At 38.6% G+C, this 72,089-nt stretch overlaps 1 protein-coding gene and 1 pseudogene across 4 annotated transcripts; one reads left to right on the top strand and one right to left on the bottom strand.

Moving 5' to 3' along the window:
* The first annotated feature begins 45,348 nt into the window (after positions 1–45,348).
* Positions 45,349–63,828, top strand: OTUD6B (OTU deubiquitinase 6B). 3 transcript variants are annotated; one of them, XM_081070668.1, is made up of 7 exons: positions 45,349–45,516; positions 46,182–46,333; positions 48,525–48,605; positions 56,107–56,419; positions 57,700–57,761; positions 60,237–60,343; positions 61,089–63,828. In XM_081070668.1, exons 1-7 carry the CDS (start codon positions 45,432–45,434, stop codon positions 61,171–61,173), a joined length of 885 nt encoding a protein of 294 aa, XP_080926794.1. In that variant the 5' UTR covers positions 45,349–45,431; the 3' UTR covers positions 61,174–63,828. The 3 variants fall into 3 exon arrangements, with proteins under 3 accessions (XP_080926794.1, XP_080926795.1, XP_080926796.1); XM_081070669.1 differs by having other exon boundaries at positions 45,354–45,516; positions 62,589–63,828; XM_081070670.1 differs by lacking the exons at positions 45,349–45,516; positions 46,182–46,333; positions 48,525–48,605 and adding an exon at positions 53,981–54,103.
* LOC308506766 (tubulin alpha-1A chain-like) lies at positions 49,010–50,530 on the bottom strand (annotated as a pseudogene). Its single transcript has one exon. The product of its transcript is annotated as a tubulin alpha-1A chain-like (transcript).
* Positions 63,829–72,089: the final 8,261 nt, after the last annotated feature.

Raw genomic sequence — 72,089 nt, 5'->3', positions numbered from 1 at the left:
AATTCATGTTATCTCTATTGCAAAATTTGTCAAGAGAAAAATAACTTAAAATGATGGCTACCTTTGTCTAATGTCTCATGAAATTTTCATGAGTAATCTAAATATAATTGTTAAGAACAAATTAACTAAATAGAAAATAAGAGTTTTCGGGTAAGTTTTTAGCAATAATTGTGTGTATACACTTAAAAATACTTTCCCCAAATATTTTTGATAATTTAAAACCTTAGAATGTTCCTAAGTGAAATAAAATGAAAATTATTAAGAATCTAGATTATTTTCAGTTAAGATAATCCAATAAAACATCAATTACTGAACATAGGCTTTCTATTACAGAGGAACTAAACATATTTGGGTCTAGTGGTATACACGTTTTGTGACACACTGGAAATTTTTATTAGGACAGAGAACATACTCCTAAAAATTTAGAAATGTATTTATAAATTTGCTAATCTACTGCAGGATGCTAATATATAATACGCAGTTTATAATTGTTTGATTTCTAGTTTACACCGGAAATCAAGATTACAAATACTTTTAAAAGTTGGGGAATATGTTTTGGGAAGGGGAAAAAATGGCAGCGTGAGGTGAGCCTCTGTAGCGCTCCCCTGGAATTTACAACGAATCGGACAACAATAACTCCACAAAGGACTCCCTGCACAGCAGACAGGCAAGACGAAGAGGCCCACTACTGAATTCACCTCCAGGTGGGTGAATCATGCGAGCGGGGGAGGAGGGAGAGGAGAAGTGCGGAGACGGAGCCTCGCGGACGAAGGACACAGACCTAACTCAGTGCTCCGAGCTCGCTGCTCCCGGAACTACCGCAGCTGCAGGACAGGGAAGGACTCAGACTGCTAGGGCTCCACTTATGGCCCACAGGGCTGAGGGGGCAGCATATAACACGGCTAAACCCAACGCTCACGGCAGAGACCTCAGAGCAAAAACTGAGGGAAGAGGGCTGAAATCGGTGGTTTAAGCCCTCACTGCCAAGCAGAGAATGGAAACCTTAGGTACGGAGACTAGCCACCCCCTCCCTACCCTCCCAGAGCTCGCCCCACCCCCACCTGCCCGGTGGTAGAAGCGATATAGTAGCAGTGTCAGATGAAAGGACAGAATATTTGCTGCTCTGAGAACTGTGGACCGCAGAAACAGATTCGCAGCTCAACTAGTTCCGGCAAAGGGAAGGGAGCTGTGGAAGCAGGACTGGCTGTGGTGGTGGTCGCCACAATTGCTCTGGGCCACCTCTCACAACTCACCCCGTCCCTGGCCCCACATATCTGGGCAGATCCGGGCAGGAGTAAACAGAACTGCAGAAACATACGGGCTCTGAATCTGGTGCAGAAAGAGCTTTGGAACTTCAAAATCTCTTTGCATACCTATCAATCTGTTGCAGAAGCCACTCCTGTAGATGTCTAGGAAGAGAAATAGTAAATCAGTGATTGCAATGAATAACCAAGGCAACAAGATAGCTCAGAAAGAAAGTGAAATGTCTCCAGAAAAGGAACTTAGAGATATGGAAATATGTGATTTAAATGACAGAGAATTCAAGATTGCAATTCTGAAAAAACTGAACTAGAGGAAGAAAACACAGAAAGGCAGTTTAATGAACTCAGAAACACAATCAAAGAACACCATGAGCATTTTACAAAAGAGATTGAAATCTTGAAAAAGAACCAAATAGAATTTCTGGAGATTAAGAACTCAATTGAAGAAATTAACAATAAAATATCCAGCTTAGGTAGTAGAGTTGACCAGATGGAGGAAAGAATCAGTGACATCGAAGATAGGAACCTGGAATTTACACAGATGGAAGATGAAAGAGACTTGAGACTTAAAAGAAATGAAAGAACTCTACAAGAACTTTCTGACTCCATCAGAAAGAGCAATATAAGAATAATGGGCATACCAGAAGGAAAAGAAAGAGGGAAGGGAACAGAGAATATATTCAAACAAATCGTCGATGAGAACTTCCCAAACTTGTGGACAGAACTGGATCCTCGAATCCAAGAAGCAAATAGAACACCTAATTACCTCAATCCCAACAGGCCTTCACCAAGGCACATTGTATTGAAGCTGTCTAAAATCAATGAAAAAGAAAGAATCCTCAAGGCAGCCAGGGAAAAGAAGATGGTAACTTACAAAGGAAAGCCCATTAGATTATCATCAGATTTTTCAGCAGAAACTCTACAAGGTAGGAGGGAATGGAACCAAATATTCAAAGTATTGAAAGAGAGAAATTATGAGCCAAAAATAATATATCCAGCAAAGATCTCCTTTAGATATGAAGGAGGAATAAAGACCTTTCCAGACATCCAGAAGCTGAGGGAATTTTGTAATACACGACCTGCACTACAAGAAATACTAAAGGAGGCTATTCGACCACCATCAACAGGGACAACTTGTGGCAACCGAAACATAAAAAGCGGGAGCGTAAAGGCCTGAACTGGAATATGGGAATAGAGAAAGTAAGCGTGCTGAAGAAACTGGAATACTCCAAATATCAAACTTTCTTTTACATAATCTTAAGTGTAACCACTCAAAAAACATCCAGAACTGAAATATATACTATAATAAAAGAAGAAACAGAGGGAAACGTCATAGAATACCACCACACAGAAATAATAGACAACAACAAAAAGGCAAAGAAACAATGGAGACACAGCCTTACCAGAAAACTAAAGATAGAATGACAGGAAATCCTCACATATCAGTAATCACCCTAAATGTAAATGAACTGAACTCACCAATAAAGAGACACAGAGTAGCAGATTGGATCAAAAAATTAAACCCAACCATATGCTGTCTACAAGAGACACATCTCAGCTACAAGGACAAGCATAGACTCAAAGTGAAATTTTGGAAATTGACACTCCAAGCAAATGGTACCCAGAGAAAATCAGGTGTAGCCATAATGATATCAGATGAAACAGACTTCAGTGTGAAAAAGATAACAAGAGACAAAGATGGACATTTCATAATGGTAAAGGGGACTATACAACAAGAAGACATAACAGTCATCAATATTTATGCCCCCAAACAGGAAGCACTGAAATATACCAAGCAACTACTAACAGAACTAAAGGGAGAAATTGACCAAAACACAATTATACTAGGGGACTTAAATACATCATTGACAGCTATGGATAGATCATCCAAACAGAAGATAAATAACAAAATAGCAGCCCTAAATGACACATTAGATGAAATGGATATAATTGACATATATAGAGCACTTCATCCTAAAACATCAGACGATACATTCTTTTCTAGTGTACATGGAGCATTCTCAAGGATATACCATATATTGGGACACAAAATCAGCCTCAGCAAACTTAAGAAGATTGAAATCATACTAAGCATATTCTCTGATCACAAGGCTTTTAAATTGGATATCAACTGCAAGAAGAAAGCAGGAAAAAACACAAATACATGGAAATAAAACAACATACTTTTAAAGAACGACTGGGTCAAAGAAGAAATTAGAGGAGAGATCAAAAGATACATAGAAACAAATGACAATGAAAATACATCATAGCAAAATTTTTGGGATGCCGAGAAAGCAGTTTTAAGAGGGAAATTTATTTCATTACAGGCCTATCTCAAGAAACAAGAAAAATCCCAAATAAATAACCTCATGTTATACCTTAAAGAACTAGAAAAAGAAGAACAAGCGAAACCCAAGGTAGGCAGAAGAAAGGAAATAACAAAAATCAGAGCAGAACTAAATGAAATAGAGAACAAAAAGACAATAGAAAAAATTAGTGTGACAAAGAGCTGCTTCTTTGAAAAGATTAACAAAATTGACAAACCCTTGGCTAGAGTCACTAAGATAAAAAGGGACAAGACACTAATTAACAAAATCAGAAATGAGAAAGGGGAAGTTATCATGGACACCACAGAAATACAAAGGATTATCCAAGAATACTATGAAGAACTATATGCCACCAAATTCAATAACCTAGAAGAAATGAACAAGTTCTTAGAAACATATAGTCTTCCAAGGCTGAATCATGAAGAACTAGAAAATCTAAACAGGCTGATCACCAGTAACAAAATTGAATGTCATCAAAAACCTTCCCAAAATCAAAAGTCCTCCACCAGATGGCTTCACTAGTGAATTCTACCAAACCTTCAAAGAGGATGTAATACCAATCCTGCTCAAACTCTTCCAAAAAATTGAAGAAGAGTCAGTACTTCCTAACTCATTTTATGAGGCCAACATTACCTTGATACCAAAACCTGGTAAGGACAACACAAAAAAAGAAAACTACAGACCAATATCTCTGATGAATACACATGCTAAAATCCTAAACAAAATTCTAGCAAATTGAATACAACAATGCATTAAAAAGATTATTCATCATGAACAAGAGGGGTTCATCCCCGGGGCACAAGGATGGTTCAACATTCGCAAATCCATCATGTGATACATCACATAAACAAAATAAAGGACAAAAATCATATGATTCTATCAATTGATACAGAAAAAGCATTTGATAAGATACAACATTCATTTATGATTAAAACACTTAATAAAATTGGTATAGAAGGAAAATACCTCAACATAATAAAGGCCATATATGACAAGGTCTCAGCTAATCTCATAATTAATGGTGAAAAGCTGAAGCCCTTTGCTCTACATTCAGGAACACGACAATGTTGTCCCCTATCACCTCTGCTTTTCAACATAGTGTTGGAAGTCCTTGCCAGAGCAATCAGGCAAGAGAAAGAAATAAAAGGCATCCAAATTGGGAAGGAAGAAGTTAAATTGTCACTCTTTGCAGTTGACATGATGCTATATGTAGAAAACCCTAAAGACTCCACCAAAAAGCTGTTAGAAACAATCAATGAATACAGTAAAGTTGCTGGCTATAAAATCAACGCACAAAAGTCCATTGCATTCCTATATACTAACAATGAAATCTCAGAAAAAGAAATACAAAAAACAATTCCTTTTGCAATTGCAGCAAAAAGAATAAAATACCTAGGAATAAACTTAACCATGGATGTGAAGGATTTATATGCTGAAAATTATGACATTTTTGGAAGAAATTGAATAAGACACAAAGAAATGGAAAGATATTCCGTGCTCATGGATTGGAAGAATCAACATAGTTAAAATGGCCATATTACCCAAAGCCATATACAGATTTAATGCAATCCCCATCAAAATCCCAATGGCATTTTTAAAAGAAACAGAACAAAAAAATCATCATATTTGTTTGGAACCACAAAAGACCCTGAATAGCCAAAGCAATATTTAAAAAAAAGAACAATACTGGAGGTGTCACTGTCCCTGATTTTTGCTTGTACTACAGGGCTACAATAATCAAAACAGGTTGGTATTGGCGGAAAAACAGACACATAGACCAATGGAATAGAATTGAGAACCCAGAAATAAAACCTCATAAATATGGACAGATAATTTTTGACAAAGAAGCTACAAACATACAATGGAGGAAAGACACCCTCTTCAATAAATGGTGCTGGCAGAATTGGATAGCTACGGGCAAAAGAATGAAACTGGACTGCTATCTGTCACCATGTACCAAAATTAATTCAAAAGGGATCAAAGACTTAAGCATAAGACCTGACACAATAAACTGCATAGAAGAAAACATAGGTACTAAACTTATGGACCTTGGGTTCAAAGAGCATTTTATGAATTTGATACCAAAGGCAACGGAAATAAAAACTAAAATAAACGAATAGGATTATATGAAACTGAAAAGCTTCTGCACAGCAAAAGAAACTATTGACAAAATAATGAGGCAACCAACTGAATAGGAGAAGATTTTTGGAAACAGTGCCTCTGATAAGGGTCTAATATCCAAAATATACAGGAACTCATGAAACTCAACAACAAAAAACAAACAACCCAATTGAAAAATGGACAGAGGAACTGAAGAGACATTAATAAACATTTAATAAATGTTTAATTAATGCCTAGAAGCAAAAATTGAAAGGCAGCCAAAATGAGGAAACAAAGAAACACACCCCAAATGAAAGAACAGGAGAAAACTCCAGAAAAAGAACAAAATGAGATGGAGGCAAGCAACCAAACAGATACAGAGTTCAAAACAATGGTTGTAAGGATGCTCAGGGAACTTAGTGAAAACTTCAACAAAGAGATAGCAAGCATAGTAAAGGAGATAGAAACCATAAAAAAGAACCAGTCAGAGGTGAAGAATATAACAACTGAAATGAAGAATGTACTAGAAGGAATCAGCAGCAGACACCTGAAGCAAAGGATCAAATGAGCAATTTGGAACACAAGGTAGCAAAAAATACCCAATCAGAACAGCAAAAGAAATTAATTTAAAAAAGTGAGGATAGCGTAAGAGACCTTAGGGTCAACATCAAGCGTAACACCATTTGAATCATAGGTGTACCAGAAGGAAAAGCGAGAAAGGAAGGCATTGACAACTTATTTGAAGAAATAGGGACTGAGAACTTTCCTAACCTGGTGAAGGAAATAGACATACAATCTCAGGAAGGGCAGAGAGTCCCAAACAAGATGAACCAAAACAGGCCCACACCAAAACACTTTATAATTAAAATGCCAAAGGTTAGAGACAAAGAAAGAATCCTAAAAGCAAGAGACAGGCAACAGTTAATTATAAGGGAGCTCCCATAAGATTGTCAGCTAATATTTCAAGAGAAACTTTGCAGGCAAGAGGAGATTGCCATGAAATATTCAAAGTGATAAAAAGTAAAGACCTACAGCCAAGAGTACTCTACCCAGCAAGGCTATCATTGAAAATTGAAGGAGAGATAAAGACCTTCCCAGACAAGAAAAAGCTAAAAGAATTCATTACCACCAAGCCAGTATTACAAGATATGTTAAAAGGACTTCTTTAAGCAGCAGGGAGAAAACAAACAGACCAACAAAGATCAGAAATATGAATAATAAAATGGCAATGACTATGTACCTATCAATAATCACTTTAAATGTAAAAGGATTAAATGGTCCAATCAAAAGACATAAGGTACTGAGTGGATTATAAAACAAGATCCATGCATATGCTGTCTACCAGACACTCACCTCAGAATGAAAGACACACAGACTGAAAGTAAAGGGATAGAAAAAGATATTGGGGGGGAGGGGCGTGTGGCTCAGTTAGTTAGAGCACGAGCTATGGACAACAGGGCTGCTGATTTGATTCCCATATGGGCCAATGAGCTGCGCCCTCCTCAACTAGAATGAAGTCAGTGAGCTGCCGCTGAGCTCCTGGGTGGCCAGATGGCTCAATGGTTGGAGCGCATGCTCTCAACCACAAGGTTGCCAGTTCAATTCCCTCAAAGGATGGTAAGCTGTGTCCCCTGCAACTAAGATTGAACACAGCACCTTGAGCTGAGCTGCCGCCGAGCTCCCGGATGGCTCATTTGTTTGGAGCGCAGGCTCTCAACCATAGGGTTGCTGGTTCGACTCCCACAAGGGATGGTGGGCTGCACCCCCTGCAACTAACAATGGTGACTGGACCTGGAGCTGAGCTGCACCCTCCGCAACTAATACTGAAAGGACAACAACTTGACTTGTATGGAGCTCATGAGTCCTGGGAAAAACACATTTCTGTTCTCCAATAAAGTCCTGTTCCCTTTCCCTAGCAAAATATATATATATACATATTTTAAATGGTATTTCATACAAATGGAAGCTGGGGTAGCAATACTTATTATAAACAAAATAGACCTTAAAACAAAGACTATAATAAGAGACAAAGATAGACATTACATAATAATAAAGGGGTAAATCTAACAAGAGGACATAACCCTAGTAAACATCTATGCACCCAACATAGAAGCACCTAAATATATAAAATAAATATTGACCAACATAAAGGCAGAGATCAATAATAACACAATGATAGTAGGGGATTTCAACACCACAAAGATCTTCCAAACAGAAAACCAACATGAAAACAGCGACCTCAACTAGCACACGAGACCAGATGGTTTTAATTGATATTTTTAGAGTACTTCATCCCAAAGTAGGAGAATACACTCATACTTTCTTTTCAAGTGTACATGGAACATTTTCCAAAATAGACCACATTGTATGCCACAAAAGAAGTCTAATAAATTTAAGAAGACTGAAATCATATCAAATGTCTTCTCTGATGACAGTGGTATGAAACTGGAAATCAAGTACAAGAAAAAAAACTGGAAAATTGCACAAACACTGAATAGCATACTACTAAATAATGAATGGGTCAACAATGAGATCAAGGAAGAAATCAAAACTACCTTGAGACAAATGAAAATGAAAACACAATGACCCAAAACTATGGGATACAGCAAAATCAGTCCTAAGAGGGAAATTCATAGCAATGCAGAACAACCTAAAGAAACATAAAAAATCTCAAGCCAACAGTCTATATTTACATCTAATGGAACTGGAAAAAGAACAGCAAAATAAGACCAAATGGAATACACGAAAAGAAATAGTAAAGATCAGAGTGGAAGTAAATGAAATAGAAAGCAAAAAAAAAAAAAAAAAAAAAGATACAAAGATCAATGAAACTAAAAGGTTTATTTGGTTTATTTTGAAAAGATAAACAAAATTGACAAACCTTAGCCAGACTTATCAAAAAAAAAAGAGAGAGATGACCCAAGTTAATAAGATCAGAAATGAAAAAGGAGAAGTGACAACAGACACTAGAGAAATAAACTTTTTAAAGAAAATATTATGAGCAACTATATGCCAACAAATTAGACAGTCTTGAAGAAATGGATAAATTTCCAGAAATCTACAATCTTCTACGGATGAATCAAGAAGAAAGAGAAAATCTGAACAGACCAATTACTACCAATGAAATTGAATCAGCAAACAAGCTCCCAACAAACAAAAGCCCTGGACTAGATGGCTTCACAGGTAAATTTTACCAAACATTCAAAACAAAATTATCACCTATTCTCCTCAAACTATTCCAAAAAATCCAGAAGAAGGGAAGGCTCCCAAGTTCTTTTTACAGGGCCACTATCACCCTGATCCCAAAATGAGACAAAGACATTACAAAAAAAAAGAAAACCATAGGACGATATCCCTAAGGAACATAGATTCAAAAATCATTAACAAAATATTAACATACCGAATTCAGCAATATAATAAAAAGATCATACACCATGGGCAGCCGGATGACTCAGTTGGTTAGAGTGCGAGCTTTCAACAACAAGGTTGCCCGTTCAATTCCCACATGGGCTGGTAAGCTGAGCCCTTTGCAACTAAAGATTGAAAACAGCAACTGGACTTGGAGCTGAGCTGTGCCCTCCACAACTAGATTGAAGGACAACGACTTGGAGCTGATGGGCCCTGGAGAAACACACTGTCCCCAATATTCAATAAAATTTATATTAAAAAAACATAAAGGATGATCAAGTGGGATTCATTCCTGGTATGCAAGGTATGCAAGTTTGGTTGGTTTAATGTCCACAAAGCAATTAATGTAATACACCACATAAACAATGAAAAATAAAAATCACATGGTCATATCAATAGATGCAGAAAAAACATTTGACGAAATCCAGCATCCATTTATGATAAAAACTCTCAGCAAAGTAGAAATAAAGGGAACATATCTCAACATAATAAAGACCATATATGAAAAACCATCAGCTCATATCATACTCAGTGGAAAAAATCTAAAAGCATTACCCTTAAGATCTGAAACAAGAAAAGGATGCCTCCTTTCACCACTTTTATTCAAGTTAGTCTCAGCAATCAGGCAAGAAAAAGAAAAGGCATATAAATTGGAAAGGAGGAAGTAAAATTGTTGTTATTTACAGATGAGATGAAGATGACTATAGGGAATCCCAAAGATTTCACCAAAAAAAATTAGAACTGATAAATGAATTTAGTAAAGTAGGAGGATAGAAAATTAATATTCAGAAAACAGCTGATATATATAAAACCTTCATGGATACAACTGAGATTTGGGAAACTAAATTGCCAGTCCATATACACTGTTGTTTCTATTTCGTTTTTTCTGAATTTTTATTGGGGAATATTGGGGAACAGTGTTTTTCTCCAGGTCATTGTCCTTCAATCTAGTTGTGGAGAGCACAACTCAGCTCCAAGTCCAGTCGCCGTTTTCAATCTTAGTTGCAGGGGGCTCAGCCCACTATCCCATGCGGGAATTGAACTGGCAACCTTGTTGTTGACAGCTCGCGCTCTAACCAACTGAGCCATCAGCTGCCCTCTGGCAGCTCAGCAACAGCTCATTGCTTTCAATCTAGTTGTGGAGGATGCAGCTCACTGGCCCATGTGGGAGTAGAACTGGCAACCTGTTGTTCAGAGCTCACATTCTAACCAACTAAGCCATCCGGCCGCCCCCAGTTGCATTTTTATAAACCAATAACGAACACTCAGAAAAAGAAGTTAAGAAAACAATCCCATTTACAAATGCATCAAAGAATAAAATATTTAGGAATAAATTTTTTCTTTTTAAATTAATTTTATTGGGGTGACAATTGTTAGTAAATTTACATAGATTTCAGGTGTACAATTCTGTATTACATCGTCTATAAATCCCATTGTGTGTTCACCACCCAGAGTCAGTTCTCCTTCCATCACCATATATTTGATCCCCTTTACCCTCATCACCCACCCCCCACCCCTTTACCCTCTGGTAACCACTAAATTATTGTCTGTGTCTATGAGTTTTTGTTTCTCATTTGTTTGTCTTGTTCTTTTTGGTTTATATACCACATATCAGTGAAATCATAGGGTTCTCTGCTTTTTCTGTCTGACTTATTTCACTTAGCATTATTCTCTCGAGATCCATCCATGTTGTCACAAATGCTCCTATATCATCTTTCCTTAACGCCGAATAGTATTCCATTGTGTATATGTACCACAACTTCTTTATCCATTCATCTATAGAAGGACATTTTGGTTGTTTCCATGTCTTGGCCACCGTAAACAAAGCTGCAATGAACATTGGCGTACACGTGTCTCTATAGAGAAATGCTTTTATATTTTTGGGGTAGATACCCAGGAGAGCGATTGCTGGGTCATATGGTAATTCTATTCGTAATTTCTTGAGGAACCTCCACACTGCCTTCCATAGCGGCTGCACCAGTCTGCATTCCCACCAACAGTGTATGAGAGTTCCTTTTTCTCCACAGCCTCTCCAACACTTGTTACTATTTGTCTTGTTGATGAAAGCCATTCTGACTGGGGTGAGGTGATATCTCATTGTGGTTTTCATTTGCATTTCTCTGATGATTAGCGATGTTGAGCATTTTTTCATATGTCTATTTGCCATTTGTATATCCTCATTGGAGAAATGTCTCTTCAGGTCCTCTGTCCATTTTTCAATTGGGTTGTTTGTTTTTTTGTTGTTGAGTTTCATGAGTTCCTTGTATATTTTGGATATTAGCCCCTTATCAGAGGAACTGTTTGCGAAAATCTTCTCCCATTCAGTTGGTTGCCTCATTATTTTGTCAATAGTTTCTTTTGCTGTGCAGAAGCTTTTCAATTTCATATAATCCCATTTGTTTATTTTAGTTTTTACTTCCATTGCCTTTGGAGTCAAATTCATAAAATGTTCTTTGAACCCAAGGTCCATAAGTTTAGTACCTATGTTTTCTTCAATGCAGTTTATTGTGTCAGGTCTTATGCTTAAGTCTTTGATCCATTTTGAATTAATTTTGGTACATGGTGACAGATAGCAGTCCAGTTTCATTCTTTTGCACGTAGCTATCCAATTCTGCCAGCACCATTTATTGAAGAGGCTGTCTTTCCTCCATTGTATGTTTTTAGCTTCTTTGTCAAAAATTATCTGTCCATATTTATGTGGTTTTATTTCTGGGTTCTCAATTCTATTCCATTGGTCTATGTGTCTGTTTTTCCGCCAATACCAAGCTGTTTTGATTATTGTAGCCCTGTAGTACAAGGAAAAATCAGGGAGTGTGATACCTCCAGTATTGTTCTTTTTTTTTAATATTGCTTTGGCTATTCGGGGTCTTTTGTGGTTCCAAACAAATCTGATGATTTTTTGTTCTATTTCTTTAAAAAATGCCATTGGGATTTTAATGGGGATTGCATTAAATCTGTATATGGCTTTGGGTAATATGGCCATTTTAACTATGTTGATTCTTCCAATCCATGAGCACGGAATGTCTTTCCATTTCTTTGTGTCTTCTTCAATTTCTTTCAAAAATGTCTTATAGTTTTCAGCATATATATCCTTCACATCCTTGGTTAAGTTTGTTCCTAGGTATTTTATTCTTTTTGCTGCAATTGCAAAAGGAATTGTTTTTTCTATCTCTTTTTCTGAGATTTCGTTGTTGGTATATAGGAAAGCAATGGACTTTTGTACGTTGATTTTGTAGCCAGCAACTTTACTGTATTCATTGATTGTTTCTAATAGCTTTTTGGTGGAGTCTTTAGGGTTTTCTATATATAGCATCATGTCATCTGCAAAGAGTGACAATTTAACTTCTTCATTCCCAATTTGGGTGCCTTTTATTTCTTTCTCTTGCCTGATAGCTCTGGCGAGGACTTCCAACACTATGTTGAAAAGCAGAGGTGATAGGGGACAACCTTGTCGTGTTCCTGAACGTAGAGCAAAGGGCTTCAGCTTTTCACCATTAATTATGAGATTCGCTGAGGGCTTGTCGTATATGGCCTTTATTATGTTGAGGTATTTTCCTTCTATACCAATTTTAGTAAGTGTTTTAATCATAAATGGATGTTGTATCTTATCAAATGCTTTTTCTGTATCAATTGATAGAATCATATGATTTTTGTCCTTTATTTTGTTTATGTGATGTATCACATTGATGGATTTGCGAATGTTGAACCATCCTTGTGCCCCTGGGATGAACCCAACTTGGTCGTGATGAATAATCTTTTTAATGCATTGTTGTATTCGATTTGCTAGAATTTTGTTTAGGATTTTAGCATCTGTATTCATCAGAGATATAGGTCTGTAGTTTTCTTTTTTTGTGTTGTCCTTACCAGGTTTTGGTCTCAGGGTAATGTTGGCCTCATAAAATGAGTTAGGGAGTACTGACTCTTCTTCAATTTTTTGGAAGAGTTTGAGCAGGATTGGTATTACATCCTCTTTGAAGGTTTGGTAGAATTCACTGGTGAAGCCATCTGGTCCAGGACTTTTGATTTTGGGAAGGTTTTTGATGACTGATTCAATTTCGTTACTGGTGATCGGCCTGTTAAGATTTTCCAGTTCTTCATGATTCAGCCTTGGAAGGCTATATGTGTCTAAGAACTTGTCCATTTCTTCTAAGTTATTAAATTTGGTGGCATATAGTCCTTCATAGTATTCTTGGATAATCCTTTGTATTTCTGTGGTGTCCGTGATAACTTCCCCTTTTTCATTTCTGATTTTGTTAATTAGTGTCTTCCCTCTTTTTATCTTAGTGAGTCTAGCCAAGGGTTTGTCGATTTTGTTAATCTTTTCAAAGAACCAGCTTTTTGTCATATTAATTTTTTCTATTGTCTTTTTGTTCTCTATTTCATTTAGTTCTGCTCTGATTTTTGTTATTTCCTTTCTTCTGCTGACCTTGGGTTTCGCTTGTTCTTCTTTTTCTAGTTTTTTAAGGTGTAACATGAGGTTATTTATTTGGGATTTTTCTTGTTTCTTGAGATAGGCCTGTAATGATATAAATTTCCCTCTTAAAACTGCTTTTGCGGCATCCCAAAAATTTTGGTAGGATGTATTTTCATTGTCATTTGTTTCTATGTATCTTTTGATCTCTCCTCTAATTTCTTCTTTGACCCAGTCGTTCTTTAAAAGTATGTTGTTTAATCTCCATGTATTTGTGTTTTTTCCTGCTTTCTTTTTGCAGTTGATATCCAATTTCAAAGCTTTGTGATCAGAGAATATGCTTGGTATGATTTCAATCTTCTTAAATTTGCTGAGGCTGATTTTGTGTCCCAATATATGGTCTATCCTTGAGAATGTTCCATGTACACTAGAAAAGAATGTATAGTCTGATGTTTTAGGATGAAGTGCTCTATATATGTCAATTATGTCCAATTCATCTAATGTGTCATTTTGGGCTGCGATTTCGTTATTTATCTTCTGTTTGGATGATCTATCCATAGCTGTCAATGATGTATTTAAGTCCCCTAGTATAATTGTGTTTTGGTCAACTTCTCCCTTTAGTTCTGTTAGTAGTTGCTTGGTATATTTCGGTGCTCCCTGATTGGGGGCATAAATATTGATGACTGTTATGTCTTCTTGTTGTATAGTCCCCTTTACCATTATGAAATGTCCATCTTTGTCTCTTGTTATCTTTTTCACCCTGAAGTCTGTTTCATCGGAAATCATTATGGCTACACCTGATTTTCTCTGGGTACCATTTGCTTGGAGTGTCAATTTCCACCCTTTCACTTTGAGTCTATGCTTGTCCTTGTAGCTGAGATGTGTCTCTTGTAGGCAGCATATGGTTGGGTTTAGTTTTTTGATCCAATCTGCTACTCTGTGTCTCTTTATTGGTGAGTTCAGTCCATTTACATTTAGGGTGATTATTGATATGTGAGGATTTCCTGTCATTCTGTCTTTAGTTTTCTGGTAAGAATGTGTCTCCATTGTTTCTTTGCCTTTTTGTTGTTGTCTTTTATTTTGTGTGGTGGTATTCTATGATGTTTCCCTCTGTTTCTTCTTTTATTACAGTATATATTTCAGATTTGGATGTTTTTTGAGTGGTTACCCTTGAGTTTATGTAAAAGAAAGTTTGATATTTAGAGTATTCCAGTTTCTTCAGTACGCTTACTTTCTCTATTCCCATATTCCAGTTCAGGTCTTTACGCTCTCCCTTTTTATGTTTCGGTTGCCACAAGTTGTCCCTGTTGATGGTGGTCTAATAGCCTCCTTTAGTATTTCTTGTAGTGCAGGTCGTGTATTAGAAAATTCCCTCAGCTTCTGGATGTCTGGAAAGGTCTTTATTCCTCCTTCATATCTAAAGGAGATCTTTGCTGGATATATTATTCTTGGCTCATGATTTCTCTCTTTCAATAGTTTGAATATTTGGTTCCATTCCCTCCTAGCTTGTAGAGTTTCTGCTGAAAAATCTGATGATAATCTAATGGGCTTTCCTTTGTAAGTTACCGTCTTCTTTTCCCTGGCTGCCTTGAGGATTCTTTCTTTGTCATTGATTTTAGACAGCTTCAATACAATGTGCCTTGGTGAAGGCCTGTTGGGATTGAGGTAATTAGGTGTTCTATTTGCTTCTTGGATTCGAGGATCCAGTTCTGTCCACAAGTTTGGGAAGTTCTCATCGACGATTTGTTTGAATATATTCTCTGTTCCCTTCCCTCTTTCTTCTCCTTCTGGTATGCCCATTATTCTTATATTGCTCTCTCTGATGGAGTCAGAAAGTTCTTGTAGAGATCTTTCATTTCTTTTAAGTCTCAAGTCTCTTTCTTCTTCCCTCTGTGTAAATTCCAGGTTCCTATCTTCGATGTCACTGATTCTTTCCTCCATCTGGTCAACTCTACTACCTAAGCTGGATATTTTATTGTTAATTTCTTCTATTGAGTTCTTAATCTCCAGAAATTCTATTTGGTTCTTTTTCAAAATTTCAATCTCTTTTGTAAAATGCTCATGGTGTTCTTTGATTGTGTTTCTGAGTTCATTAAACTGCCTTTCTGTGTTTTCTTGCATCTCATTCAGTTTTTTCAGAATTGCGATCTTGAATTCTCTGTCATTTAAATCACAAAGGTCCATATCTCTAAGTCCCTTTTCTGGAGACTTTTCACTTTGTTTCTGAGCTATCTTGTTGCCTTGGTTATTCATGGCAATCACTGATTTACTATTTCTCTTCCTAGACATCTACAGGAGTGTCTTCTGCAACAGGTTGATAGGTATGCGAAGAGCTTTTGGAGTTCCAAAGCTCTTTCTGCACCAGATTCAGAGCCCGTTTGTTTCAGCAGTTCTGTTTACTCCTGCAGGGATCCGCCCAGATAGGTGGGGCCAGGAGCGGGGTGAGTTGTGAGAGGTGGCCCAGAGCAATGGCGGCGACCACCACCACAGCCAGTCCTGCTTCCACAGCTCCCTCCCCTTTGCCGGAACTAGTTGAGCTGCGAATCTGTGTCTGCGGTCCACAGTTCTCAGAGCAGCAAATATTCTGTCCTTTGATCCGACACTGCTACTTTATCGCTTCTAGCACCGGGCAGGTGGGGGCGGGGCTAGCTCTGGGAGGGTAGGGAGGGGCGGCTAGTCTCCGTGCCTAAGGCTTCCGTTCTCCACTCGGCAGTGAGGGCTTAAACCACCGATTTCAGCCATCTTCCCTCAGTCTTTGCTCCGAGGTCTGCCGTGAGCGAGCGTTGGGTTCAGCGGTTTTGTATGCTGCCCCCTCAGCCCTGTGGGCCGTAAGCGGATCCCCAGCAGTCTGAGTCCTTCCCTCTCCCGCAGCTGCGGAAGATCCGGGAGCAGCGGGCTCCGAGCACTGAGCTAGGTCTGTGTCCTGCGCCCGCGCGGCCATGTCTCCGCACTTCTCCTCTCCCTCCTCCCCCGATCGCGCGATTCACCCACCTGGAGGTGAATTCAGTAGTGGGCCTCTCCGTCTTGCCTTCTGCTGTGCAAGGAGTCCTTTGTGGAGTTATTGTTGTCCGATTCGTTGTAAATTCCAGGGGAGCGTTACAGAGGCTCACCTCACGCCGCCATTTTTCCTGATCATTAATCTAGGAATAAATTTAACCAAGGAAGTGAAAGACCTGTACACAGAAAATTGTAAGACATTGAAAAGAGAAACTAAAGAAGATACAAATATGAGTAAATGGAAATATTTAGCATGCTCATGGATAGTAAGAATTAATATAGTTTAAATATCCATACCTCATAAAGCAATCTATAGAGTCAGCACAATCCCTATCAAAATACTAATGGCATTTTTCACAAAACTAGAACAAATAATCCTAAAATGTATATGGAACCATAAAAGACCCCCAATAGCCATGGCAAGACTGAAAATAAGAACAAATTGGGAGATATCATGCTACCTGACATTGAATCTATAGTAATACTACATACTACAAGGCTATAGTAATCAAAATAGCATGGTATTGGCATAAAAACAGACATATAGATCAATGGAACAGAATAGAGATCCCAGACATAAATCGATGCCTTTATGGTCACTTAATCTATGACAAAGGAGGCAACAATTTGCATTGGTAAAAGACAGTGTGTTTAATAAATGGTGCTGGGGAAATTGGACAGATACATGGGAAAAGATGAAACTGGACCACCTTCTTATGCCACATGAGGTCAGACAATTAAGTTCATGAACTCTCTCTAGAAAAAGTACGGCATACCTCATTGCTGAATATTACTATGGTCACTGTCGTGCAGGGCGGCCTGCTGGGTCTCTGGTCCCACTCCCCACGTAAGAACGCAGGACATGGTGAGTCCAAAAAGGAACACCCATGGAGCCATAGATGGGGGAGTCATACTACTATATTTACACTGGCAGCAATATAGTCTCACTGGAGGCTGGATCCACACTGTCCGCAACCTGCCATCCTAACTGCAATCCGCAGTTGCCAGAAAACTGCAAACTTGCCAGCTCAGACACCATCTTCTTGCTAGCCCCATTTTTTGCTAGCGTAGCCACAGCAGTTATATTAGTGGACAATGGCTCAGTGGTTAGAGCTGATGGCCAACTAGCCACAGCTGATGGCCATCTGATCACAGTTGATGGCCATTCACTACCCGAGCCAGCACCTTTCCATGTGAGGCCGAGAGCCTGGAAATTGCACTCCTGGCTCTGTCCCCACAGTCACCTTCGAAGTACTCCCCTTGGGAAGTTATGCACCAATGCTAGCACCTAGTCCAAACTTCAGAACAATTCTGGAACTTTTTCTGGAATGGCCATCAGAGCTGTCATTATATTACCCTTAATGTCCTAAATGTCATCAAAATGTCTTCCTTTCAATATTTCCTTTATCTTTGGGTAAAAAAGAAGTAGGGGGGCCGGCTCAGGCGGTTAGAGCTCCATGCTCAGGCGGTTAGAGCTCCATGCTCCTAATTCCGAAGGCTGCCGGTTCGATTCCCATGTAGGTCAGTGGGCTCTCAACCACAAGGTTGCTGGTTCAATTCCTCGAGTCCCGCAAGGGATGGTGGGCTCCGCCCCCTGCAACTAAGATTGAACATGGCACCTTGAGCTGAGCTGCCGCTGAGCTCCCGGATGGCTCAGTTGGTTGGAGCGCGGCCTCTCAACCACAAGGTTGCTGGTTCGACTTCCCCAAGGGATGGTGGGCTGCGCCCCCTGCAACTAGCAATGGCAACTGGACCCGGAGCTGAGCTGCGCCCTCCACAACTAAGACTGAAAGGACAACAACTTGAAGCTGAACGGCACCCTCCACAACTAAGATTGAAAGGACAACAACTTGACTTGGGGGGAAAAAAAGTTCTGGAAGTACACACTGTTCCCCAATAAAGTCCTGTTCCCCTTCCCCAATAAAAAAAAAAGAAAAAAAAAGTAGGGGCCAGCCCGGCGGCTCAGGTATTTGGAGCGCAGTGCTCCTAACGGTGAGGTCCCCAGTTGGATTCCCACATGGGCCAGTGAGCTGCACCCTCTATAGCTAAGACTGTGAACAACAGCGCTCCCTGGAGCTGGGTTGCCATGAGCAGCTGGAGGTTGGTGTGACCGGCTGTGGGCTGCTGTGCGCTGCCTCGGTTGCTGTATGTGCAGCCATGGGCTGCTGTGTGCTGCTGTGGGCTACTGTGTGCTGCCATGAGCGGCCAGTGGCCAGAATGAGTGGCTGGCAGTCAGTGTGAGTGGCCAGCAGCCAGCATGAGTGGCTGGCAGCTAGTGAGAGCTGTAGTGAGCTGATGTGAGCAGCCAACCAACAACTGTCAACCACTGCCTCAGCTGGGGAAGCACAAGGCTCATAACACCAGCATGGGCCAGGGGGCTGTGTCCTACACAACTAGACTGAGAAACAATGGCTTGAACTGGAGTGTGGTGGGGGAGGCGGAAGAAAGGGGAAAGAGAAAAAAAGAAAGGAGTCACTGGGGGCCAGATCAGTGAGAAGGGAGGGTGTTCCAATACAGTTGTTGGTTTACAGCTAAAAACTCCCTCACAGATAGTGCTGTGTGAGCTGATGCATTGTCATGATGCAAGAACTATAACTTGTTGGCAAAAAGTTCAGGTCATCTAACTTCCACGCAGCCTTTTTAGCACTTCCAAATAGTAAACTTGGTTAACCGTTTGTCTAGTTGGTACAAATTCATAATGAGTAATTCCTCCGATATCAAAAAAGTGTTAGCAAGATCATTGCAACAAGTAGGTGAATTTAATTGCTAGACCTCGTATGTTTACTGTAGAACACTAGAAAACACAGATGAACGAGGAAAGAAATAAAAATTAGTTTCAATGCCATACTGAGTAAAAGTTCATTACAAAAGTAATACAAGCTCATTTAGAGAAATAAGGGGGAAAAGGCAATAGAAGTTGATAAATGGAGCTGGACCACCTTCTTATGGCATATACAAGAATAAATTCAAAATTGATTGAAGACTTAACTGTAAGACCCAAAACCACAAAACTCCTAGAACAAAATATAGGATGTAAACTCACAGACATTACCCTTAGTAATATTTTTACTGGTATATCTCCTCAGACAAAAGAAACAAAAGAAAAAATAAACAAATGGGACTACATGAAACCAAAGTTTTTTCACACTAAAGAAAACTATTAACAAAACAAAAAAGATATCCTACTGAATCGGAGAAGATATTTGCCTATGATACATCTGATAAAAGGTTAATATAAAACAATTAAAAACTCATACAACTCAACACCATAAAACAACAACAACAAGCAATCCAATTAAAAAATGGGCAGTGGGCATGAATTGACGTTGCTCCAGTGAGGACATACAGATGGCCAATAGACATATGGAAAGATGCTCAATGTCATTAATCATCAAAGAATGCAAATAAGGTGGCCAGTTAGCTCAGTTGGTTAGAGCGTGTTGCTACTAACAACGAAGTTGCCGGTTTGATCTACACACGGGCCACTATGAGCTGAGCTCTCCTAAAAAATGCAAATAAAAATCACAATGATGTATCACCTCACACCTGTCAGAATGGCTATCACCAATAAATCAACAAACAAGTGCTGGCAAGGATGTGATGAAAAGGGAACCCTCATGCACCATTAGTGGGATTGCAAATTGATGCAGCCACTATGGCAAACAGCATGGAGTTTCTTCAAAAAATTAAAAGCAGAACTATCTTATGATCCAGCAATTCCACTCATGGGTATTTATCCAAAGAAATCCAAAATACTAGTCTGAAAAAAATGTATGTTTACTGCAGCACTATTCACAATAGCCAAGATATGGAAACACTGTAATGTCCAGCAATAGACAATTGGATAGAGATATTTTGGTACATTTACAAATTGGAGCATTACTCTGCCATGAAAAAGAATAAAATCTTACCATTTGCAGGAACATGGATGGACATAGAGGATATTATGTTAAGTGAAATAAGTCATTCTGAGAAAGATAAATACCATATGATTTCGTTTATATGTGGAATCTAAAGAGCAAAATAAATGAGCAAACAAAATATAAACACTCATAGATACAGAGAAAAAACTAATGGTTGCTAGATGGGAGGAGGGTTCAGGGATGGGTGTGAAGGTGAAGGGATTAGAAACTACAAATTTGTAGTCAATAGTTCCAGAGATGTGAAATACGGTATGGGGGATTTAATCAATAATGTTGTAAAGACTATGTAAGCTGTCGGATGGGTACTGGACTTATCAGGGGGATCACTTCATAGATTATATAAATGCCTGATCACTGCACTATACACCTGAAACTAATATAAAATAATATGAATGTCAACTATAATTAAATATACAGAAGGTGCCAAAAAATGTGTACACATTTTAAGAAAGGAAAAAACTATATTAAAATTGTAATACTCAATATATACTGATAACAAAAGATGAATAAAAGTCATGTTTCACTTCTGCAATTACAAGAGGTGCTCAAAGTGGTTACCATCAGCATCCAGACACTTCTGATTGCGGTGAACTACTGCTTGAGCAACATTGACAAAAGTGTCCACTTGTATACATTTTTTGGCACCCCCAGTGTGTATGTGTGTGTGTGTGTGTGTGTGTAGATAGATAGATATAGATAGATAATATAGCTACAGCTATAGATATAGATAGATATAGATATAAAATGGGATGTAAAGTACAACATAGGGAATATAGTCAATGGTATTATAATAGCTATGAACAATGTGAGAGTGGTAGTAGACGGGATAGTTATCGTTTTGTGAGGGTTGTAAATGTCTAGTATTTTGTTGTTTTGTACACCTGAATCTAATAATGAATAAATAAATAAATAAATAAATAAATAAATAAATAAATAAATAAAAAGATAGCTATAGATCAATAAAACAGAAAGCCCAGAAACTGACCTGCACATACATTGTCAATGAAGTGTTACGCAAGTGCCAAATAATTAAATGTGGAAAAGATAGTCTTTTAAACCAATGGTGGTATAACCACTGGATAATTGTAGAGAAAAAGGAAACTCTCAGGGCCGTCTCTGTGGCTCAGGTGGTTGGAACGCTGTGCTCCTAACGCCAACGTCGCCGGTTGGATTCCCACATGCGCCCTCTACAGCTAAGATTGTGAACAACAACTCTCCCTGGAGCCTGGCGGCGGTGAGCAGCTAGAGGTTGGCATGACCTGCCTTGGGCTGCTGTGTGCTGCCATGGACTACCGTGTGTTGCCAGGAGTAGCGGGTGGCGAGGGTGAGTGGCCAGCAGCCAGTGTGAGCGACCAGTGGCCTGCGAGAGCTGCTGTGGGCTGCTATGAGTGGCCGACCAACAACTGGCAACCAATGAGTGGCGACCGACTTCCTCAGCCTTGAGGAGCGCAAGGCTCAAAATACCAGCATGGGCTGGGGAGCTGTGTCCTACACGACTAGACTGAGAAACAATGGCTTGACAGAGTAGGGGGAATAGGCAGAAGGGGGGAAAAAAAACTCTCCCGTTATTTCATATGACATCAAAAACATGAAAATCATCACAAACTTAAATGTAAAAGCTAAAATGTTTTAATTAATATTTAATGAGACATTTTTGAGTGGTTACCCTTAAGTTTATGTAGAAGAAAGTTTGATATTTAGAGTATTCCATTTTCTTCAGCATGCCTACTTTCTCCATTCCCATATTCTGGTTCAGGCCTTTACTCTCCCCCATTTTATGTTTTGATTGCCACAAATTGTCCCTGTTGATGGTGGTCGAATAGCCTTGTTTAGTATTTCTTGTAGTTTAGGTCGTGTGTTAGAAAATTCCCTCAGGTCCTGTATGTCTGGAAAGGTCTTTATTCCTCCTTCGTATCTAAAGGATATATTTGCTGGATATATTATTCTTGGCTCATAATTTCTCTCTTTCAATAGTTTGAATATTTAGTTCCACTCCCTCCTGGCTTGTAGAGTTTCTGCTGAAAAATCTGATGATAATCTAATGGGCTTTCCTTTTAGGTTACTGTATTCTTTTCCCTGGCTGCCTTGAGGATTCTTTCTTTCTCGTTGATTTTAGACAGCTTCAATACAATGTGCCTTGGAGAAGGCCTGTTGGGGTTGAGTTTATTAGGTGTTCTATTTGCTTCTTGGATTCGAGGATCCAGTTTTTTCTACAAGTTTGGGAAGTTCTAATCAACTATTTGTTTGAATACACTTTTTATTCCGTTCTCTCTTTCTTCTCCTTCTGGTATGCCCATTATTCTTCTATTGTTCTTTCTGATGGGAGTCAGAAAGTTCTTGTAGAGTTCTTTCATTTCTTTTAAGTCTCAAGTCTCTTTCTTCTTTCATCTGTGTCATTTCCATGTTTCTATCTTTGATGTCACTGATTCTTTCCTCCATCTGGTCAACTCTACTACCTAAGTTGGCTATTTCATTCTTAATTTCTTCTATTGAGTTCTTAATCTCCATAAATTCTATTTGTTTTTTTCCCCTATATTTCAATCTCTTTGGTAAAATGATCATGTTGTTCTTTGATTGTGTTTCTGAGTTCATTAAACTGCCTTTCTCTGTTTTCTTGCATCTTGTTGCGTTTTTTCAGAACTGCAATCTTGAATTCTCTGTCATTTAAGTCACATATTTCCATATATTTAAGTTCCTTTTCTGGAGACTTTTCACTTTCTTTCTGAGCTGTCTTGTTGCCTTGGTTATTCATGGCAATTACCGATTTATTATTTCTCTTCCTAGACATCTACAGGAGTTGGTTCTGTAACAGGTTAATAGGAAGAGGTCTTTTTTTTTGTTTTCGAGTATGTTTTTGCGGAATATTTTATATCCTCTCTGACTGCAGCCATTTTTTCTCTCTGACACTGTGATGTTATGTTTTGTCTGCACTATTCCAGTTCTCACGTAATGGTGGGATTCCCTGGAAGGCGGGTTTCTCTTCTGTTAACAGTTCACCTGAGTCATAGGGCACCGCATCTCTGTGGGGATGCAGAGAGCTTTTGAAATTCCAAAGCTCTTCCTGCACCAAATTCAGAGCCCGTATGTTTCAGCAGTTCTGTTTACTCCTGCTGGGATCCGCCCAGATAGGTGGGGACAGGGGCGGGGTGAGTTGTGAGAATTGGCCCAGAGCAATGGTGGTGACCACCACCACAGCCAGTCCTGCTCCCACAGCTCCCTTCTCTCTGCCCGAAGTAGTCCGGCTCTGAATTGTGATCTGCGGACCACAATTCTCTGAACTGCAAATATTCTGTTCTTTTGATATGACACTGCTACTGTTCTGCTTCTAGCACTGGGCAGGTGGGGGCGGGGCGAGCTCTGGGAGGGTGGGGGAAGGGGCAGCTAGTCTCAGTGCCTTAGGCTCCAGTTCTCTGCAACAGTGAGGGCTTAAACCACTGTTTTCAGCTTTCTTTACTCAGTCTTTGCTCCGAGGTCTCTGCTGTGAGCCTTGGGTTGAGCCATGTTATATGCTGTCCCCTCAGCCGTTTGTGCCATAAACGGAGCCCTAGCAGTCCAAGTTCTTCCCTTTCCCGCAGCTGTGGTAGTTCCAGGATGCAGCGAGCTCAGAGCACTGAGCTAGGTCTGCATCCTGCGTCCACGTGGCTCTGTCTCCTCACTTCTCTCTTCCCTCCTTCCCTGCTTCCGCAATTTTGCCCACTTAGGTGAACTCAGTAGTGAGACTCTTGGTCTTGCCTGTCTGCTGTGCAGGGAGTCCTTTGTGGAGTTATAGTTTTTTTAATTTGTTGTAAATTCTAGGGGAGATTTCCAGAGGCTCACCTCACGCCGCTATTTTGATCCCAACTGTAATGAGATCTTTAACCATGTCATTTAAAGTCTTTGTCATTTGGAGTCATTGTTTTACTCTGATAGTTTTTTTGTAAATATATTTCATTTTCAGAGAGATTCATGGAGAGGACTGTCACACTTACAGTGAAATATAAGTTTCTGATAAATTTTTAGATAATATCATTAAATGTTAAAGTGGGTGAGCATTTGCAGAATTCTACTGAAAAACTGGGTTCATAGAACTGCTAACAAAAATATCAAGATCAATAAGAATTAATAACATGGGATTGAATTTTTACAACCCCATTGGAAAGGTCCTTTCCAGATACTTCTCGTGAAAACATGTGCAGCCAAGCTTGAGGGGATTGACTCTTTGAGTAACATTTTCCACTTTAAAAAAAGGTCAATGCACCTGAATGGCCCAGCACACCCATTTCTGACCCCAATTTTCATCCATCCAGGAGAAGCCATTGACATTTAGAAGTAAACTGCTTCTTCCTAAGAGTCTGGACCAGACCTGGAAATATCTTAAATATTGAACCTGCTATGCATAATTCTTATGATTATTTTACAGTTACCATAGTAATCTTGGAGTACTGATAATTCTGATTATGCTACATCAAGCTGGTCAATTCCGTTGTATTCTCGATTGCTTATTTTATGTCATTATTGTCATTGGAAGGTAAATATTTTCGTTTTAATAGTTACCCTATCAGGCATGGAAATAATTCCTTAATCAGAATTTCATAATCCCTTTAAACTGCTGGATATCTACCTGGAAACCAAGAGGGTGCTACAATCCACTATTGTATGAGAGCTTTTGTTTTATGGTGGGGTGTTGCATCTCATGAACACGATTAGGAATCTCTCCATTACATTAGGTAGCATCACTTGTGTTGCCACCTCCATTGCAGCACAATAAAAGGCTACTGACTTTTAGCTAAGGTCATATTAGATAACCTAATTGTTCTAGAATATATATTAGCAGAACAAGGTGGACTATGTATGGTAATTAATATATCTTGTTGTTTATACATAAACACCTCTCCTGAAGTACAGACCCATTTAGAAGCTTTCAGAAAAGAAGTCATTTGGCTCCAACAAGTCTCTATTGAGAAACTGGGATTTAATCTGTTCAGCAAACTTTTTAGTTGGGGATAGGCTCATTATTTAGGAAAAAATATTACAAGTTGGTTTAATAATTCTACTTTTTTATTGTTATACACATTAAATATTATACATGTTGCTTCTCCCAATTATGTAACTCCATGAACCAAACTCCAGCTAATATTATGCTTGCTCAACAGGTTGAACTAGCCACCTATACCTTTCCAGAAGAAGCTACACTTAAAAAAAAAAATCCTTGTTGGTCGTTGACTAACGACACTCTTGCTCTCGCTCTCGCTCTCGCTCTCGCAGTTGACTAATGATGCTCTCGGTCTTGCTCTAGCTCCTTATTGCCCACAATTGGTCTAAAATATCACCTGATGTGGACTTCCCTCCTCCGTGAGACATGACATGACATGACATTCTAGGAATAAGCCTTCTTAGCAACAAAGGGCAATGCCTTGAATATAAAAGGGCCATTTAAGCATAATTAAAATCATGCAGATATTCATCAGTGATGATTTCTATTGAAGATATTAATGAAAAGAAGAAAATGATGAGGAAAAATTCTAAGGTATCTTAAATTAAATTACAGCAGGCTGGAGGGAGGAAGGGAGAGACAATAGAGGTTAATCAGTTAACAGAGCCATGGACCAAAACCAACAAAAGACTGTTCATATTCTTGAATATATGTTGAATCTTTGAATCAACTTCTAGGCAGCTATTTTGGCTCATATCTATAAGGAACAGTCAATCACCAGATGCCACTGCATCTTGCTCATGCATGAGCTTTCCAGGCTGTTGCTCACAATCAACCCAGAAAAAGCAATACTTCTTCCTTACAGACTGTGCACATATCCCAGAACTGTCCCTACTTTACCCTTCCCCTCCCCCTTTATCTATAGCCAATGTATATTCTTTCAAAACAACTTACATCTTTCTTTTCCAAACTCACTGTACAAGAGTCCCATCTATCCCAGGATGGCAGACATGTTTGTCTTCTCCACCTAGTCCTCCTTCTGGTGGTTTAGTTTGCATGCTCCAGGACCTGGCTATTTTTCTGGCTAGCATATGCCTCAATAAACCCTTTCTTTCAGAAAAACTTTCATCCTCAAAGCCTTCGTTTAACAAATGCAAATGAAATATTAAAGTAATATGTATTATATACACACACCTACCTCTTAACTATTTAACTACTCCTTAACTATCTCAACTTTTCATTTACTTGGCTTATTAAAAACAGTTAAGTGTTGAAGTCAGAGTCCAACACAGTTTTTGCTGTATGTATTCTATTTAAGGATGACTTTATTAAAGTACAGAAAACATACTAATTTTAAATGTACAACTTTTTAACATATGTATACATCAGTAAACCTACTGCTAACATAAAAGTACCATTTATTTTATATATGAATGCCATGTTATTTACATCTTAATGTTACATCCTGTACTGTATGTTTTATAAATATAATTTGTTATAGCTTGAATTCTGTCTAGTAAAAATGTTGCTCCCTATTTCTATGACTTGTGGTTTCTATTACTTTTAAACTCTTATCCTTTGTACAAATGTAAGTATCTAGGGTTAGAGACAGATTTTTGACCCAATTTGAATATTTTTAATAGGGATATTTAACCAGTTTGTGAGAGTGATAACTTATCTGTATTTCTGTCAAACTATTTTATGCTAATTGTAATGCTTCCTTGCTCTGTTATTGGTTTTCATACTTTTTTAAATGCAAAAAAATAAAATATATTTTATATTTTAATCTGTATCATCTCAATGTTAAATTTACTTATAAGGAACTACTACATGAACCAATGACTATTCATTTTCCGTGGGCAAGATGTAAAACAAGGTTCAATCCATCACCTCTCCAATTAATGATTTGGAAATTTTCTTTTTACGCTAACAGTACTAATATTGCAGACAAGCTTGCTACTTTCCTTGCTCTATAATTAAAAATAGGGGAAATAAAATTGTCCCATTTTGTCAGATTGACATTTGAAATGCCTTTATTCTATGTGTCCTCTTGACAATGATAAAGCCCTTTTATTTTACTTATGTTTAAATTAAGAAAAGGCATATTTTTATCTACACTACTAAAAATAAGAGTATTTATTTGCTCTATATATCGAACATTTAACGTGACTTTTCAGTTTAACAACCGCATAAACTTGAATTTTATACTCAACTTATAAATCTAATTTTGCATTTAATTTTATAGTCTACATATAACAATTTAATCTTAATGCTGTTTAACTCTGTTTTCGTACTTTTGAGTTATTTTAGTTCCTGTTCTTTATTGGCTACAATAAATTATTTAGTAAATTTTTCTGTATGATACTTGGGTTATATGCTTTTAACCCCTGTGTATCAGTGAATGTCTCCCAGTTGCCATCGTTACAAAAATTATAACTTGTCCTGGTATATAATTCTTTATTAAAAATCATTTTCCTTTTAAACTCTATAGATATTGTTCCATTGTCTTCTGCATTTAAAGTTGCAAGAGAAAATCTGAATTCTTGTAGAATTTTTTCTTTGTCCTTCCAACTTAAAAATGTCACCAGGATATGTCTAGACGTGACTTTCTATTTGTTAAATTTTAACACTACCCTGTGATCATTTTCTTTTGTGGATCTAGCTTGTTGTTCAACTCCAGAAAATTTTCTTCAATTAGCTCCTTAATTATTGTTTCAGCTTCATTTACTTTGTCCTCTGTTTCAGGTATTCTTATTATGCAACAGATTGTATCTCCTGGACCAGCTCCCTAGATCTTTCTTCTTCTCTTTTGTGTCTAATCACTTGTACATTTCTGTTCTCTCTCTCAACTCTTTGATACTTTTCAGGCACTCTGACATTAGTCTCTTGTAATAAACCATAAATTCCTAACTGAGCTGGTCATGGTGAAGTCATGCCACAGGTCTATCACTTCTTAAGTGAAAGGATTTTAAGCAAGCCCTGTCCATTGCTCTTATGTATCTAGATTAACACACATTTGAAATGCCAGAAGTAATACCCCTTAAAGGTGTAATCACCCTCAAGAGAGCACATAATCTTGTTAACTATCCTATAATCCAATCACCGCCTTGCTTTATCCCACCTTCACGTAATCTTCCTTAATTTCCTTCCTTAATTCCAAATGCATAAAAGGAACTGCAAACTGTTATTCTTGGGAGCATTTGAGATCTTGCTCCCCAGCGTAAGTCATCAGTTTGGCTCAAATAAACTCTTATGAGAATTCTTTACAGGTTTGGACATTTATGTCGACATTCTTTATCATTGAACATGAGTCTTTAAGTTTCTGTGTTATATGATACTCAATTATTACTATCTCTTCTGTTTCCACTGCTATATCCTTTTCAAGAGAAGGCATTTTCATCAATTACTTAGTTGTTTCTTTCTTCCGAACTGTGGTGTTATGGCCTTTGTTAACCTAAAACTTAAAGGACAAAGTAAGAGGCAACAAGCGTTTAAGAGCCAAAAGAATTATTTTGGAAGCAATGATTTAGGCAGAAACCCAAAAAGTATTCCTTTAGGAGTGTCAACTGATGGTTGTTGGTGCCAATTTCATGCAAACAGGAATCCCCAATTTGGGGTGCAGTAAAGAAGGAAACTTTACTCAGTGCAAACAGCTCAATTGTGATACAGCATGGCTGTGAGAAGAGAATGGCTGTGGAACAGCCTGACAGTGTTGATGTAGGATTCTGATGTTATGTTATGTGCACCAGGATCGTAGTCTCATGAAAACAAAGAATGGAAGCATGGACTGGAGAGGCTGCAGCAGAGGATAGTTTATTAAAGAAAAGAATCATAGCTCCTGAGTGGGAGAGGGTACATGAAGCTGGGATGCCCACAGCTAAAGCAAAAGACTTCTGTTTTTACAGTTTTTCTTATGTATCTAAAGAGAAAAGCTTACACCTACTAGTACTATTTATCAAATTCTCAGCCTTGAGGAGGCTTCTGAGAAGGATATTTAAAACAAACCAGGACTTTTTGAAACAAACCAGCTGTCCTGTGCTAATGATGTTTCTCAGGGCTACGGCCTTCTAGATATGATGGTGCTTGTTCATTCTACCAGGGATTTCCTGATTGCCTGATGTCATGTGAACTAACCTGCCTCAATTCCCCCTTTGCAGACGAAACCCTAACTGCTGTTAGGGAGTGGGGGCGATAACTGCTCTGGCTACTTCAGGCTGAGGAGGGGTGTAGAGAGACCAGGCTTGTCCAGAGGTCTTTCTAAAGGTCCCTGTTAGATGAACGAGTCCAAGTGAGAACGTTGTTGTCATGTAGGCCATCGTAGCTAACCATTAGGTGGTGTGTAAGCTGAGTTGCATTGTAGGCAACAGTACGAGGTAATCCCTATGATAATGAACAAACGAAAAATGAGAAAAATTTCTTTCAGTCCCGCTAGACTAGGAAGCCAAGAAGTAAGGAAGGACAAATCCAAGCTGAAGAATCCTGTTTTTCATTTAATGTTGGGAACTATATTACGAATTTGTTAAACTTTATTTTCAATTAACTGTGAATTATCAGAAAGATTGAAACAGCATAGTCCTTTAAAATTTTCATATCCTTGATTGTGTTTGAGGAGTAGGTAATCTATGGTAATTATCAGAAAGATTGAAACAGCATAGTCCTTTAAAATTTTCATATCCTTGATTGTGTTTGAGGAGTAGGTAATCTATGGTAACTCTGTTTTTGAGAACTGCTTCTCTGAACTGTCCTAAACCATGTCCCATGGCATGGATAGCCTGTGAAGTGAAGTGATGTTTAGGTCCTTTGCCATTGAGCAAGCTATCTCTACATTTAAGGCAATGGTCATAGTAGGTACTACAAAAAGACATAAGGATACATATTTAGCTGAGCTAAATAAATGCATATTACTGTTACAGCTGGGATTCAAAGAAACTTCTCTTCGATGTTTAACCCAATGAGAATTTTGGGGTAAAAAGACAGTTAATCTTCCAAGAGAGAACAGGGCCTCCCAGTGCTATAAGCTGGCACATAAGAGTAGACAATCTTCTCACAAATGGCAAACCATCCAGCCAGCAATTTGACATGTTGTCAAACTCATAGAAGTGGTAGAGCTACAGTTTAAGCTGCTACTGGTTGAAAAATTAAAACACTGATTGGAGCAGCCAATGAAATTGACACATTGGTCAGCCGGAGTTATAGCTCTTATCTGCAGGGAAAACATGCCCAAGTCCTTTTGGGTACTGATGGGACCCTAATTGTAGATATCGGAATAAGATATGGGTTTATCAATAAACTGAAAGATGGTATAATTATTTTATATGATTTAAGGGGGTGCAGATCCCCACTAGACAGGAGGTAAAAGTTTGCTCTACATAGGTTCCTCCAGTGAGACAAAAGTCTGACATATTTATTATATGTTTGGCTAAATAAACCATATATTTTCATCTTTTTGGAAGGGTATAGGGCTATCTTGAACTATACATAAAACTCTCAAGATTTTTTACAAACCTTCTACGACTTTTCCAGTCCCTCTTAGATTGTCTCTTCTCACTTATTTAGAAATCATCTTTAAGACAAACTATTTTTTTTAGTTCCTTCAAAAATGTATTTCTATACCTTATATCTTTCTTGAAAACACATACCATTTCCTGTGACAAGAAGCTAGAAATAAACTCAGACTTATCCAATAATTGATATTATAGTACTTTGTTATTTTGAAACACCTAGTTATTTTGAAACACCTAGTTAATAACTTTCATATTCAATACAACTCAGCAAAACCAAAATCTTAAGTTACCACATATGTTATTTTCTATAAAAGAGCTCCCATCAGTGAAAAGCATCAAATCTGGATTGTCTAGGGGTACTTCTTGTAAATCTGCTCTAGCAGCATAGGTTTGCATTAAGACTTATTGGCAGTTATGAGTTAATTCTTCCTGTCTCAGGGAGGAATGTAGCCAGGTTGAGGGTGGGACAAGTCCGTATTTGGATTACAGCACCTTCTAATACGAGGGCTTAATACCGCAGGAGGTTGCCATTTGTTAGCCAGTAACTATTATCAGTATTTAAAAGCCTTTGAATGTGGTGTGCAGCGAAAATGGTTAAGTCTTGCCCCATTGTGAGCTTGGTAGCTTCAGGAACTAAAAGAGCAGCTGCAGCTATGGCCTGGAGGCAAGCTGGCCAGCCTTGTGCTACACAATCCAATTCCTTACTTACATAGCCCCTCTCATAGCCCACTGGCTGCTGTGAGGGTCCCCTGGCTGCGTTAGGACTCCTAAAGCCATTCCTTTTTTTCTCTGTTACATATAAGCGAAAGGATTTTCCAGTGGGAAGGCTTAAGACTGGGGCTCTTAGTAGTGCTTGTTTTAAAAGGGTGAAAGCCTGTTCTGCCTCTGGGTTCCAAAGTAACAGCTGGGTATTTGCAATCTGGGTGTCTTTGATCAATTGATAGAGAGGGCAGGCAATTTCTCCGTATGCCGGGATCCGGGATCCGTAGGCAGCAGTGATGCCTAGGAAGCCCCTTAGTTGTTTAAGGGTTTTAGGAAGGGGATATGAAGAGATGGGAAGAACCCTGTCTTCTCCCAGGGCCCTAGTGCCTTCAGAGATAATTAGCCCAAGGTATTTGACAGAAGTCTGACACACTTGGGCCTTGGCCTTGGAAACCTTGTAGCCCTGAGAGGCTAGACACTTTAGAAGAGCAGTGGTGCCTTGGCTGATGAGGTCTTCAGATGGATCATACAACAGGAGATTATCAACATATTGTAAGAGAGTACAACTCTCATGAGAGAATTCTGATAGGTCTTTAGAGAGAGCTTGTCTAAAGAGGTGGGGACTATTTCTAAACCCCTGGGGAAGGACTATCCAGGGGAGCTATGAAGTCTGGCTTTCAGGGTCCTCAAAGGCAAAGAGATAATGTGCATCAGAGTGCATGGGTATGCAGATAAAGGCATCTTTTAGATCTAACATCATGAACTATCTGCCAGTTTCAGATATTTGAACTAAGAGCGTGTAAGGATTTATAACTATAGGGTGTATAGGAATAACTGCCTCGTTGATGACTTGGAGGTCTTGAACTAGTCTCCATTCCCTTTTTGGTTTGGGAATTCCTAAGATGGGGGTATTGCAAGGACTACTGCATTCTCTAAGAAGTCCTTGTCGTTTGAGATTGTTAATGATTGGTATTAGTCCTTTCCGTGCTTCGGGTTTTAGAGGGTATTATTTCCAGCAAGGAAATAGAGTGAGGTCCTTACGATGAATGTGGACTGGAGTAGCCATTAAGGCACGACCAATTACTCACTGTGAAGCCCAAATATCAGGGTTGATGTTGCCTTCCATTAGTGGGAGGCAGCTAGGAACACTTCCAGGGGCTAAGAGAATAATAGTTCCAATCTCAGTCATGATGTCTCTTCCCAATAGTGGGGTAGGGATTTCTGGCATGATTAAAAAAGAATGTGAGAACATTAGGTCACCCCATATGCAGCCTAAAGGCTGGGAAAAATACTTAGTAATTGGCTTGCCCATTACTCTGCGGACAGTAACATGTCGGCTGGAGAGGGTCCCTGGGTTGGAGAGGAGGATGAAGAAGGTGGCTTCTGTGTCTAGAAGGAAATCAATAGATTTTCCTTCCACTTCCAGGGTTACCCAGGGCTCGGGAGTCCCAATGGTTAGATGGGACGAAGGAGCCACTGTTAGAAGCCCCAGACCCCATCAGTACAGAGTGGGAGTTTGGCTGGACGAGGCTAGCCTCGGGGGTGGGGGCCTCTGGGGGTAGTCTGACTTCCAGTGATCCCCTTTACAGATGGGACATGGCTGTGGAGGTTTCCAGGTCGGCTCCAGTCGCAGTGGGCATTCCCTTCGCCAGTGACTGGACTGTCTGCAATGGTGGCAGTCAGATTTTCCCTGGGTACCCTGTTAGAGAGTAACCTGTAAGGCAGCCACCAATACTTCTGCCTTTTTTCTTATTTTCCTCTCCTTGTCCTGGGCTTCCTCCTGATCCTGATTGTAAAAGACGGTGTTGGCTACTTTGAGGAATTGGTCCAAGGTGCCTTCGGGGCCAATAGCCAACTTTTGTAATTTCCTGCGGATATCTGAGGCAGCCTCAGTTATAAATTTGTCTTTTAGAGAATTTCCCCTTTGAGGGTGTTTGGCCCGACAGGGATGTATTTAATCAAGGCTTCCCTGAGCCTTTCTAAAAAGGCTGAGGGGTTTTCTTCTGAACTTTGGCTAATAGCAGACAGCTTTGAATAATTGATGGGTTTGGTCCTAGTTCTCCTCAGTCCTTCTAGAATGCATGCCAGAAAATGCTTCCTCTGCTAATTTCCCATGTTTGTATCAGGATCCCATGTGGATCTATAGCGGGTACTGCTTGCCTGTAGGGAAAGGCTCCTGAATGGGGTCTTGTTCTGTCTGTTCATCACAATATGCTAGGAACTGATTATCTTTAAAGTTTTTGGCAGCTTGTAAGGCTGTTTGTTTCTCAGAATTACTGAGAATCTGATTTAAGAATAACATGACATCTTTCCAAGAGAGGTCAAAGACCTGGGTTAAGCTCTGGAAAGCTACTATGTATTTATCAGGGTCATCTGAAAACTTCCCTAGATCTCCCTTTATTTGTCTGAAATCCTGCAGGGAGAAAGGGACTTGAACCCTGACAGGCCCAAATTCTCCTTGCATCTCCTGTAAGGGAAGATTTGCTCTTAGCTGGGGGCACTTTTGTGCAGGAAGTCCTGGATATGGAGGGCAACAAGAGGGAGCCAGGGTAGAAACTGGCTCAGGAGGAAGGGCAGGGTACAGAGTTTTGGGGCGGTCCTCTGACTGGGTGTCTACTGAGGGGGCCTCTTCTGGAGAGGAGGGTCCCATTGGAAGTTCCTTTGCATGGGTCTCCTTTAGAGGAGGGAGAAAAGAAATCACAGCCAAAAGAGCTGGATCGATCTTACACTTTTGGCAGAGGTCTGGGATGTCCCTTAAAGCAAAAAAAGCCTGCATATATGGGACACACATGGATTTGGGTAGGCGCCCACAAGGGACACGGGCCGGGCAGCCCACGTAAGCACAACTAACCCTGGCGCTCCCTGTCTCCCCACATGCCTCGGAACCAGTTGAACAGTCTCCTTGGCCCAGGCTTCTGGGGGACGCCCTAGAAAAGGTTGTTGGGAAACGAATTGCAAAGGGACGCCTTTCTTTTCTCCCTCCCTTTCAGATGGGCACTCAGCCCTCACGCGCCTTCACCTGCCTGAATTACATCTTGAAACATTGGGACAAATGACCCTCAGACTCTGAAGAAGTGGTGTCTGGTTTTCTTTTGTTCTGAGGTTTGGCCTCAATACAAATTAGAAGATGGGGAAACTTGGCCTTCGGATGGAAGTATTAACTACAATACTATCATACAGCTAGATCTGTTTTGCAGATGGGAGGGCAAATGGTCAGAAGTTCCATATGTGCAAGAAGTTTAAAAGCTGAGGAGAGATGGTGACAGGCTGAAAAAGAGCAGTATAGATGGAGGAATTATACAACCTTTATGGATGGTTGGGCTAGGAAGAGATCAAGGAGACCTTTGGGACCCACTGCAGAGTAGCCGTGACCAGAGCCCCTCAGTTGTCTGTAAAGGCCCATAATCCTGGCCACGTGCCAGTATTCAGCCTCCTTACAGAAAGGGAAAAAAAGGCAGCAGAGGAATAAGAGAAAGTAGCAGAGAGGGGGAGGGAGAGACTCCAAATGACACCCTACGGGGCAGTCGGGCTAGGAGAGAACCCAGGGAGCCTTCTGGACGCACTGCAGAGTAGTGTGGACAGAGCTCTTCAATTGCTACCAAGAGTTATTCACCCGTGCCGTCTTTGCCCCCCTCCCCACCTCCTCACAACAGAGAAGGCAAGAGGAAAGGCATCTGGACTAAGGCCAAAATTCCTCCGGCTCAGCGGCAGAGGGGATTGACCAGAACCTTCCTGAAAAGCCTGTCCTCTATGTCCTGTAGATTGGCAGCCGTGTTATTTGCTTTCAAGTGGCTGATGGAGGCCCAATTTTGTTGAGAGAGTCATTAAAATGGAGGCCTGAAGCCAGGCAAGTGGTAGCAGAAGCAGTGTGCTCACATCTCCTTCAAACCCAAGCGAGCCCCCAATAAATGATGTAAGATTCTGATGTTATGTTATGTGCACGGGGACTGCAGTCTCGTGAAACCGAAGAATGGAAGCATGGAAGAGTTTGCAGCAAAGGATAGTTTATTAAAGCAAAGAGTTACAGTTTCCAAGCAGGAGGGGGTACCTGAAGCTGGGATGCCCACAGCTAAAGCAAAAGACTTCTGTTTTTATACTTTTTCTTATTTATCTAAGGAGAAAAGCTGACGTCTACTGGTATATTTTTATCAAATTCTCAGCCTTGAGGAGGCTTTTGGGAAGGTTTTTTGAAACAAACCAGCTGTCCTGTGCTAATGATGTTTCTCAGGGCTATGGCCTTGAAGATATGACTGACTGTGTGTCATGCGGGGCGGCCTGCAAGGTCTACGGTCCCGCTCCCTACATAAGAACGCAGGATATGGTGAGGCCAAACAGGAATACCCACGGAGCCATAGATAGGGGAGCCACTATATTCTTGTCGGCGGCATCTGCCTCTCTGCAATCCGCTCTTGCTAGCCCCCATTCTCTGCTAGCGTAGCCACGACAGTTATATTAGTGGCCAATGGCTCACTGGTTACAGCTAACGGCCAACTAGCCACAGCTGATGGCCATCCAATCACAGTTGATGGCCATTTACTACCTGAGCCAGCACCTTTCTATGTGAGGCTGAGAGCCTGGAAACTGCTTTCTGGGGCTCTGTCCCCACACTGTGCTTGTTCATTCTACCAGGGAATTCCTGACTGCATAAAGTCATGCTAACTAACCTGACTCAATGTTACAGTTCAATTATGAAATAGTATGCCTGTGAAGCGGCTCTGAGGCGAATACCCTCTCTGGCTAGAGAGCTCTACTCTGATGAGACATCTTCCATGTTTCAGCTGAAGCTGGGGAAATATAATCTTCAGCCTTGTAACATTTGCAAACTAGGACCAAGAGCCATAGTATTAAACCAGTAACACAGATTAGGAGAAGAAAATGTCCAATATTAGATAAATATGAGTCTGAGGGGAGCAAACATCCTAGCCAACCAAAGAACCCTTTTACATGCATTATCATAATTTTTTTTATTAAGCTAAAATATGTTTTCCTGCCTTGACTACTGCTATTTGTACCTTATGATAAGTGGCCAGATGAATGAAGACTTTCTATTATTTCATGATCTAGAAGTTCTAATTTTTCTTCTAGCCAATTACTTTCCATTGAAATGACTTCATGGGAGGATTAAGTTCAATTTCCTAATACATTGGATTTTTAGTATCAATATTATCATAGGTTTCATTAACTTTAGGCAAACTTAATTTGCCTGTGATTTCAATATTACACGATATTCCTATAGCATTTACTGTAAACCTTGTGTCATTATAATAGAAATCAGTTAGTATGACAAGAATTTTCTAACCCTTTCCAACAAAAATGTCCCCTCCCCATATACCAGATATTGTTGTTTGTTGGGGTAGATACGATAGACCAGAATTAGGTGAATTTAGAATTCCATATAGATTGGGGACATAACCATTCACCTTTTTGATTTAATATGGCCTATCTACTTTATATTGGAAGCACTCAAGTATCATTCATTAATCTAATTTCTGCTAGTTGTACAACTCAGAACTGTAACTGTAAGGCTGAATATGGGCCAAGAATATAAGAACACAATGGAGTAAATTACAGTTATTACATAAAAATTTCTAAAGGCCAGGAGGACAGTAAGAGTTTCATAAATAAATTTTCTGTGCCTCAGAATCCATTATAGATGGCCGTTTAAAAAAAAAAAAAATATATATATATATTAATATAGTTAGTAGCCTTTGTTGAGTTAGGGGATAAGAATAATTGGGTTCTAATATTTATATATATATATAAAACTCATTTCTCAGTATTTCTTTTCCACTAAGCTTCTACAAGTTTACTTGTCCTCAATTTGTCTCCTTTTCCTCATTCAGAAATAATCAACTTACTAGGACAAACTATTTCCTTTTAACTTCTCTCAAAAATATGCACACATCCCTTTTCTTCCTTCTATAATAATATTCCTTCTAAATTTCAACACCATAAACATAGCATTATTGATAATATAAAAGTTATCTTATATACCTTCAGCAATTATTAATATGTGGGCTATGTAAGTACAGGGTTTGAAAAAAGCCTAAAGAACAAGTATAACTATCATTATTACTAATATTATTAGTAGACAGGTAAACACAGCAAATAGTTATTTTAAGTTCAAAATCAATTATGTAGGTATACAGGACTACTCAATGTCTTGTATAGCTGTCTAACCCTGATGTCCACGCCTTCTCATCCTCCACAAGTCTTTGATATCCACTGACTGGTCCCTTCCAACAATGTTGGAGTCTTTTTTTTTTAATTAAAGTTTATTGGGGTCACAATTGTTAGTAAAGTTACATAGATTTCAGGTGTACAATTCTGTAATTCATTATCTATATCTCACACTGTGTGTTCACCACCCAGAGTCAGTTCTCCTTCCATCACCATATATTTGATCCCCTTTACCCTTATCTACCATCCCCCTCCCCCTTACCCTCTGGTAATCACTAAACTATTGTCTCTGTCTATGAGTTTTTGTTTCATTTGTTTGTCTTGTTCTTTTGTTGTTTTTGGTTCACATACCACATATCAGTGAAATCATATGGTTCTCTGCTTTTTCTGTCTGACTTATCAGTTAGCATTATAGTCTCAAGATCCATCCATGTTGTCACAAATGTTCCTATTTCATCTTTTCTTACCACCGAATAGTGTTCCATTGTGTATATATACCACAACTTCTTTATCCATTCATCTATTGAAGGACATTTTGGTTGTTTCCATGTCTTGGCCACCGTAAATAAAGCTGCAATGAACATTGAAGCACACTTGTCTTTATGGATAAATGTTTTCAGATTTTTTGGGTAGATACCCAGGAGAGGGATTGCTGGGTCATATGGTAATTCTATTCGTAATTTTTTGAGGAACCTCCACACTGCCTTCCATAGCGGCTGCACCAGTCTGCATTCCCACCAACAGTGTATGAGGGTTCCTTTTTCTCCACTGCCTCTCCAACACTTGTTACTATTTGTCTTGATAGCCATTGTAACTAGGGTGAGGTGATACCTCATTTTGGTTTTTATTTGCATTTCTCTGATGATTAGTGATGTTGAGCATTTTTTCATATGTCTGCCACTTGTATGTCCTCTTTGGAGAAATGTATCTTCAGGTCCTCTGCCCATTTTTCAATTGGGTTGTGTGTTTTTTTGTTGTTGAGTTGCATGCGTGCCTTGTATATTTTGGATATTAGCCCTTTATCGGAGGCACTGTTTGCAAAAATCTTTTCCCATTCAGTTGGTTGCCTCTTTATTGTGTCGATGGTTTCTTTTGCTGTGCAGAAGCTTTTAAGTTTGATATAGTCCCATTCATTTATTTTAGCTTTTACTTCCCTTGCCTTTGGAGTCAAATTCAAAAATGTTCTTTGAACCCAAGGTCCATAAGTTTAGTACCTATGTTTTCTTCTATGCAGTTTATTGTTTCAGGTCTTATGCTTAAGTCTTTGATCCATTTTGAAATCATTTTGGTAAATGGTGACAGATAGCAGTCCAGTTTCATTCTTTTGTACGTGGCTTTCCAATTCAATGTTGGAGTCTTTAACTGACGTCTTGTTTAGTGGACACAATTTCCTGGTTGTGAGTCATGGTCTTTGAAATTTTCATCTCTCAGAGCACACTGAAGTGAATCAGTTTCTAATTTTTTAATTTCTTTAGGATTATTGATGTTTTTGAAAATGATGTAGAATGTCTGCTTTTCGTGACGTTGATTCATATGTCCCTTCACATGGGGTAAACAATGACTAACGAGGCGAAAGCCTGTGTTTACCAAAAGGAGTATGTTTCAGGTTGAGAAGCACTATGAGGAGAGCTTTTGGCCAAGGATGATTAAAAGCTTCTGAAATTTTGCCTAGTTGAGTTTTAATTGTACTGTTTGTACATTCCACCAATCCAGAGGACTGGGGTGGTAAGCACAATGAAAATGCTGTCAAATAAGCCAAATATTACAAATAGATTGTATTATCGGCCCAGGGAGTCCCTCAGTTACTATGTAACTCATAGGGAATTCTTCAATTGGGGATATTTTTTTTCTTAATAGTTTAGCTACTATCAAGGCTGTTGTTTTCCTGCAAGACAATATCTCAACCCAGTGAGACAACATACAAATCATGACTAACACATATTTGTATCCTTGAGATGGGGGCATTTGGATAAAATCCAATTACCATGCCTCAAATGGACCTAAAAGAAATGGGAAAAGTTCTTAGGACACATGAAGTGATTTTTCCAGGGTTATATTTTGGACAGTTAAAACATCTGTTATACACCTTATGAGCTCTGGAGGAGGCTTCTAATAATATTCTTTACTCCATGAAATCATCTTTCCAAGACCCCAATGCGTTAGCTTATGTACATGCTAAGCTATATCTGTCTGGGTCAAAGCTTCTCCCTTGTGCTGCCATATTTTCTTTTATTCTTCTGCAGCTGTCCATTGGAACTGTAAAAAAGTCATTTATTGATTTAATAGGGAGAAGAAACATTCTCAAGTCTGGATAATTTGGCTGTTTATTGCTGCTGGTCTGGCTGCAGCATCAGCTAAATTATTTTACTTTGCTTCCATAGTGGCGACCTTAGAATGTCCTGGAATTTTGGTAACTGCCAATTGTTTTGGTTGCTGTATGACATCTAATTTAAATTCTGCAACCTGTTTCCATTCTTTATGGGCTGCCTTGAGAAAGTCAAGAAGCCTCACTTCTACAACATTTTGAAGTTGTGAGCTACACCAAAGGTATAGCAATTATCAGTGTAAATATTGGCTATTTGATCTTTGGCTCATTTATAGGCTCCTATTAGAACAATTAATTCAGCTTGTTGGCAGATCTTATTCAGTTAAATAAGAAACTTTAATTTATGTTTACCATGGAATTTATTGCATATCCAGCTTGGTAATGTCCCCTGTTCATCTTTCAGATAAGAGTCAGCATTATCAATAAGGGTTTCCTATAAATCATTTCTAGGAACAAGAAGGCGGTCAGTAAGCAAAACACAATCGTGGATGTCTTCATCTTGTAAAGAGTGTAATAAATTTGCTGGGTTAAGACTGTCACATTGACTTAAAGTAATTTAGGCGCAGAAAGCAAGAGCACTTTATAAGAAGCCAGTCAATTGACAGAAAAGTGTTGAGTACGATGAGAGTTCAGTAAGGATTCAACAGAATTAATAACATAAATAAAGGAGTGCCTATAACTATCTCTGCTTGTTTGCATAACAACTGTAGCAGAGATAGCTGTCATGCAGGGAGAGATCCCTTTAACTACTGAGTTTAATTGTCTAGAGCTTCTTCAGCTTGTTTCCCTTCAGGGTTCCATTGAAATAGATCAGATTGATCTGATTTTAATGAGATATATAGAGGCTGGGTCTTAATGAAAAATTTAGAACCTAAGTGAGACAGCATCTAGTCAGATCCAGAAATCCTTTAAGCTGTTTTTGGTTTTGTTCTTGGAAGAGGAAAGGATATTATTCCTCTAAGTCTTTCAGGGTTTATTAGTAGCCTATCTTTAGATATTAGAAAACCAAGGTATTATACTTGGTGCAAACAGAATCAAAGCTTGTCCTTTGAGATGCTGCTATGTCTTTTACGACTAGCTATCGTAATAGGTAAGTTGTGTCCCCTTAGGGATCTAATATATCCTAGAGCATAAGAGTAAATCATCCACATATTGGATTAGAGTAGAATTTCTGGGAAATTCAACATCATTCAAATCAGTTTTTAGTATCTGAGAAAAATAGGTGGGACTCTGTATAACTGGAGCATTGTTGTCCAAGTAAACTTTGGTCTTCCCAGGTGGAAAAGCAAAGGGGTATTTCCTGTGTGGTATTTTTTTTTTTTTTAATAGGAATGCTGAAAAAGGAGCTGTACAAATCTATCACTGAAATATATGGTCAATACACACAGGAATAGCTAATAGGGTATGTGGATTTGGAACTATAGGATATCTATTTATGGCTCTGAGATCCTGTGCAAATCTCCATTCTTTCCCATTGGGGTTTTTTTACTGGAAGGATAGGAGAATTATAGGCACTCACACATGAAATTATCTTATAACCCCCTCGTTTGAAAGGTAATCTTGTATAATGGGTTAGTTCCAGCTAGTGCATCAGGCCTTAAAATATATTGGCAAATATTAGGAAGAGGCAAAGTATTATCAGTAGATATTTAAATAGGAGTGGCTGACTTAATTTTGCCAATATCTGTACTGGAAAATGTTTAAAGTTGTATTGGAGCAACCTGCAACAAACAATCACTCTCAACACTAGTTTCCTTTTATGCAGTTTCTTTTAAAATTATTATTTTCCCAGTCTGATTCATTTAGTCCTAAATACATTTCACCCTTCTGGGAGCATTATTGGTTAGAAACTCTCACATTATCAGGTGAGTTGCGGTAGATTTGAATAGTAAAAATATATGTTGCCCCTTAACATTTCCTAGCTAGAGAGGAACAGGTTCTGATTTAAACAGACATTGGAGGATTAGATGTCCCTACCATTTGTACAGAAGCTTTACTCCAAGGGAGAGGACAACTTAGCCGGGTGGTGTTAACAGATAAAGTAGCCCCAGTGTTAGTAGGAAAGGCAAATGCCCTCATAGTCCTTGGAGCAGCTGTATGCTTGCTTCTATTTCTTTTTCTAAATCGTATTTTAGTTTGAGATGACTTGTCTTTTTACAATAAAAGCAGATTCTTCTACAGGAGCTTCCGTAGCAAACCTTATTTAGTAATTCTGTTGCTTTGCTCTCAAGAACCAGTAGGTGCATTAATTGGAATACATCAGAAAAGCCAGGATCATAAGTTTGTTCTAACACTTAATTCAAATTCCCTTGCAAAGTCATCAGGGTCCTAGAGAGATCTGGGGAATCTTTAGTAGATTCCTCAGTTCTGTTTGTATACAATTGCTGATTCCCTTCTATCTGAGACCTGCTTTTCTCTAAAGGGAGCTGCAATAGAAGGTAGGAGAGAGAGAGGCGGAGTAAAGGAGAGTAAGTCCAGACAACAAAGTAAAGCGTACAGTGGGACAGTTAGAGAAGAGGAAAAAGTGGGGTGGTGGCATTGAGCAACTTCAGAACCTTTTTCAGTTCAGAGATAGTTTCTAAAATTTTCTTACTAAGTTCCTGAAGAGAAGAACGTCTGTTTGTACCATTTCAAAGGCTTCTATTTGCCAATTGAGGCAAGCCTCCCATTTTGTTCAGTTTGATTTTAAGCTGGGTTTTCTAATTGTGCACATACAAAAAATTAATTTAGATGTCAAAAGAGCCCCATTTTGGCCATCTTTTTTTTCCCCTTTTTATTAGTTTCAGGTGCACAAGACAAGGTAATACTTAGACGTTCATCATTTATATCCCTCACACTGTGGACCCCTCTCCCCCCATCCACTATCCCTCTGACATCGCACCGAGCCATCACATTATATATATAAAATTATAGTTGGCATTCATTATTGTTTAGCTTCCGGTGTACAGTGCCATGATCAGGCAACTACAGCATCCCTGAGGTGATCTCCCAAATGGGACACGTGTCCATCAGATACCCTACAAAATCTTTACAACGTTATTGATTACGTTCCCCAAATTAATTTTCAAAAACCCTGAGGCCATCTTGTGGTCATTTTGGCCATCTTAAGTTGGTATCACTTCTAGTTAAATCTTTCCACGTCTGTAAGTACTTCCAAGTATTGTCCCTAGTACATCTGCAGGGGTATTAATGGGATTGAGTCTGGGAGCTTGTCAGCCTTGGAGGCATGACTTTCCATGTTAATTTTAGTTTTCTTTTGAGATCCGCAGTCTTGACAAATATCTACTGATATTGTGTAGTGGGTTGAAGTGTGATGCTTATGGGCTGAAGTCCAAGGTGCTGTCACCTCGTGAGTTGCTTCAACCCTCTTACATGCCTCGGTTTCTCTCCCAGGCTATCTAGTACAACTGTGAGGGCTTAGAGCGCTAGATAACCAGCTTTTATGTGCGTGTCCCCAGACAAGTCAAATATTTAATCATAGTTGTGTTGGAATTCCCCATGGGGCCACTGCATGTTTTGAGGAGTACCCTCAAACCCTTTCACATACATTTTTAGTCACCTAAGAATACCCCACATTCAGGCTAAAGGGAGTATATGCACCTTATCTTCGGAGTTGAACAAGTTCAGACTCTCATTGATCCAGCAAAAGGTTTTGTTCCAACTTGCAGTATGCAATTCCAATTGAAAAGCCCAAATTAAGATCCATTCACCCATTTTTTTCCTGTTAGTGTTAACTCTTGTCCTTAATCTGGGTTATTTCAACCTTCACCTTTAGTATTACCTTGATTATTAAAAAACAAAAACAAACAAACAAAACCAGTTCAAATAAAGTCAGGGCCTCCTACTTTAAAACAATTCCAAGAAAAACTCACCCAAGTTCACCCAATGAGAAGCAGAGAGCTGGTGGGGCACAACAGCCCCCCTGCTAGGACTTAGTACAGAATCCAGGTCTGCAGAGTGGTCCTGGGTGGGCTTTGGAATCCTGCCCACTGTGCCAACTAATGTTGATGAAAAAACATCCAGCCTAAGAGAAAACTTGTAAGAGTTTATTTGAGCCAAACTGAGGATAATTGCTGAGAAAGCAAAATCTCAAGGGATTGAGAAAATGCTCCGTGAAATGGCAGTTTGCAGCTTATTTTATACGTAGAATCAAAGGAGGGTTACATGAAATCCATTGGTGGTAGATTAAGGGGGTGGGAGAAAGCAAAGTGGGGAAATCTCTGGGAGTGGATAAAAGAAAATTGGAGACAGATATACTTCTTTCACATAGGTGGATACAGGATAGTTAATAGTTCACTTTTTACAGCACATAGAGATGGTAATCAGGGACAAGAATAATAATGAGGGATTTTGTAGTTTCCTGCTCTGGTCCAGAAAAAGGGATTACTGACATTCCAAGGGCATGTTATCATAGATGCAAAAGACGACAGGCTTACTTAAGGTAAAGATTGACCTTTGTCAAAGAAGCTACAGGCTGTGACTTCCAGCCATGGCCAACGTTAGTTAGGAATTTTTATGTTCACGCCATCCTATGTGTTTAGTTTCAGTCTCCTGAGCTTGTCAGGTTTAACCTGTAGCCCCTTTTCCGTCTACATAAAGAATGTGTTTAATTGTCAGTCTTGTAGTCATATCTGCTTTCTTATTATCTTTGTAAACAAATGTTTGAGATTCAATGTTGCTTTAGCCCCAGTCCAAAGGTTATCCTGCCCAGTTTTAATATTCCGAAGGTTTGAACAGTAAGACCTGCAAGGCAGTTCCTGGGATGGCAGCTCAAAGCCCGTTTTAAAGTGCCTCTCTTTATATTATTTTTCATACCTTTAAAACAATAAAAAATTTAATTACCTACTGTTTGATTCAGCCCAAAGATTCCCATTGATAATTATCAACGGTTTTATTAAAATGTTTAATTTTTCTTTCTTACCTTTTCAATAGCTGTTAGCAACGGGACCAACAGTACGGATTAAAGGGGCAATGGAGCAAAACAAGAACTTCCAAAATGGTTCTGTGTCATCTCTGCGCCCCTCACATCAGAAGAGTAGCCCAGCTTACAGCTTTATTGCTCTAGGTGCTCTAGTCAGTTAGTCAATCACCAGACCGCAAACTCCAGCTGGCCAAGCCACAATCCCTCGCCTTCCGGCTCTACCGGTCCCCCGCCTCTCCCGTATAGTAAGGGAGAATGTCAAAGGAGTGCGCAGGCGCGCAGTTTGCCCTCCTTTTTACTTCTACCAATGACTAGGCCTAAATCCGGGACCGCCTCGAAGGCGGGGCTGTGTTCCAGTCTGGCCAATGGCGCCCCGGGTCAGGGTTGAGGGTTGGGAGGTGCCTGCCAGCCGGTGGTGCAGGATTGTTCTCTTTTGAGTGGTGGGCTACCTCGTGATTATGGAGGCAGTCTTGGTGGAGGGGCTTGAGGAAGAGGAGGAGCAGCTGGTGAGAAGGCATCGCAAAGAGAAAAAGGAATTGCAAGGTGAAGGGCAAGCGGGTATCTGGAAGTCGCCGGACCCAGGGAAGGGCGCTTAGCAGGCCGGTTCTGGGGAATCTTGAGAGGCTTCTAATCTGCGTCGTCCTAGACTTCCCTAAAGTAGCAAGTGGCCTCTTCTCTTCCGCCTCCCCTTCCCAGGCGGTCCCTTAATCTCCTAAACCTTTAGTGGCTTCCTTTTCTCAGCACCGCCGCGTTCCCCCTACCCTGCGCGGCAGCTCCAGTGCTGGTGTCTGAGAACACCTGCAAGCCAGCGTGCGGACCCAGACTTGCGCCTCCCTCCCCGGTCTCCCTTTCTTATCCCTGCCCCAGTTACCGACATTTGGCCGTAATGGGTGCTTTTGAAAATACCTTACCTCAATTTTGAGGACTCAGAAGCGGTACTTGAAAGATTTAGACTTCAGTCATTTTTTTTTTTCCTTCCACAGCAAACTCACCGTTCTGTTAAGGAGATTTTTTTCTTTGGGGGGGGAGTAGGGGAGTGTCAGCTTCATCTGGGCTCTTCTCCGTAATTGTCTGATTGTTAATGTAATTACTCTTCTTCTTAATTACTTTTGTATACCATGTCCTCTTACCCATCCCCTTATTGTTCCTATTTCTCATTTGCTCTTAACATGTGGGTTTTTGAGTTAAAAATTTTGGTGGCTTTTTAGCCAAAATTCAAGGTATGAAGAATGCTGTTCCCAAGAATGACAAAAAGAGGAGGAAGCAACTCACTGATGATGTTGCTAAGTTGGAAGCAGAAATGGAAAAGAAACAGAGAGAGGAACTGGAGCAATTGAAGCTGACTTCTAAGCAGAGAAAAGTATGTGAAATAATGTTTCTCTTTGCCTACAGTATTTGAAAGCAATTGTCCAATTCTGTTATACTGTTTACTATATAAAATCATAAAATTGGAGGGAAATGAAGTCAATCTTGTTCATAGGTCACCTTTTGTGACCAGGTTTACATGGTAGTGTATTTTTTTGTAAAGGAGGTCAGCAAAGAATGTACACTTTAACTATTTACTTGCCCCAATGACGAACAGATTGATAAAAGTGGACTAGAGGAAGCTTCACCAAATGAAAGTTGAAAGAACAGACTTTTAGTCCCAGAACTGCCATTAAATATAATTGTAACCTGGGTAACGTTATTTAAACTTCCTGAGCACAAATTTCTCTGTGTAATATGATACAAATACTTCTGCTGTTTAAGGAAAGATTTTGTGAGAATCAAATGGGACAACGAATGTGAAATCATTTTTAAGTCATAAAAGTGCTTTATGAACAAGTTGTAATGAATGAAAATTTACTGATGTTTCTTGGGTAAATTGGAGCATACTGTCCTAATTTTAACTTATTTTATCATTGTAGCTAATATGTATTGTGTGCCAAGCACTATGTTTAACGTATTATAAGCATTATCTCATATAATTCTCATAATAACACACTATGAGGTGTTACCTATGAAGTAGGTGTAGGTAATCCCATTTTTTCAAGTGGGAAACAGACTCCGAGACATTAAGAACATTGTCCTGAATTCATAGCATCTATTAAGTGTCAAAGCCAGAGTTGTCCTAACTCCAGGATGTGAATATTGAATTCTGTTATAACTTTGTATAGTGTGGTGGTTTATTGCTTGAGGTTTGGATGTTAAGGATCAGAGTCCATAACCTCACTCCATTTTGGTAGTTAGAAAAGTTCTTATGTCTATGCAAATATTTTTCTACCATAATTAAATTTTATTTTATTTGGTTCATCTCAATCTGTTGTTGGCAGGAAAAGCAGCTTGTCTGTACTGATTTACAATGGTTGTTATTTAACTGTATTAGCCAGTCATCAAGATCCTGACCTTCTGTTCCCTTAACATATTTTATTTCCAAGTTACAAGGCTTGATGCTCCAGGTGTTTAATTGTATTGTCACAATCATGGTATTCCTGATTGTCTCCCCATCTTTTCTGTTAGTAAGATAGTTTTGTTTGTTCTCTCAGGCCGTTCAGTTTTGAGATTTCTTTCCTAGGTTTCCAAGACAAAACTGTTTGATTCTTAAGCTACATATTGTCTAACTGCTAAAATACAAACTCTCATTCTACTTTGAACTATTATCTTTTTCATTAACTTAAGTTAGATTTCTTTCTGAACACTGCCTGAATTCTTATGTCATTGTATTTTCTTTTTTTCTCAGAATCTTCTCTCTTAATCTTGCCTATTGTCAGTATGGCAGTTTGTAAAAACAGATTCCTCTGAAAAATATAAGTATACTAATTTCTCTAAAGTTGATACCCACTCTTTGAAATCTTAATCTCATTTTGATATTTTGATCATTTGAGCCATAGCCTTGATGAGTGCTGACTGAGTCTGTTATTAGAGGCCTCAATCTGTTTTATGTATGTGTCGCACTAAAATATAGTTTATGTATGCAGTAATAAAGTACTAGTTAATAATCCTGATAGTTACAGGTCTAGCCTAGCATCTTTTTTTTCTTCAGCAAACATATAATCTTTGTTTAATGATTAAGATTGATTGTAATATCTTAATGATAATTGTAAGTTAAATTTTACCTATACTTATCAGTTTGTAGATGGGAAAGGATAGAAAAACCTCAACTTGTTACTAGGGTCCAGAAGTAGTGCTCATCAGGTTCTGGCTAACTGTGTTGGAGAAAGACCTCTGCTGCCACATTTAGAGAATGGAAGGGTGAAGTGCTGACTGAATTGGCACTTAAAAGAAGTGTTTAGATTAATGAAGTAGGCATGCTAAGAAGGAAGGAAAGTTTGCAATGTTGAGCACTATCTTCGAAGAGCTATAAGGAAGCTTCTCGGGAATCTGACAAATTCTCCCTTATAAATAGAGAAAGGAGATAAAACCATGCTATCTAATATTTATCTAGTGCTGTTACTCAAATTTGAATTGTGGGATTACACATTTGTGATTTTCAATAATAATGTAATAATCTAATACTTTGAATAATAACAAAGTATTTTTTATTAACTAGTTAATGCTTCTGTTTTCTTCAGATAGAGTCTGTTGCTGTTAACATTTCAAACTTGGTTCTTGAGAATCAGCTGCCTCGGATATCAAAAGCACAAAAGAGACGGGTATGAAAATCATGTCACCAAATATTTAAGTTAGTGTTGTGTGCTCAGTACTACCTTAGGTATTATATAGGAGGTAGTAGAAAAAAATTAATGGACCTGAACCAACATTGTCAAAGGATCTGAACTAACATTTATGAAGCGCTTACAATGTGCCAAATACTAGGCTAGGCTTATATATTATATGAAATCTCATTTAGTCCTGACAATAATCCTATGAAGTAGGATTTCTTATCCCTATTTTATTTTATTTCATTTTATTTTTTAAGATGGAATATTTTATTCAAACCCATCAGAGAAATGGACAGGTTGGGTCTGTAACAAAGCGTCATGTTTTAAAGCATAGGCCAGTAATTGTATATGAGAGTATGTACTACTACATACAAATTAACTGATCAGACCACAGCTTTTCAATGTTTAAAACAGAATAAGCTTCCCTATAAAAGCAACACCTTTGTGACATGTTAACTTTAGTATTCCTCTCCTTTTTCCTTACCCTCTCCTTCAACAGAATCCTCACCAACCTCCTAATAATCTTTCTCAAGGGCAGCCATGTCCTCACGGGCCTCAGAAAACTCTCCTTCCTTTATGCCCTCACCCACATACCAGAGAACAAAGGCACGCTTGGCATTCATCATGTCAAACTTGTGGTCCAGGCACGCCCAGGCCTCAGCAATAGCTGTGGTGTGGCTTAGCATGCACCCAGCTTGCTGTACTTTGGCTAGGCCTCCACCAGGTACCACAGTAGGAGGCTGGTAATTAATGCCAACTTTGAAGCCAGTGGGGCACCAGTCCACAACTGGATGATGGTATGCTTGGTCTTGATGGTGGCAGTGGCGGCATTGACATCTTTGGGAACCACATCACAATAGGCAGCAACGGTCACATTTCACCATCTGGTTGGCTGGCTCAAAGCATGCATTAGTGATCTCTGCTACAGAAAGCTGCTCATGGTAGGCTTTCTCAGCAGAGATGACAGGGGCATATGTGGCCAGAGGGAAGTGGATGTCGTGGATAGGGCATCCATGTTGGTCTGGAATTCAGTCAGGTCAACATTCAGAGCTCCATGAAATCTGAGGGTAGCAGTGATAGAGGACACAATTTGACCTATCCACCTGTTCAGGTTAGTATAGGTTGGGCGCTCAATATCAAGGTTTCTGCAACAGATGTCATAGATGGCCTCATTGTCAAGTATGAAAGCACAATCAGAGTGCTCCAGGGTGGTGTGGGTGGTGAGGATGGACTTGTAGGGCTCAACTACAGTTGTGGAAACCTGTAAATGGGTAAATGGAGAACTCCAGCTTGGATTTCTTGCCATAATCAACAGAGAGACGTTTCATCAGCAGGGATGTGAACCCAGAAACAGTTCCTCTGCCAAAGCTGTGTGAAAACTAGGAAGTCCTGAAGACCTGTGCACTGGTCGGCCAGTGTCCGAATTTGGTCCATGACAAGGTTAATGATCTCGTTGCCAATAGTGTAGTGCCCTCAGGCATAGTCATTGGCAGCATCATCCTCGCCTGTGATGAGCTGCTTGGGGTAGAAGAGCTGATGGTAGGTGCCAGTGTGAATTTCATCAATGACTGTGGGTTCCAGGTCTAAAACATTGCCCTGGGCACATGCTAGCCAGCACCTGTCTCACTGAAGAAGGTGTTGAAGAAGTCATCTCCTCCAGTGGTTTTGTCACTTTGTATCTGAACATTGGGTTGGATGCCATGTACCAGGCAGTAGAGCTCTCAGCAGGCATTGCCGATCTGGACACCAGCCTGGCCAAAGTGGATGGAGATACACTCAAGCATGGTTGCTACTTTGCAGCCGCCGGGCCGATGGCGTAGAGGAAGAGGTTGTTGCTTCTTATAGCGCGACTCTTAGGTGATCGATGTAAGAGAACCTGCCTTTTATCCCCATTTTGTAGAGAAGAAAATAGGCCGAAGGCAATATGAAATAGTATATTCAATTTTCTGTTCTCATAGAAGGGTGGGGCTAGGTAAGGGGTGTGCGTAGGATATTTTTTTACAAATATATTATCCCAGATTTACAATCTTCAGAATGTGGGCCAAGATGATTCTGATGCACAACTTTGGTTTAAAACTATAGTAGTAAGTGGTGAAACAAGGATTTGAACCTAGAAGTTGAGCAAGATATATAGCTGTCTAAAATTCTCAGAGAATTATGTAGCTACCTATGTAATGGTTAATTATGAAGAAAATTCAGATAATTTCTTTTTTTTTTTTGTCGGAACTATTGATGAAAGAAATTTCAAACGTAAAGAAAGTTTTAAAGAGTTTATTTTGAGCCAAGGGTTTGGGGCTAGTGTCGGAAGCAAAAATAATCAGAGGACTGAGGTAGTGCTCCTGGGAATAACAGTTTTGCAGTTTATAGATTAGAATGAAAGGAGAAAACATAAAGTTACATGAAATCAACTGGTAGCAGATTAAGGAGATGGGAGAAAATAAAGCGGAAAATCTCTAGGACTGGATAGAAAGTGAAATGGAGAGATAACATGTTTCTTTTATAGTGATGGGTGCAGGATAGTTAACATTTAACATAGTTTACAGAGGTATGGGGGTAAAAGGTAGAAATGAGGAATGTTGGGGTTGTCTTGCCCATACCTTGGTGTTTATCTTTGGAGGTCTATAGATCAATTTTAAGTATATTATTCTAGATGCACAAAAACAGTGGATAGGGCTTACTCACGGTAGACATTGATCTATCATATAGGCCTTAGGTCATGAGTTCCCACCATAACTTGCTCAGTTAGGAATTTCTTAAGATGAAAATGTCCCATGTGGTTATTTTCAGTTTTTGAGCATGTCAGGCTTGTCAAGATAGCCTCTGTTTGTTTATAGAAGGAAAAGTTAATTGGGCTAAGTGTTAAATACTTTGTTGGAAAATTAAGGAAATACAGTTTTTTAGATAGGATATTTGAAGTAGGATAAATACGATGGACAAAAATGTTGGAATGAAATTTTGCATTATCCAAGAACAGTAAGGAAACTGACTTATTGGAATTAGTGAGTTCATGATATCAAAATTATGGGAATGATACTAGATAGGTAAGGCTTTTTCACTTTGAAAAAAAAATGTTTAAATCCAATCTTTTTAGTTCCAAATATTGTTTTACTAACATTTGATGGTTTCTAGGATTTAAGTTTATTTCTAAGCTAGCTTTGAATCTATAATTTAGTTTATGATTTAATAGAGCATGGACTTTGGCATCAGACAAGTGGGGTTTTAATCCCACTTACTTTGTGACTTTAGGTAAAATTCTTCACCTTTTAAAGCCTTGTTTTCACATGTGTAACTGGGGGAAAATAATACTTCATAGAGTTATTGTGAATACTAAGTAATATACTGTTTCCAAAGCTCTAATTCAAGGCCTGGAGAACTACTGGGTTAACAGGTAATGGTATCGTTTATCATATTAACTACTGCATAATATACTTCTTAAAAAAATTCAGCCTAAAACCAGTATCTTTGTTTGTTTGAAAGTTGATTAAATTCAAATTAGCAAACATTTTTCACACGTAGGTAAAATTTTATTCTTGAGTAAATATGATTGTGAATTTCATAGAATCGTGAAATTAGATTTTGTGACATCTTGAAACTTACCTAGTTCAGCTTCCTACTTATGATATGTATTTTTGTGATAGCCTTATGATTGTCATCTTGCTTCTATAGATCAAAAACAAAGGGCAGAATTTTTGCTTGGCATTAGCATAACACAATATTGGAATTCCCTCTACTTAGTAATTGATGTATTTTAGAGTAGTCTGTTTAATTCTGGGAAACATGCCCTGTCTTTATAAAAACTTTTTCATCTCACCCAGACCCTTAGGCAACAAAACAAACAAAAACAAATTAAACTTCCTTATCTTTCTCAAACATTTTGTAGTTTTTTTTCCTAAAATACTGCATAGCTGAAATATGCAGGGTATAGCTTTTTTGGCTATACCCTCGACGCTTATATCATCTTTTATAGTTAGCTTCTTTAGCACTTGCCAGAGAAAATACCCTAAAAGTAATGCCCTAAGTTTCTTTTGCTTTCTTATATTAGTAGGATTGTGAAACAGAAAACATGAAAGCTTATGATACATAAGAAAATGGAACCTGAGAACAGGGTGGGTAATTGGGTATTAGACTTATTTTAAACTTCTTTTTTTTTTGGCCGAAGGCATCAATGATTGAAAAGCTAATTAACTAATGGTGTTTATCTTTGGGAGAGATACAACTCTGGTAGAAAAACATGATAAAACTTTATGAAGATTTATTATTGGAATGTTATAGAACAAATCTCTTATTTTTAATCTAGAAAAGCATAGGGAGTATTTATTTAATTCAAAGAACTACAATAAAAGATCTAAGTTCCATTAATACGAAATTTGAGAGCTGGAATGAGGAGATCTGGTTCAGTTGCTTTTTTCTGTAAATGAGAAAACAGGCCCAAGTTGTCTCAATGGCATGCTGAAAGTTTGATACAAATCCAGGACTAGTAAGTACCCAGTTCTTAAGTTTCCTCTTCAGAGTTTTTTTGCTGTCTTACTATATTAACATGATTCTAGTTTTACTGACGATGTATTTATGAGTTACATACTATTTTTATCTTTTATATGTTTTCTTTAGATTTTATTCTGTCTCTAGTACTAGGGCTATGGAAATGAAAGTGCCTAGTGCCATTAGGAAACTATACTGTTGACATAAGAAATGTCCAAATCTGTAGAGAATTTTTATAAGAATTTATTTGAGCTAAACTGAGGACATATGCCAGGGAGCAAGATCTCAAATGCTTCAGAGAATAACATTTTGCAGTTTCTATTACACGTTTGAGATTAAGGAGGGAAGGAACATGAAGAAAAATTACCTGAAGATGGGAGAAAGCAAGGCGGGGGGAATCAGGATTACAGGATAGTAGGATTATTTGCTCTCTTGAGGATGGTCATTGCATTAGCTGGAGGGCTATGAAAGGGTACATTTCAAAGGTGTGTTAACTTAGATGCACAGAAACAATGGATAAGTCTTCTAAAGCAGTTTATGCTTGGGGCTTGACTACTCACCAAGACCTGCCCAGTTAGGAACTTAGGATCAGATCACCTTATGAGGTTATATTCCATAGAATTGCTTTTTCATTTACAATACGTTGTTGGGAAAAGAATCCAGTGGATATCCCACCTAGTGCCCTGGAAAAGAAATTGCTTTGTAATATTGAAGCAGAGCATAAGGAGAAAAAACTGAAGTGACTGGATTAGTATTTTAGAGACTTCACAATGGTTTTGCAGGTAGTATAAAGTTCTACTCTTCCAGTAACTAGTACATGACATCGTTAAATCCAGCTCCCATCTGCTCCCACTTTTATTCTGATTCAGGTGCCTGGATAGAAATAGCTCTGTGGTGTTGTCTTTGGCCCCTGCTGTGCTCTACCCAGCTATGTTGCCTTTGGAAATCTTTCTGAGTGCAGTTTCCTCAGAAGAAGAGGATGAGGGGTTTTGGATTAGATGATATCTAAGGTGCTTATTTTCCCTCTCCCCTCTCAAAATGTTTTTTAATCTTTTAAAAAGTAATAGTATCACCATGTGTTTTAAGGTTTTATGCTGCTGTGATCTACAGTTGTAGGTATTCAGTGAGATAAATTTATGCATGTTACTTCTGGAATGGTTGGAATTCGGAGACAAAACTTAAATATGTTTATGTTTTATTAGGGAGAAAATAGTTTTTGGTTCAGGTAATTCAGTTTTTGGTTTAGGTCACTCTAGGTTAATCTAGCATGGCCCTTAACAGGCATTAAGTTAAATTGGAATTTGCCCTTCCATTCGCTGCTTCTTCCCCAAAGAGTTAGAGATAAGGAGATGAAAATTTTTACCTTTTCCTAGGTGTACCTTGTAATTTGCTATCAATATAAAAATTTGTAGAATTTAGTTTAATTACTTTTATTCTTTTAAATTAAAAAGCATTTCCCCGTATGAGTATACAAGTAAAACATATAGTGGAAAATTAGACAGATGCAGAAAAGTACAATGTACACACCCAGCCAAATAAAACTTATTTTGTAATCCTACCATCCAGAGAAAAGTACTATAAATATTTTGTTTATGTTCTAGTGTTGTTTTTTTAATTAAAAAAACTATGTATGCTTAGACTTAATGTATATTAACTACAGATACTCCTCAATTTATGATGGGGTTAAGTTCTGATACACCCATCATAAGTTGCAAATATCATTTAAGTTGAAAATGCATTTCATTCACCTAATCTATTGAACATTGTAGCTTAGTCTAACTTATCTGAAACATGCTCAGATCACTTACATTTACCTACAGTTGGGCAAAATCATCTAACACAGTGAATACACTTGTGATCACATGGCTGACTGGGAGCTGTGGCTCACTGCTGCTGCCCAGCATCATGAGAGCTGTATCCTACTACATATTGCTAACCTGAGAAAAGATCAAAATAGAAAATTCGAAGTAAGGTTTCCATTGAATGTATGACGTATATGTTTTCACACTATTGTAAAGTCGAAAAATTATAAGTTGTACCATGGAAAGTTGGGGACCGTTTTTATGTACCTGTCTTTTTTGCCCCCAAACTCATCTCTTAACAGTTTTCTCTGGTAATGTGTTCATTTATAAAACAGTGCTTCTGACTTTTGATCCTTGCTAGTCCAACTGTCAGGATTTTTTTTCTCTTCTCCAACCTTCTCATTCTACCTCCTATCCATTCTTCATGTCACAAATCTCTTATTGACCTCTCCCCGCCTCATCCTTGCATGTGTTTTATGGGAAGATTTCTTACAACATTTGAATAAGGAAAGCAAGTTGCAGAATGTAATGTATACTATTTTTGTTAAAAACTTTTTATACGTTTTCTATGAGTGCATCTATATTTATTAAAACGCATAGAGAAAAAATTGAGAAGGATATAAAATAGACCTCCAGAGCAGGCACTGGTCCGTAAGGAGAACTTTATCTGTAATATTTTAATTTTTACGAAGAATATTTTTCTCTGTTACGTTAATAAAATGTGTATGCTTGTGTTTAAACATACATTTTTAAAAAGCCAGATAAATAGAGTTCCTGTACCCTTCTAAAGGCTTTAGCACGTTAATGCCTCACTGATTGAGTGGTAAGTAAAAAACTTGCTGTAGCCTGAAATTAAATATAATGATATGTTTTAAGGCCTAGGATAAATCAGTCTTAGTACAGTACATTGAAATCAGTAAGTAAAGCTTTAGGGAACTTGGCAGGTAGTTTTTAAATTTTTCAAAGAAGAATTTGAGAGCTTTTGTCTAGGTGCAGAGCTAGGTGCTGGGAACATGCAGATGAGAAAGATAGTTTGCCTCTAAAGGATTTCAGAGTACAGAACATTCTACAAGTGATGAGATCATCAGTATGATAATGTGGGAGAAGGGAGAAAAATGGCAACAATGTTTTGAGGATCTTACATTTCTATCTTCTTAGTAAATGTAAATTAGTCTTAATTATTATGAATTAACTTTCCTACATTCTCTTAGGACAAAAAAGCTGCGTTAGAAAAAGAGCGGGAAGAAAGGATAGCTGAAGCTGAAATTGAGAACCTATCTGGAGCTAGACATGTAGAAAGTGAAAAACTTGCTGAAATATTGGCAGCTAGACAGTTGAAAATTAAACAGATTCCATCTGATGGCCACTGTATGTATAGAGCCATTGAAGATCAACTGAAAGAACAGGAATGCCCTCTGACTGTCTCTGCCTTAAGAAGTCAGACTGCTGAATATATGCAAAGCCATGTGGAAGAATTTCTGCCATTTTTAACAAACCCTAATACAGGAGATATGTATACTCCAGGTAATTTAGTTTTCTTTACTATGTCTTGTTGCAGTTGTGGTTGTTATTGTTAAATAAAGTGCTTCTTGGGACTGAGAATAAAAAACTCGATAGTCCTTATGGGGAAAAATATCTCAAAATTTAGGCAGAATTATTTTCTATAATTTTAATAGATACCAGTACATTTTGCTTTATTAAGATCTTTTAAGTACTCAACCATTTTATAGTTAAACTATATTAATCATTTTATATAAGATACTGATGCAAATAACGTGAATGCTTCCAAAATAACAAGTGGAAGCACTACATATCTGATGCTATCTCTGGAAAAGGAGTTTCAACTCATTTATACTTCCCCCTGATTCTTTTTTACATTTCTTTCTTTTTTCTTTTTTTTTTTTAAAGGTTTTATTGGGGAAGGGGAACAGGACTTTATTGGGGAACAATGTGTACTTCCAGGCCTTTTTTCCAAGTCAAGTTGTTGTCCTTTCAATCTTAGTTGTGGAGGGTGCCGTTCAGCTTCAAGTTGTTGTCCTTTCAGTCTTAGTTGTGGAGGGCGCAGCTCAGCTCCAGGTCCAGTTGCCGTTGCTAGTTGTAGGGGGCACAGCCCACCATCTCTTGGGGGAGTCGAACTGGCAACCTTGTGGTTGAGAGGACGTACTCCAACAAACTGAACCATCTGAGAGCTCAGTGGAAGCTCAGCTCAAGGTGCCGTGTTCAATTTTAGTTGCAGGGGGCGTTGCCCACCATCCCTTGTGAGACTCGAGGAATTGAACTGGCAACCTTGTGGTTGAGAGCCCACTGGCCCATGTGGGAATCGAACCGGCAGCCTTCGGAGTTAGGAGCATGGAGCTCTAACTGCCTGAGCCACCGAGCTGGCCCTCACATTTCTTATGTTATTATAGGGGACCCGATTTTATAGAGGCTACGTTTTTATTTTTTTGGTATACTTTTTGGGTGCAGATTTAGCCTTTAAAATACATGTCAAGATAGTGAATAAGGTGACAGTTTTGGGGGTGGTCATTGCTTGGGATAAAAAGAGGGAAGTAGGCTTAGGTCTGTGGGCCTCAGGCTGAGGAAGGGAAGCAGAAATGTATTGCTTTGCTCTTGGATGGTAAGATGGTAGAAAATTGGAGTGAGTTAAGTTTGGATCTGGGAATTGGATTAAATTCTGGAGAGTACAGGTAAAAAAGGAGAAAATTCGTGTCTTGACCAGTTTCATCAGGAACGTGGGAGCAATAGAAGGGATCTTATAACATGTGTTATGAAAATTATTAAGTGCTATATTTTATTTTTTGCAGAAGAGTTTGGAAAGTACTGTGATGATATTATAAACACAGCTGCATGGGGAGGTCAGCTTGAGGTAAGTTTGTAGTTATTCATAGTGATTGTGGATTGTTAAATTATTTCTAAATCCCATCTATAGTATTCAGATGATCCCCATTTCTCTTTGAAAATTCCTTTTCTTTGTATATTTGCTAGCTTTTACTGACAAAGCATTGAAGTAGTAGGGGGTTAACATTAGGCCTTTAGGCATGCAACTTCAGGAAGTGAAGCACTACTTCATTTTAAGCCCAGTGTTTGATCTGTGGGTTGGTGAGGATAGTTTTGGATCTACGTAAGTGTTTCCATTTGTGATGCTGGTATTGGCAATATATTTGTTCTTTTTGGACTTAATGAAGGTTATGATTTTACTCAAGCACAGTTAATACTGACCTTAGTAGCTCAGCAGATGAAAGTCATTATTGGAAAAATAACATTCATTACATCAGAAATAGAAAACAATATTATTATGTTAAATTACAGATCAAATCTACCACACACATCTTTTAGATTGTGTCTTGAATTCCTAGTTGATAATGACTGACCTGAAAGCAGTATTGGTGCATTAAAATTCATATGTAAGAAAACTGTGTTTAGTCACTTGTAGAGAGTTTAATCAGGATTTTTTTTTAGGTCTAATTATTTGATGTGCTTTGTTAACTTTGTTTCATTAAAATAAAATAAACAAAACATTTAAGAGGTCCAAGTGGTGATGAGGCAGCTTGGGTTATTAGAAATTCAGGAGATAAGAGGGAAAGTCTTGGGTTTGGGTTCTAGCTTTTCCTTTCACTTCTCAGTTTTGTGACCTTGCCTCCTGCATGGAGGCAACCTCCTGAGCTCGAATTTCCTAATTATAGAATAGGAATATTAAAAACCCTGTGTGTACTGGGTAGGTCATTTGTGAACACTAAATAAGGCAGAGAGTATATACATAAAAGTTTGTAAGCTAAAGTACCAGATGGATGAATCTAGTACTCTTAATATTGTATAATGATTAATCATCTTGAATAGTTTGTGGATTTGAGTATTTAAGAACTATGTTGTTTGAAGATATGACATGAATGCTTCTTCAAAATTTTTCTGAGCAGTGCTATATTTGTACCTCTTCTGAGTCACTGGAGGGAACTGCCTATTCGTTTTGTGTGCCTCTCCTGGGTCTCTGAAACTCAGGAAGTTTTCATTGTAGCCTTATGACTACATTTGGAGTAAAGATGCTTGAACTTTGTTGAGGATCACAAGTTAATATGAGTATTAGAGACCTAAGTGACTCTTTAAATAATAAAGAAAAAAACTTTAGAAAAATCCCTTGAAGGACATTTCTTATAAATTGTTCATCTCTGAATCCATATGAAATAAGAGTTGCTGTTTTCACAATGGAGTAAATTTAAATTATTAAAGAGAAAATCTTTAAATGATTTCTGAAGACTTAGAAGGAATGTTAAGATTTCCAGAGTTTCCTTTGCACCCTCCATTCCAAGCTAGCTTTTAAAAAATGTTTTTGTAGGTATGAGAAAAAAGTGCCTCAAAGGTATATTTTTATGAGATAGAGTATGGGATTAAATTTGCCTCCACAAAACATAGAACCTTTTTCATATTCCTGAAATAATTTCTTACATTCATTTCAAGCTTCCTAAAAGGACCGTGCTTTAAGACAGAAGGGTCTTCTAATGGGGTCAATACATAGATCCGGGCACTATGATTAAAGACTGTTAAATGATTCATTTGTCCATTCACTCATTTTATTTCTTTGTGCTTGAATTTAGGCAGGCCTCTTAACCTTTCCCTGCCTCAGAGTCTAGATCTTTAAAATAAGTATAAAAGTAGTACCTATCCCATAAGGTTATGTGAGAATTGCATGCATTAATAACTATTATTCATCTGGCTTTAAGCTCTAATTTTATATTGTACGGTGTGAAAGTACTTCAACTTGTATGTTAATCGGATGGAAATTCCATGAAAGGATAGTGCAATTCACATGCATAACTCATTCTATTTGTGCCTTGAAAATTACAGAGTAGTGGCTGTCAATACTAGTTGTGCATTAGAATTATCTGAAAAGCTTAAAAAAAAAAAAGAAACCTCCTATTCTGCCCTGTTCCTTCTCTTTCCCCCTCCCCCTCCAAAATTGTAATTGATTTGGTCTGATGCCCGAACAGTGGTTTTTAAAAAACTTATTATTATGGAAATTTTCATTTATAGTCAAAAGTGCAGAGACTAGTATAATGAACCCAATATCCATCCCCTCACTTTATTAACTATTGATATTTCTAAGAAGCTGTTGTGTAGCTAGGGCTTAAAATTTCTGCATTTGATGTAATAAATATTTATTTGTTAATTCAACAAATATGTATTAAGTGCCTATTATGTGCCAGGCCCTCAGTGTACAGTGAAGAATAGAGCAGATCCCTGCTCTCACTGATTGCACTATTCATGCATGTGTATCTTAGTATCTTAGTAGTTTACTATTTCAGTAAGATTTACTTTTTTTTTTAATAATGCATTTTCTTTTCTATAGCTAAGAGCCCTGTCTCATATTTTACAAACACCGATAGAGATAATACAGGCAGATTCTCCTCCTATTATAGTTGGCGAAGAATATCCCCAAAAACCATTAATACTTGTGTAAGTACCTAGAAATGTCTCCCGTTATACTTTTCATAATTAAGACAAAAAGGATTATTAAAAGCTTTTAGGTTGTGTTGTTGATAATCAAAAAAAATATTGTCAGTGGAATTAATTATGCTTGTTTTATGTTAAAGGTAATTATAAAATCAGGAAGCATTGTCAAAATATATGATTTAAATAGTTGTTTAAATCTGGTGATTTATTCTTGCGTGTGTTAAGAATAGAGTCATTTCTAAAGGTTAGAAATTTTAGGATTAGTTTGCATATTGACGTTAATAATTATAAAAGTTTCAACAAGTGAAAAGGCTGAAATATATTCATGTGCCTGATTATTCCTTAGAGATTTTTTTCTTCATATTGTAAAAGTATTTTATGTGATTGAGAAATCTCTGAAACACAGCATGGAGAATTTGCGACTGGCTTTAGTGTTCATTCGCTAAACCTACTAAGGTGGTCATTAATGGCTTGGATTTAGGTAAAAATTTAAGCTTATTGAGCACTCAGTATTTCAATCTTTTTTCCCTACAGTGATTGTGTTTTACTTAAACTCAACAGACAGGTTTACAGATCTTAGTGACTGCTACTGCTTTTCACCTGGTGTTGAACTTTTAAGTAATATGCTTATGTAGTTTATTGAATGATACCTCTGTGGAGTGATTCATTCAGAGTTCTTGGTTTTATATACATAATAAGTGTTTATAAACATTCATCAAAACTACTCATTTCTTTTTTTTTATTTCAGATATATGAGACATGCATATGGTTTAGGAGAACATTACAATTCTGTTACATGGTTGGTGAACAGAGATACTGAAAATTGCAGCTAGTTTACAAAATGTTGCACAACTATGTTTTAGTACAGAATGCCTAGTCATACCAAGTGCTGGATTGTTCTAAATGTTACTGAAAAACACAACTATTTTAATCAGGTTTTATAGCAAAGCTGCTAACAGGTTTTTAAAAAAATATGTCAGAGATAAACTTTAACCAGTGTCCCCTAAGTGACATTTTAAAAACACAAGTCCATTATGGAGAACATCATTTATAGACCAAGATGCAACCCTATTTGCTGATGTTTTTATTAATATAGGATCTCCCAAACATTCTGTTGAAATAAATCTTAAGTGTTTTACTAAAAGCTTTCAGTAACCATTTTAATGTAATTTTTCTTGAAGAAATGAAATGACTCAATCTCTTTATCATTGCAGTAATGTGGTGATGGTGATAATCACATTTAACGCTTATGAATGAACTTTATTGCAGTAACTTTGGTATTGATGGGATTAATTCTGTGAAGCTTTTTTTATAACCCTATCAAAGTGCAGCTAAGAAGCTTGCTTTAATAATTAAGAATTTTAAAATATTTTTCCAATGGGAATCAGTTGTTAACTTTTAAGAAATGAGGCAAATTTAAAGGTAATTAGAAGATGTTCCTTGTCAGATTTAAACCTCTAAAGAATTATAGATTAACCTTTTGTTTGTAACTTAAAAAGATCCAGCAGATTACTGTCTAATTCATTTACTACTTGTTGTTTCTTAAACTTCAGAATGGAATTAGTACCATAATTTCTTGATTGTCTTCATAACTACAAATTTTTATATCCTTTGTTGTGTTTTCTTCATCACTACTCAGCTGCTTTGCTTGCAGCTTTTTCCACTAAGAGTTTGTGGCCTCTTATTCTTTAATTTGTATAAGTTGAAGGAGCAGCAATGCAAAAAGATCCCAGAATTTATTTCAAATTCTTCCTTTTTCCAATGTGTCTTACAAAACTTTTCTCTCTTTGTTTCATTTTCTAGGATTAAAACAAAACCTTTATTACTTGTTATTTTGTTAGCCTTATTAATGTAACCTTTCCTTAACCTCAAATATTTGAGAATTTTTGTATTACATGTGTGGATAAAGTTGAAAGCTACTCTTTGGGAGTCAAGACTGTATAGTGAAATCAGTATACAGTACTTCTTGGTGTGAATGATTTATCTAACTCAGGTTTCACACAATAGTATTCCTTCTAAGAAGATGGTACCCATATATACAAATGTGTCAAATAATTTATATGTAAGGGAGTATTGTGAAAAACAAGATCTTTTTGGTTGGATCTGTTTTCTCCCAGTTAGAAATAACCAGTAACATTTAGCATGAAGTTTACAATATTTGATTTTTGCTCCATGAATGCAACTAATTTTTGCAATTAAATATGGAGTTTATAATACTAAAAATGGTTTGTCAATCTCATGTGCTTAGCAGGTGACAATGTGGGAAGCTGTTCAACTACAGCAAGAGTATGACATGAAGGTATTCTAGTTCAAGAGATTAAAAACCATTCTGCCTGTCAATATATTCTGAAGATTGTCTTTTTTGTAAGTCATGATCGGAGTTTTTTTCGGGGTCTGAAATTTATAAAATAATGAAATTATAAAATACTAAACACCTTGGTTTTATTTTAAAGTAATGTTACTTTAAAATTAAAAGATAAGCATTAATAAAATTAGATATCATGAAACCTAGTAATTATAAATTCCATCTATATTTAAAGTATTCTAAAATAACTTATTGGTAGCTATTTTTTTTTCCTAAAAGATGAATAGAGTTTTCTTGATTATAGGTTTATTTTTTATTTTTATTATTTTTTATTTTTAAAGGGCCAATATGGTTATGAACAAGATTTATATGGTTAGCTTCTGTTCTTTCATAAAAGTTCAGATAAAAATCCTTTTAGCTGTTACCTAAAATTGAAGTCTTTAAAAAATGGCAGATGTTGGCTGGCCCGGTGGCTCAGGCGGTTAGAGCTCCATGCTCCTAACTCCAAAGGCTGCCGGTTTGATTCCCACATGGGCCAGTGGGCTCTCAACCACAAGGTTGCCAGTTCAACTCCTTGAGTCCCACAAGGAATGGTGGGCTCCGCCCCCTGCAACTAAGATTGAACACGGCACCTTGAGCTGAGCTGCCGCTGAGCTCCCGGATGGCTCAGTTGGTTGGAGTGCGTCCTCTCAACCACAAGGTTGCCAGTTCAATTCCTGGACTCCTGCAAGGGATGGTTGGCTGTGCCGCCTGCAACAAGCAACGGCAACTGGTCCTGGAGCTATTCCACAACTAAGACTGAAAGGACAACAACTTGAAGCTGAACGGCACCCTCCACAACTAAGATTGAAAGGACAACAACTTGACTTGGAAAAAAGGCCTGGAAGTACACACTGTTCCCCAGAAAGTCCTGTTTAAAAAAAAAAAAAAAAGGCAGATGTTAATTTAAAAGCAGATATACTAATTTAGTTTGCTGTATGATGATAATCTACGGAAGTTTCATAAGCTTTTTTTTGTCCTAACTTGAAAAGTACGTTAGAGTTCTAGAATACGTGTTAAGCCAAGAATTTTATTCACTTAAATATGTTTACAACTTGTATAAAGCAAAAAAGAGTGTGTATAACTATAGTGAGCAATATAGATTTGTTCATATCTGTTTGCCAGAAGAAGAATAAAATGAATTAAAATAACCACTTGTTCAAATTATTATTCTTTAACAATTTTAGAATATAGAAATAGAGAAAAATTCATTTTGTTTTAGAATTTTATCCAGTCTTTGTTTTGTCCTCACACATAGTTGAAAATAATACAATAGCATATTCTTATATTTAAAAGATTTGGAATAAGTGTATGAACATAGCATTATGCCCAAACAGAATAGAGGGAGATAATAAAATACAGCCATTTGAGGCATGGATCTTAGAAATCAGTTTGAAGTTTAGAACCTTTTAGAATAATGAAGGTTTATTTAGGCAAGTGAATTAGAAGAATATTCTCAGAGTGGTGGGTGTTAAAGGAGAAAAGAAAAAAACATTTGTATTTGTGTATAAAAATGTGAAGGAAGCTTATGCAAGTTATTATGCTGGTACACATTTGTTAATATATTGTCTTGGTACATGTTGTCATGAACTAGCTAAAGGACCAGATCAGTTTTTCTGATAATTTAATTAGTAATTTCATACTGTTTCTACTTTTATTGAACAATCGAAAGTAATTTTTTCTTTCTGTCCAGTATATTTTCATATACATCAATTCTTCTACTTATTTACTGTGTTTCCCTGAAAATAAGACCTAGCCAGACCATCAGCTCTAATGTGTCTTTTGGAGCAAAAATTAGTGTAAGACTTGGTCTTGTATTATGTAAGACCCAGTCTTACATAAGACCCAGTATTATATTGTATTGTATTATACTATATTATATTATATTATATTATATTATATTATATTATATTGTTTTGTTATGTTATGTTATGTTACGTTATATTATAAAAGACCCGGTATTATATTATATTATATCATATGTCATATATCATATCATATGTTTATTCCCGATCTTATAAGACCGGGTCTTATATTAATTTTTGCTCCAAAAGATGCATGAGAACTGATGGTCCAGCTAGGTCTTATTTTCGGGGAAACATGGTAAAACAGACTCTATGTTGTAGAAAAAGTAGAACGCATGGGGTTTCTAAGTAAGTTTTTCAAAGTAAGTTTTAGGAAGCAGTCAGTTCTTGTTCTTTACCCCCCACCATTGTTCCCTTCTACTTGACGACCTTTGAACTGACATTTGAGTTGAACATTTCACCCAACCTGCTTCACCTAGCTAACCTAGCCTCAGTTTAAATAGAACCTACCTTGGCTAGCTCCCAGATTTATAAAGCTTGTTTTAATTATTGTTGAAGAATGACACGATTTGCACATGGAGCTATTTATTTAAATGTGTTTTTGAAATATATGTATATATTCTTCAATCAACAACAGTATTGAAGGCTCCACCACTCCAATGAAACTGCTTCTAAGAGTAGTACCAGTGACTACTTAACCTGTTTTTATCTTACTGGAAATTTCTGCTGCATTTAATACTCGACCTTTCGCTCCTTGAAAAATTCTCTCTTTTCATTACACTACTCTTTGCTGGCTCCTACTCCTTAGTCTCTGTTCTGGGCTCTTCCTCTGACTTTTCTTTCAGGTTGTTACTCTTGACAGGTTTGTTCTCACGCTATACCAGATCTCCATCTGGATTAACATTGAATTTAAGGTTATTAGTACTGTGCTGAGTTAACAAGATGATGCTGTCTCAGTCAATCAATCAGTCAATCAATTAATCAGTCAATTGGTGTGATTTTCAATTTTCCTGCCAAATAGATTGATTTCTGGTTGCTGACAGAGCTTTGGATGCTGACCTTCCACGAGGTTATCCCATACAGCAGAGAGCTCAACAATCCTTTCAGCTGGGAGTCCATAGTGAGTACATTTAAGAACCAGGTGATAATTCAAAAGTTTGAAATAGTGTGGGGACAGAGCCAGTAGTGTAGTTTCCAGGCTCTCGGCCTCATGTGGAAAGGTGCTGACTTGGGTAGTAAATGGCCATCAGCTGTGATCAGATGGCCATCAGCTGTGGCTAGTTGGCCATCAGCTGTAACCAGTGAGCCATTGCCAATAACTGCTGTGGCTATGCTGGCAAAAAAATGGGGACTAGCAAGACGATGGTGGCTGAGCTAGCAAGAGCGGATTGGAGCTAGCGAGGGGAGTCGGTCGGTTGGCAGAAAAGCGGAGAGCAGATTGCACATCGTGTGAATCCAGCCTCCATTGAGACCATAGTGGTATGACTTCCCTACCTATGGCTCCGTGGGTGTTCCTTTTTGGCCTAGCCATACCCTGCGTTCTTATGTGGGGAGCGGGACCAGAGACCCCATAGGCTGCCCCGCACGACACATGGCGCAATGAGCAGGGTGTGGTATCGGCCGAAACTCTCTGGAAGGTAATGGAACAGTTTGTGCATCTGAACACTCAGTCACAGGAAGACCAGGAGAAGCAGCTGCCGGAGAGCTGGACCCCCGTGGAGGGGTGGGAAGACATGGATGGTTCCCCAGCAGAGGCCAGAGAAAGCGAAGGTTGTTGTGGCTCTGTGGGCTGGGAAGTTCTTGCTTAGGCAGCCTGGATGCAGGGCTTGTAGTCCCAGGAGGAAACACTTGCTGAGTCCTCCTTGGGAGATGAGGGTCCTCACCCCCAGGACAGTCCTGGCGAATGACTATGGACTATGGGGAATTGCCTTCTATCCTTAATTTAATGGACCGCTTGACCGTTTGGGAACATACCACTGTGTAGTGGAACTGGCGGATGTTTGCTTTTGTGTCTCGACCAGCCACTGTGGAGAATATGTGAGAAAGACTGGCTGTGCCCAGGAAGACTGGCTGTGCCCAGAAAGACTGGTGATACCCTGAGAACCCTGGCTGAGCCCAGGAAGTCTGGCTGTGCCCAGAGAGTGGCGGTGCCCTGAGAGCCCTGGCTGAGTCCCGGAAGTCTGGCTATGCCCAGAGAGAGTGGCAGTACCCTGAGAGGCCCTGGCTGAGTCCAGGAAGTCTGGCTGTGCCCAGAGAGAGTGGCAGTGCCCTGAGAGCCCTGGCTGAGTCCAGGAAGTCTGGCTGTGCCCAGAGAAAGTGGCGGTTCCCTGAGAGGCCCTGGCTGTGCCCGGGGAGGCTGGTGGTACCCTAAGAAGCCCAGGAAGTCTGGCTGTGCCCAGGAGGACTGGTGGTGCCCTGAGAATCCCTGGCTGTGCCCAGGATATTGCATTCACCTCCAGGCTCCTTGTGCAGGGCCCCTCGCGGAAGACTCTTGTCGTGTAACTTGTGAGGCGAGAACCTGTAGGGGTGGAGTGTGGGGACAGAGTCAGGAGTGCAGTTTCCAGGCTCTCGGCCTCACATGGAAAGGTGCTGGCTCAGGTAGTAAATGGCCATCAACTGTGATTGCATGGCCATCAGCTGTGGTTAGTTGGCCTTCAGCTGTAACCATTGGCCACTAATATAACTGCTGTGGCTATGCTAGCAAAAATATGGGGGCTAGCAAGAAGATGGTGGCTGGCAAGCGCGGATTGCAGTTAGCACGGCGGAGTGCGGGTTGCAGATTGCAGAGAAGTGGACAGCAGGTTGCAGACAGTGTGGCTCCTGCTTCCTGTGTCTCCAACCCAGCTGCCAGCAAGACTATAGTAGTATGACTCCCCCATCTATGGCTCCCTGGTTGTTCCTTTTTGGATTCATCATATCCTGCATTCTTATGTTGGGAGCGGGACCAGAGACCCTGCAGGCCGCCATGCATGACAAATAGTAAACCCCATCTCCTTTTCTACATTTCTCTTCCTAGGTTTTTATGTCTTCATAAAGCTGAGCTTACAGCCTTACCCTATCAAATATTATCCAATTCCTGTTCCCCTATTTCACATCTTAAGTTGTGGTTACCCCATCTGATGTACCTATGAGATCAGGTTCTAGTCACAATCTTAACCCACATTCTACCCTCTCATTTCCTTTCTATCCCTTTTTCTGTCTCAGGATAGTACAGAAGACTCAAAATAGTATAGAAGTCTCTAGTTTTACTCCATTAAACTCTCCTTCATACTGCTAAAGTGAACTGCCAGAAATGCAAATCTGACTATTATCTTCCTAACTTAAACTTTCCAGTGGCTCCTTAATCCTATAGGATGAAGTACACTCTCCTAATGGCATTTAAGCAAGGTCCTTCATGACTGGTCCTATGTACCTCTCCAGCATCAGCTCTCGTCACTACTTTCCTTAAACTTATGTGCTAGAAATATTTATATTCCCTGTGGCCTGATGTATTTCATGCCTGTGAATATTTTTTTTCATGCTCCTTTTATTAAATGCTTTCCTCACATTTTTTATTTCATTAGCTGGTTAATTCTTTTGAACTCATTAAGACTATTTCAGTCAATAGCAGGAAATCTTCCTTGAACCAGCAAAGTGGGTTCTTTGCCACTTCCTGTGCTTATTTAAATTAGCATTTATTACATTGAAATGTTGGCTTCTTGAGAGAAGTGACCTAATTTGTCTTCATTACTACATTCCCAGTGCATCAGTGCTCAGCATGTAATTGCCACTTATTATATCTGATTATTATGGTAATCATTTCACAACATGTGCTCATACGTATATCAAATCAGATTGTACACCTTAAACAATCTTATTATATGTCACCTATATCTTAGTAAAACTGGAAAAAATAAACTGATGAATAAATGACCTGTTTACATTTCTTTTTTTTCTGTTTACATTTCTAACCTCTCTAGACTCAGCTCCTTGAGGGCAATGACTATGACTTACTCATATTTGTATACTAGACATCTTGGACAGTGCCTGAGAAATGGACACTCAATGTTTTTAACTTCTTTGATCCTCACGTTTCTTTTTCCCCATATTTATATGATTCAATTTATGCTCAATTTTATGACTCAATTTTCCTATATGTGTATGACTCAGTTGTGTGACTCAATTATGGACTTTATGTTAGGTGCTCTTTTAGACAACACCAAAGCTTAAATTACCAGTTTAATAAACATTTACTGAATGCCTGTTCTATGCCAAGCATGCTATAGAGATTGCAGTTCAAATATGTAGCAAGGGAGAAATAAGAAAAGAACAATGAAGCAAAGCATTAAATGCTAAACTGGAGTTTGTATAAAGTCCTCTTTCAACATAAGTATGGAAGCAGTTCTGCTTGGAGAGAAGGTCATGGTTCAAGAAAAATGATAGAGGAAATACTTGAGCAGATTCTGCAAAGGATTAGGAACAGCTAGGCTGGTAGTCAGGTGGAAAAGGCACATAGGCAAAATGAACAGCACAAGCAATGTAAGTTAAAAGATTTTATTTAGTTATAGATTTATTGTTGGAAGATGACTGATGACAGTGACAATATATGTAATGGTAGAGAGGCAGAGTACATAATTGAAGCAGTCAGTATAGGTAGAGATGACGAGACTTGGGACTATATGATAGTAACAGAGGAAAGAAGTAGATGGGTGTGAAGGGTGGCGGTGGATTTGTATAGGATTTAGTAGGTAAGCTCAGATAATATCTCAGTCCTCTTCCATGTATAGTTTCAGGCCAGTCCTGGACACAAGACATTGTGCACAAAATTTGGAAGGCCCAGGTAGCTCAGAAAGTGTTGAGTCATCAAGTGTTAATATCATGCAACTTGCTGATCTGCTGGCTCACATCATTGACATGAATTAAGAGTTAAGTCCGCAGCTTATCCCACTTTTGCCAGATCTTCTCTTTCAGCGTCTCAATCCTGTGGCACACATAGTACTAGACACAAAAGCAACACCCCTACGTAGATGGCTTAACCAGCTCCCACAGTTACCTAAGGTGAAAGTCTACATGATTTCTACTTGGTCTTTTTTCTCTGATTGAGCCATGATGCAGAATTTGCTGCTATAACAAAATATTTAAACTGTATAGCAGGGTTTTTGGGGCTGAGCCTTGGTTATAAGTTAGAAGGGCCTTGAAGAGACTGTTTAGCAGGAGCCTGATGTCACTCTGGGAGGCTGTTGGTGAAGGTTTAAAGGAATGTGAGGAAAATGTTATTGCAACCTAGAAGGAAGTTGATTCCTGTTAATAGTAACAAAAAGTTTAGCAATGATGACAGCAGCATTAACATGGAAAATAAAAAGTATATCTGTCATGCGGGGTCTCTGGTCCTGCTCCCTCATAAGAACGCAGGATATGGTGAGGCCAAAAAGGAACACCAATGGAACCATAGATAAGGGAGTCATACCACCATATTCTCGATGACATCTGGTTGAGACGCAAAAGCAAATATCTGCCAACCCCAACGAGGGGTCTTCCTGCATCCCAGTCTCGCTCCTGGCTGGGCGAGACACAGGAAGTAGGATCTACACGATTCGCATCCGCTGTCCACTTCTCTGCCAACAAACCAACCAACCAACCAACCAACCCCCCAGCATAGCCACGGCAGTTATATTAGTGGCTAATGGCTAACTGGTAACAGCTGATAGCCATCTGATTACATCTGATGGCCATCTAATAACCGAGCCAGCAACTTTCCATGTGAGGCTGAGAGCCTGGAAACTGTTCACTGGGATTCTGTCCCCACAATATCTTATCAACTGGATGATCTAGATAAGGAGATTTCTAGACTGTTGAAAGTGCTAACTGGATTCATTTTGCTGCCTATAGTAAAAGAGGAGAAAGACAAGCAAGAATAAGAATTGTGAACTATAAATGAGCTACAAATTTGGGACTTGAAAAATAAAACTTTCATACCTATCTTCTCCAGACAGTAAATGATGCTAAAATTAAGAAATGAGTTCCAGAGAGCACATCAGGGAACTGTCAAGAAAATGAAGTCTAAAGATGAAGTCAAGGGTATGACTATAAAACCCTTTGTTAAGATTTAAGGAAGATTACAGATTTTTTCTTTATTTTAAAAATAGTACAATTATTATTTTTTTAACATTTTATTAAATTTTTTTTTAATTGGGGAATGTTGGGGAACTGTGTGTTTTTCCAGGGCCCACCAACTCCAAGTCAAGTCATTGTCCTTCAATTCAATTGTGGAAGGCACAGCTCAGCTCTCAAGTCCAGTCACTGTTTTCAATCTTTAGTTGCTGCTGGTGGCTCAGCCCACCATCTCATGCAGGAATTGAAACTGCAACCTTGTTAAGAGCTCACACTCTAACCAACGTGAGCCATCAGGCTGCCCCTCCAGTAGGCTCAGCGGCAGGTCATCGTCTTCAATTTAGTTGTGGAGAGTGCAGGTCACTGGCCCATGTGGGAATCTTAACCCTGTTAAGAGCTTAACCCTGTTAAGAGCTTGCACTGAGCCATCTGGCCACCCCTGTTTTTTTTCCAATCAACAGATGAGAGAGCTAAAATTCTTAAGTCTATTGTCCCACAGTGCTTTCACATGGGAACCCAAAATAGAAAAGGGATATGCAAAGAGATTTTGGGTGTGGATTTTGTCTGATGGAATGAATTATAAACTGACGACAAAGTTTTTAAAGGGACTGTATCAGTTTGGGATTAAAAATGAAAAGATGAGCCCATATAAATTGCTGGTAGGAATGTAAACTGATGCAACTACCATAGGAAACAGTCTGGCAGTTCCTCCAAAGTTCCCATACGACCCAGCAATTTCTCCGTAGGTATACACTCAAGAAAATTGTACACAAATGTTCATAGCATTATTTGTAAGAGCCAAAAGGTAGAAACAAAATGTCCGTCAGCTAATAAGTAAAATGTAGTATAGCCATACAACATAATATTTTTAGGCAATGAAAAAGAATTATGTATATGCTATAACATGGATGAAACTTGAAAGCATTATGTAAGTGAAAGATATTAACAAAACGCATATTGTATAATCCCATCTATATAAAATGTCTAGAATAGGCAAATCTATAGAGATAGAAAGGTTAGTGATTGCCCAGGGCTGGAGTGGATGGGAAGAATGGGAGTGATTGCTAAAGGATACAGGGTTTCTTTTTGGGATGATAGAGTGTTATAAAATCAATTGTGGAGATGGTTGTACAACCTGGTGAATATACATACGTAAACCATTGGATTGTACACTTTAAGTGGGTGAATTGTATGTTATAATTCAAAGTTGTTAACCAAAAAAGAAGAAAAACAAACAAAACAGGCCTTTGGACCCTTGAAGTTCTTTCTATGGACAGAGAGCAGCCTGAGAAAACTACTCAATAAACATGGGCTATGTGTTATGGAAAAGAAAAGAAAATTCAAGAGCCCAGAGAGGGGAAATGAGCCAGTCCTAGGCAGTAGGGATGAATACTAATCAAGGGACTGACAACATGTACTTAATTGAGTTCCAGAATTGCTATGAACCAGTGGTTGCTTTGTGCCTCTTTTTCATTTTGTGAGTGGTACTATTTCCTGCTCTGTGTTTCAC

Source organism: Rhinolophus hipposideros (genome assembly GCF_964194185.1).
Source record: "Rhinolophus hipposideros genome assembly, chromosome: 13".
NCBI lineage: Eukaryota > Metazoa > Chordata > Mammalia > Chiroptera > Rhinolophidae > Rhinolophus > Rhinolophus hipposideros.
Note: the sequence above shows the minus strand (reverse complement) of the source record. Positions and strands in the feature narration are given on the sequence as shown.

Coding starts and splice junctions, on each gene's coding strand:
- OTUD6B (XM_081070668.1), top strand. CDS start 45,432: ATGGAGGCAGTCTTGGTGGAGGGGCTTGAGGAAGAGGAGGAGCAGCTG. Junction 46,334..48,524: donor TGACTTCTAAGCAGAGAAAA/GTATGTGAAATA, acceptor TGTTTTCTTCAG/ATAGAGTCTGTTGCTGTTAA. Junction 56,420..57,699: donor AGGAGATATGTATACTCCAG/GTAATTTAGTTT, acceptor TATTTTTTGCAG/AAGAGTTTGGAAAGTACTGT.